At 44.3% G+C, this 72,089-nt stretch overlaps 1 protein-coding gene across 2 annotated transcripts; it reads left to right on the top strand.

Moving 5' to 3' along the window:
• Positions 1 to 37,926: 37,926 nt before the first annotated feature.
• Positions 37,927 to 69,727, top strand: LOC111982383 (protein jagged-1b). 2 transcript variants are annotated; one of them, XM_070433832.1, is made up of 26 exons: positions 37,927 to 38,253; positions 38,685 to 39,002; positions 44,736 to 44,793; positions 46,984 to 47,241; positions 48,037 to 48,097; positions 49,342 to 49,472; positions 49,789 to 49,908; positions 51,841 to 51,954; positions 53,932 to 54,045; positions 56,193 to 56,306; positions 56,998 to 57,044; positions 57,628 to 57,801; positions 58,504 to 58,654; positions 59,530 to 59,694; positions 60,778 to 60,891; positions 61,971 to 62,084; positions 62,306 to 62,419; positions 62,520 to 62,636; positions 64,473 to 64,500; positions 64,883 to 64,968; positions 65,493 to 65,606; positions 66,004 to 66,113; positions 66,269 to 66,502; positions 66,721 to 66,852; positions 67,042 to 67,192; positions 67,482 to 69,727. In XM_070433832.1, exons 1-26 carry the CDS (start codon positions 38,182 to 38,184, stop codon positions 68,024 to 68,026), a joined length of 3,756 nt encoding a protein of 1,251 aa, XP_070289933.1. In that variant the 5' UTR covers positions 37,927 to 38,181; the 3' UTR covers positions 68,027 to 69,727. The 2 variants fall into 2 exon arrangements, with proteins under 2 accessions (XP_070289933.1, XP_023869716.1); XM_024013948.2 differs by having other exon boundaries at positions 67,479 to 69,727.
• The last annotated feature ends 2,362 nt before the right edge of the window (positions 69,728 to 72,089 follow it).

Below are 72,089 nucleotides of genomic sequence, written 5' to 3'. Positions count from 1 at the left end.
GCTACTCTCCCAGCCTCGTCTTTAACTTGTAATACGTTGTTTTTTTCCTGAGGGAGGAATGTTTGGTACAAAGCAATCTCCTTCGATTAGCGTTTGAAATAGGCTGGAAAAGGGAATGTCAGAGGATGTCCATCCCCTCTTGTCTTCTCTGCGGTGTCGCAAACAGTTAATTTAATCAAGATGTGGAGTCGTAAAATCACCTCTCAGCGAACTAATCAGTAAGCGGGCTAGAAATAAACCGTGTCATGCCACACGAAGAGTTGGATGGTTGGATGAAGTATAACTAGGCGAAACCTTTAATCTATTGACCAAACGGTACGTAAAGACTTCATATACATGACATAATGCATAGATCATGCCGTTGTGTCACCTTCTCCTCCCTCCTGAATCCTCCTCCCCCTCCTCCCCCCTCCTCCCTCTCTGCTGATGACTTCGTCAACCATTTTGAAAAGAAGGTCGACGACATCCGATCCTCGTTTGCTAAGTCAAACGACACCGCTGGTTCTGCTCACACTGCCCTACCCTGTGCTTTGTCTCTTTCTCCCCTCTCCTCTCCAGATGAATCTCGCGTCTTGTGACGCGCCGCCGCCCAACAACACTGCCCTCTGCCCCATCCGCTCCCTCTTCCCTATCCTCCCCATTGACCTATCCCTCTCTCTTTCAGAACCATTCCAGACTCTCCTACCTCACCTCGCTCCATCAACCATCCTTGACCGCTGGCTACGTCCCTTCCGTCTTCAAGAGAGCGAGAGTTGCACCCCTTCTGAAAAACCTACACTCGATCCCTCCGATTCAACAACTACAGACCAGTATCCCTTCTTTCTTTTTCTCCAAAACTCTTGAACGTGCCGTCCTTGGCCATGCTCTCCGCTATCTCTCTCAGAATGACCTTTTGATCCAAATCAGTCAGGTTTCAAGACTAGTCATTCAACTGAGACTCTCTTCTCTGTGTCACGGAGGCGCTCCGCACTGCTAAAGCTAACTCTCTCTCCTCTGCTCTCATCCTTCTAGACTATCGGCTGCTTTGATACTGTGAACCATCACATCCTCCTCTCCACCCTCTCCGAGCTGGGCATCTCCGGCGCGGCCCACGCTTGATTGCGTCTACCTACAGGTCCTCCTACCAGGTGGCGTGGCGAGAATCTGTCTCCGCACCACGTGCTCTCACCACTGGTGTCCCCCAGGGCTCTGTTCTAGCCCTCTCCTATTTCTCGCTATACACCAAGTCATGCTCTGTCATATCCTCACATGGTCCTCTCCTATCATCTGCTAGCAGACGACACACAATTAATCTTCTCCTTTCCCCCTCTGATAACCAGCGTGGTATCGCATCTCTGCATGTCTGGCAGACATCATCAGCTGTGGGATGCGACGGATCACCACCTCAAGCTGAACCTCGGCCAAGACGGAGCCTGCTACTTCCTCCCGGGGAAGGACTGCCCGTTCCATGATCTCGCCATCACGGTTGACAACTCCATTGTGTCCTCCTCCCAGAGTGCTAAGAACCTTGGCGTGACCTGGACAACACCCTGTCGTTCTCAACTAACATCAAGGCTGTGACCCGTCCCTGTAGGTCATGCTCTACAACATTCGCAGAGTACGACCCTGCCTCACGCAGGAAAGCGGCGCAGTCCTAATCCAGGCACTTGTCATCTCCCGTCTGGATTACTGCAACTCGCTGTTGGCTGGGCTCCCTGCTGTGCCATTAAACCCCTACAACTCATCCAGAACGCCGTTTCAGCCGTCTGGTGTTCACTTTCCCAAGTTCTCTCAGTCACCGCCGCTCGCTCCTCCTCTCTCCCATGCTTCCAGTTGAAGCCTCGCACCGCTACAAGAACGCGACCTTGGGATAGGTTGTCTGTGCTACGGAAGCTGTGAGGGGACGGCAACTCCGTACCTTCAGGCCTGATCAAGGCCCTACACCCCACAAGGGCACTGCGTTCATCACCTCTGGCCTGCTCGCCTCCCTACCTCTGAGGAAGTACAGTTCCCGCTCAGCCCAGTCAAAACTGTTTCGCTGCTCTGGCACACTCAATGGTGGAACAAACTCCTCACGACGCCAGGTCAGCGGAGTCAATCACCACCTTCCGGAGACACCTGAAACCCCACCTCTTTAAGGAATACCTAGGATAGGATAAAGTAATCCTTCTAACCCCCCCCCCCTTAAAAGAGTTAGATGCACTATTGTAAAGTGGTTGTTCCACTGGATATCATAAGGTGAATTCACCAATTTGTAAGTCGCTCTGGATAAGAGCGTCTGCTAAATGACTTAAATGTAAATGTAAATGTGTCCCATGCAGAATACTATGCTGTGGATCATGTTTTGGGAGTTCTAATATGGCCAGGCTTTTTTTGTTGGAGGGTTTTCAGGGGTGTGGAACTCCCTTCAAAATGGACTAGCTTTCCAAGACCAAGTCTATTGAGGGGTTTTTGGTTGAAGTTTTAAGACTGGGTGGTACAGTATGTCATTGAGCCACAGCTCAGTGTTCAAGCTCTGTCATTGTGTGACATTTTTGTCATATGGTGTAACAACACTTTCCTACACAGCGTAAATGCATGGAGACTATCACCATTGTGATATACAGGTAACTGCCAAAATAAAGGAAACACTTGAGTAAATGAGGGATACAAAGTTGAAAGCAGGMGATTCCACACAGGTGTAAGTCRCCGAGTTAATAAAGCAATTAAAATGTGGAAATAATGTCTACTTATCCATTATTTTGGCTACCATTGCAAGAAGAAGAGATTTCACTGACTTTGAAATATAGATCTCAAACGAGCATAGGGTGTTTAAAGGGTGTGTGTGTGTGTGTGTGTGTGTGTGTGTGTGTGTGTGTGTTAAACTATCCTTGTGGGTACCAGAAGTCCTCACATTTTGCCAGTCCCCACGAGGACAAATGTTATTTTAGGCTTAGGGGTTAGGTTTAGAATTATGTTTAGAATTAATGGTTAGGGTTAGGGGTTACAGTTAGGTTTAGGAGTTAGGGTTAGGTATAGTTTTAGGGTTAGGGGTTAAGGTTATGGTTAGGTTAGGGTTAGATTTAGGGTTTTGGGTTAMGGAAAATAGGATTTTGGATGGGAATTKATTATTTGGTCCCCACCAGGATAGCAATACAAAACATTGTGTGTGTGTGTGCGTAAGTGCGTGTGTCTGAGTCACCAGATCTCAAACCAATTGAACACTGATGGGAGATTCTGGAGCGACGCCTGAGACAATGTTTTCCATCACCATCAACAAAACTCCAATGGTGGAWGTTCTGGTGGAAGAATCACTCCAATAGAGTTCCAGACACATGTAGAATCCATGCCAAGGTGCATTGAAGCTGTTCMGGCTGCTCGAGGTGGCCCAACGCACTATTAATGAGACACTTTATGTTGGTYTTTCCTTTATTTTGGCATTTAACTATAGATTCTATAGATAGATACCAATATCAATGGTATATTATAGAACATCACAATTAGCCAAAACATAATGAAACTCCATCATAACTTACACGCCTCACTCAGTCTATTTGAATTCCATCGTTTCTGGGTTAAAACAAAACAGGAAATATGACACCCACTAAAACTGTGTTCTTTGAAATGTTTTGGATGTTGGATGTGGCTTCAGCCTTGAAAAGAGACAACGACAGAAAGGAAAAACAGAGCTTTTATTAGTCCCTGTTCTATCCCAGCCTATGACATCAGTACTTAGACTCACACACACACACGGCTTCGATGGGGAGCCAACACACAATAAACTGGCGCATGCACACAACTCTAACCACACACCAGGGATTAGGATGTTGGTATGGAGAGCCATCGTTGGCACAACACACCACACAACCACACACACACACACACACATCACCACACCACACAACACACACCACGCAACACACACACACACACACACACACACAACCACACACCACACTACCACACACACACACTAGGGCTTTGGATGTTGGACAGGGAGCCATGTTGCATACCGTTGAGATAGAAGGGCACAGAGCGTCCACCAAGAAAAAGACAAAAGGCAGGGAGTCCCACTGCAGGCGCAGAGGGCCCTTTGATAGTTAATGAAAGCAAATGCTCCATACTGGCCTGTTTCAAAAACAATGGAAATGTCTCTGCCTCGGGTCCCTGCCAGTGTATACAGAACACACACACATACCGTACATGCACACAAGCACCGACACACGCACACAGGCATGCATGTGCACACAGACACAGACACACACACAAACTTAAAGAACAAACACACTTCCTGGGTGGATTACAAAAGATGGGAGTTTTAGCACAGGGCGACGAGAATTGATGATGTCAATGAAAAGCAGTTGTGACTGCTGCTGTCTCAAAAGGGGGAAAGAGAGAAACAAAGAGAGAAAAAGCATACAGGAGCCAAGAAAAAGTTATGTCCATGTTTTTCAACTTTTACTTTCAGTAGCCTACACAGAATGCTGCTGCACTTCTAGAAAATAGAGATGAGGCATGACACAAACTAAAGGGTAAAAGTACTGACATCGAACCAGCCACRATGTTTGTACAGTATGTACTGTGACAGCAAYAATTACTGTTGTTYGGGTGTTGGGGGGTAAAATAAACATTGCTTTTAGAGCTGAACTGATGATACAACACACTCCCATTAGCACAGTGTACTTTGTTTCATGTCTGTAGGACTTCCCATTGSTGAGATATTACAATTTGTGTGTCCGAATTCTGGGTCAAACGTTCACGGAGATACAGTAAAGCACAGATAAATGGCAAAGCCTTTTCCAAAAATGGCACCTAAATGACACAGGTCGAATCAGARTAACAAATATTTCAAGATAGGAATGTCTTATCAATATCAAATTTTCAGAGGTTATACAATAATATTAGCATGTTAAAATGAAATATAATTAAATACATACACAGTACCAGTCAAAAGTTTGGTCACACCTACTCATTCAAGGATTTTTCTTACTTTTTTACTATTTTCTACATAGTAGAATAATAGTGAAGACATCACAACTATTAAATAACACATATGGAATCATGTAGTAACCAAAAAAAGTGTTAAACAAATCAAAATACATTTTATATTTTAGATTCTTCAAAGTAGCCAACCTTTGCCTTGATGACAGCTTTGCACACACTTGGCACTCTCTCCAGCTTCACCTGGAATGCTTTTCCAACAGTCTTGAAGGAATTCCRACATATGCTAAGCACTTGTTGGCTGCTTTTCCTTCACTCTGCGGTCCAACTCATCCCAAACCATCTCACATGGGTTGAGGTCGAGTGATTGTGGAGGCCAGGTCAACTAGCCCTTACACAGCCTGGAAGTGTGGTGGGTCATTGTCCTGTTGAAAAACAAATTATAGTCCCACTAAGCACAAACCAGATGGGATGGCATATCGCTGCAGATGGCTGTGGTAGCCATGCTGCTTAAGTGTGCCTAGAATTCTAAATAAATCACAGATAGTGTAACCAGCAAAGCACCCTCCACACCATCCCACCTCCTCCATGCTTCACGGTGGAGATCATCCGTTCATCCGGTCTAATGTTCATTGCTCATGTTTCTTGGTCCAAGCAAGTCTCTTCTTCTTATTGGTGTCCTTTACTAGTGGTTTCTTTGCAGCAATTGACCATGAAGGCCTGATTCACGCAGTCTCCTCTGAACAGTTGATGGTGAGATGTGTTTGTTACTTGAACTCTGTGAAGCGTTTATTTGGACTGCAATCTGAGGTGCAGTTAACTCTAATGAACTTATCCTCTGCAACAGAGGTAACTCTGGGTCTTTCCTGTGGCAGTCATCATGAGAGCCAGTTTCATCATAGTGCTTTATGGTTTTTGCGACTGCACTTGAAGAAACGTTCAAAGTTATAGAAATGCTCCGCATTGACTGACATCAATCATGTCTTAAAGTAATGATAGACTGTCGTTTCTCTTTGCTTATTTGAGCTGGTCTTGCCAAAATATGGACTTGGTCTTTTACCAAATAGGGCAACCTTCTGTATACCACCCCTACCTTGTCACAACACAGCTGATTGGCTCAAACACAATAAGAAGGAAGGAATTCCACAAATTAACTTTTAGCAAGGCACACCTGTTAATTGAAATGCATTCCAGGTGACTACCTCATGAAGCTGGTTGATGAAGATGGGCAAAGCTGTCAAGGCAATGGGTGGCTACTTTGAAGAATCTCAAATCTAAAATATCGTTCTTTTTTTTCTTTTTTTTTAAAGGTTAATATATGATTCCATATGTGTTATTTCATAGTTTTGATGTCTTCACTATTATACTACAATGTAGTAAATAGTAAAAATGAAGAAAAACCCTTGAATGAGTAGGTGTGTCCAAACTTCTGACTGGTATATTGCATATGCAAATTAGCCGTACATTTATGCACAACTTTCATGTTGTACGCAATAAATCATTGACAAATTCGTTTTTCCCCCCATCTTGTAACGTGTGCTGGGAGTCGGGAAGCAAGTTCAGGTAGTGCATAATTTAATAAACAGAGCAAGAAACATGACAACGCACAGACAGGAAACTGAAACAGAAACAATGACACCTGGGGAAAGAACCAAAGGGAGTGACATATATAGGGCAGGTAATCAAGGAGGTGATGGAGTCCAGGTGAGTCTGATGACGCGCAGGTTCGTCGTAACGATGGTGCACAGGTGTGGCGCATAATGAGCAGCCTGGTGACCTAGAAGCCGGAGAGGGAGCACGGTGACACATATAAGTTAAAAAAAATAGAGACACCAAATTAACATTACAGACTGCTTCAGACTACGTAAATATTTGTTCTGCTATTTCTACATTTAGTGTCCAATTCAATGCATTCCAATGGCCATAGACTTTCAATGGGGACAAATCCATTCACACCTCCAGACCTCTACCAGACCTTTTCCGCCTACTCACCAAACCTTTACCCTCCCACAGTGTGTGTGTGTGTGTGTGTTGTGTGTGTTGTGTGTGTGTGTGTGGTGTGTGTGTGTGTGTGTGTGTGTGTGTGTGTGTGTGTGTGTGTGTGTGTGTGTGTGCGTGTGCGTGTGTGGGATTGATTGGGTCTATTGACATTTATTAGCAGCAAATATTAAACATTCAATACAGCTGATGTCATTAAAACTCGTTTTCAACCACTCCACAAATTTCTTGTGAACAAATTATAGTTTTGGCAAGTCGGTTAGTAGGACATCTACTTTGTGCATGACACAAGCAATTTTTCCAACAATTGTTTACAGACAGATTATTTCACTTATATTGACTGTATCACAATTCCAGTGGGTCAGAAGTTTACATACACTAAGTTGACTGTGCCTTTAAACAGCTTGGAAAGTACCAGAAAAATTGTCATGGCTTTAGAAGCTCTGATAGGCTAATTGACATAATTTGAGTCAATTGGAGGTGTACTTGTGGATATATTTCAAGGCCTAGTTTCAAACTTAGTGCATCTTTGCTTGACATCATGGGAAAATCAAAAGAAATCAGGCAAGACCTCAGAAAAAAACTGTAGACCTCCACAGTCTGGTTCATCCTTGGGAGCAATTTACAAATGCCTGAAGGTACCACGTTCATCTGTACAAACAATAGTACGCAAGTATAAACACCATGGGACCACACAGCCACAATACTGCTCAGGAAGGAGACGCATTCTGTCTCCTAGAGATGAACGTACTTTGGTGCGAAAAATGCAAATCAATCCCAGAACAACAGCAAATGACCTTGTGAAGATGCTGGAGGAACAGGTACAAAACTATCTATATCCCCAGTAAAACGAGTCCTATATCAACATAACCTGAAAGGCGCTCACAAGGCGGAAGCCACTGCTCCAACCGCCATAAAAAAGCCAGACTACGGTTTGCAACTGCACATGGGGAGAAAGATGGTACTTTTTGGAGAAATGTCCTCTGGTCTGATGAAACAAAAATAGAACTGTTTGGCCATAATGACCATCATTATGTTTGGAGGAAAAGGGGGATGCTTGCAAGACGAAGAACACCATCCCAACCGGGAAACAGGGGGTGGCAGAATCATTTGTGGGGGTGCTTTGCTGCAGGAGGCTGGTGCACTTCACAAAATAGATGCCATCATGAGGGAGGAAAATGAGTGCATATATTGAAGCAACATCTCAACACATCAGTCAGAAAGTTAAAGCTTGGTTGCAAATGGGTCTTCCAAATGGACAATGACCCAAGCATGCTTCCAAAGTTGTGGCAAAATGGCTTAAGGACAACAAAGTCAAGGTATTGGAGTGGCCATCACAAAGCCCTGACCTCAATCCTATAGCAATGTGTGGGCTGAACCTGAAAAAGCTTGTGCGACCAAGGAGGCCTACAAACCTGACTCAGTTACACCAGCTCTGTCAGGAGGAATGGGCCAAGATTCACCCAACTTATTGTGAGAAGCTTGTGGAAGGCTACCTGAAACGTTTCACCAAAGTTAAACATTTAAAGGCAATGCTACCAAATACTAATTGAGTGTATGTAAACTTCTGACCCACTGGAATGTGATGAAAGAAATACAAGCTGAAATAAATCATTCTCTCTACTATTATTCTGACATTTCACATTCTTCAAATGAAGTGGTGATCCTAACTGACTAAGACAGGGTATTTTTACTAGGATTAAATGTCAGGAATTGTGAAAAACTGAGTTTAATGTATTTGGCTAAGGTGTATGTAAACCTCCGACTTCAACTGTAGCTGTTAACATTGGGAGAATATAACAAAACATGAGCATCTGTAATGTCACACAACAACCAATAAAGTGTGTGTGAGAGGGAGAGAATGATTTTGATGGTTCAAATGTAGACTGTGTTGAGAGTTTATGCTCTGAGCATAATGATCATGGGCTAACACATTATTAACTGGACATCTGTCCCACCTTTTACACCTCCCCACATAGACTACTGTCAAGGTGCGTGCGTGCGTGCGTGCGTGCGTGCGAACGTGCGTGCGTACTAACATTATACAGACTAATTGGTCAGAGGGGTAGAAGAGGCCATTCAGACGAGCAAGATATTTGTTAAAGATGGTAAGAAGATTGCCAGTGCTTGCTGAGGGCATTTGTCAGCCAGTGGTCCTCTCCTTCCCTCRCATCTTTTCTCCCCATCTTTCTATCTCTCCTCATCCCTCCCTGCCTACTACTCTCTCTTCCTCACCCTACTCTCCCCCTTTCCTTCCTTTCTCTCTCTCCTGTGTGTGTGAGCAAGAGAGACAGGCTCCAAGCAATGTTTCTCTCTCCCCTCAGCWACCTACCTAGCTAGCTAGCAGACAGCTTGTCACCTCCATGGTTAATCTTCGGTCGCATCAACAATTCTAAATGCAGTCTCAATGGCTGCATATCAAATTATCCCTAAGACCTTGAGGTTTAAATGCATTGAAGTTTATTTTAGTTTCACCAAATCGAGAGTGCGAGAGAGACAGAGCGCATTGAGAGAGAACATTTCCTCTGTAGCCAAGCAGAACGCCCCACTCTCTCCCGTTAGCGAACGGTGGCTAGCTAGCTAAACAGCTTGTTAGCCACCTACTCGGGTAAATGTAGGATTGCTTCAACAATTCAGCCTGAAATGTTGACAGCAGCCTCTCTAAATGTTCACGAAGAATRTGATCTGTGTAGTTACATACGATTTTTAGAGTTTCTTAATGTATATGGTCAAACAGTGTAGATGAAAGCTTGCTGACCTTCTCCCTCCGGCAAGTTTTTAGCTTTCTCCACAAAACCCCTTCCAGGCATCAGTCAACTTGTACACTTTGAGTCGGCACTCAACTTGTTTATGATTGGACGAAATCAAAATCTGCCGAAATGGATGAATGTGAAAAGTAGTATTTTCAGGAGAGCTTGAAATGTGGTTGTCAGAAGCAATAAACCGCTCTGGCCATACTGATTGAGGGAGCTCCCCTTTTTCACAGACATGCTCACGAACGGTTTAACATTGACATTTACACACATTATTCACAKCATATTGAGGAAGATATTTGTGCAAAGATGATTTCAATTTCGTTCACAGTTGATCAAAATATCATCATTTATAAAGTGAGCACCAGTCAAAAGGTAGACTTCTAACTCAGCTTTCAGACATTGTCACCTGACCTTACACCCGACTGTTGGCTCTGTTTAATGGATCAATAAAGATAATCATTTATTGTTTGCGTACTCAGTGACTTCATTTACAAACTGTTGCCCATGCCTACATGTCCTATTATGATAGCTAGAAGCATGTACCTGTGTGGGGAGGTCCTTCTATTACCATTTCACAGTACCCACAATCACTCTACGTTTGTATTCCACCATGGAAAAATAGTTATTGCCCAAATGCGGCAATACAGATTCGATTCGATTGAGTCCGTCACAAACATGGCAACAAAACCCTGTCGAGAGGGTAATKGACTCATAACAATCACAGGGTTGCCAGATTTGCGGCTAGAAACCACACTGCTGATTCAATACAGGACCACAGCTGCCACTCCAGGCACGCAACAGGCAACCCTTCAGATTCCATTAGCAGGGAGGGGTCGAGGGAGGGCTTTCTTCTCACTCAACCTGAAATCTAAATGGGAACCAGTTCTACCAGAGCATTGGACGCATGTCAACCCCAGAGTGGTGACTCCAGTGGTGCGGTGTGGTCTGTGGGCAGGGGGGGTAAAAACCTCTCTGCACACTGCGGTCTCCTGAGGTTTCCTATATGTCTGGACTGAGCTGGGTGAGGTGTTGTTGGGGAGGGTGTGGAGTGGGGGATGGCTAGCCTTGCAAGCATGAATGGGGTGGAGATAGAGCATAGCATGTGTCTAGTAACTCCAACCGCTTTCGAGAAACGCACAAACGACATTGTATTAGGGCGCATCCTGGGAAAACAGAGAACCATCGTCCATTTTGTGGCATCTCGGAGTAACTAGCTTTATTAATGCAACCGATGCTAATAGGTTTCTAAACACCACCTCAACAAAGTAACTGACGCTAAATAGATATTGAACACTTTTTTTAACATAGTGTCCAATCCTATGTGAACTAGCTCCAACTCAACAATACCAATACAATTACAATCTTGGGGCTCTTTCCCCCTTTGGCCTCAGATCACATAGAATAGGCCAAAAATAACATCTTTCCCATAAAGCATGTCACACCCTTGATTGGTTTTCAAGCCCTGGCAGGGGCCACTCGAAAGGAAACACAATCTTTGCCATTTTGCAGTAAAAGGTATTTGATCATCAGATGCCTACTACAGATGCATATCTGTAGGCATCCACATTGAACATTTCTCAGTCTCAGYGAATAGAAGTTAATGGACGTCTTTATTAGAAGTCCATGTTCATGACATGGACTTGCTGTGCAGTGCCCACAGAGAACCTCTGTGATTTTATAAGCCAGAAGCATATGTTGTGTAGATGCCTATCTATACAGTCTACATCTACGTTTTCTACTGCACTTTCGTAAACGTGTACAAAGTCTCTGAGAATAGAAGTGAATGTCCATGACACACTGTAGATTTGCTGTGGACTCTACAGTTTAGAGTGCACATCTAAAGTGAGTCTTATGATTTTATAATCCGAGCATCTGTTGCTCATTTGGAGATTACACCGAGAGGGCACACAATTTGTTCCTTCAGTCCAGAGACTGTGTGAAGTTTGAACAGATAGAAAGGGGGAGAAATGTTCTCAGAAGAAGGCTGTTATGTAATTAAGGACATGGCGATCCAAGGGGTGTTGTCCTGTTCTGTGGGGTGATAATGATGAAACACGCTGGCTGACTTCATTGTTGATACAGGCATGTTAGGTGATGTCCTGCGCACTGTATTTTACCTCTCTGTCTGTTTTTGTCTATGCACATCTCACTCTCTCTCTCTCTCTCACACACACACGCTCTCGCCCATTCACCAACTCAGTCCCTCTTTTTCTCAGACACACTTACTTTCTCCTCTCTTTTTCTCACACACATTCCTTCGTCCGTGCCAGTGCGCAGGAGAGAAAGAGAGAGCGGTGGAGAAAGAGAGCGAGCTCAGTTTTCAGGGGCGGGATACTTTGAGTTCCAGAGGGGTGCACATGAAAGGAGCCTCCATCCCTCTGAGAATCCCAAGGATCCACAGGACTGCACAATGTGAGGACAATTTGGGCCTGATGGAAAAACCTGGATCAAAGCATTTTGTTGCGTAATTACACATTCCCAGCAAAGCACCGTGCCATTTGAACAGAGAGCCAGACCTCAGGCCACACACACACACACACACACACACACACACACACACACACACACACACACACACACACTAAACTGGGCCCAAACATACTGTAGGATGCCTCCTCCGTTGGAAAACGTCCATATTCCACTGGGTGTGTGTGAATTGCAATGTTGAAAACACTTTCTTTGCTCGCAGTTTCCTTGGTAAACTTCCATCCATGCCATTGTATCATAATTTGTTCTGAAAGTTGCAACATTATAATCTTTAGGCTTATGAATTCAATACCTTATCATTTTTTGTTGCAACATACAGTGGTTTCCAAAACTAACTACAATAAAATGAAAACCATCACGAATTATGTTAAGTTTTTGTTATTTATTTTTTTACTTTGGGCAAAAACCTTGCTTTTGGGGGGTTTTCATGCTACTGAATCTGTTAAAATCAAATCAAAGTTTATTTGTCACGTGCGCCGAACACAACAGACAATAGACCTTACAGTGAAATGCTTACTTACAGGCTCTAATCAACAGTGCAAAATAGGTATTAGGTGAACAATAGGTAAGTAAAGAAATAAAAACCACAGTAAAAGACAGTGAAAAATAACAGCAGCCAGGCTATATACAGTAGCGAGGCTATCACAATAGACAGGGCTATATACAGTAGCGAGGCTATCACATAGACAGGCTATATACAGTAGCGAGGCTATCACAATAGACAGGCTATATACAGTAGCGAGGCTATCAAATAGACAGGCTAATATACAGTAGCGAGGCTATAACAATAGACAGGCTATATACAGTAGCGAAGCTATCACAATAGACAGGCTATATACAGAATCTAGCGCGAGGCTATAACAATAGACAGGCTATATACAGTAGCGAAGCTATAACAATAGACAGGCTATATACAGTAGCGAGGCTATAACAGTAGCGAGGCTACATACAGACACCGGTTAGTCAGGCTGATTGAGGTAGTATGTACATGTAGATATYGTTAAAGTGACTATGCATACATGATAAACAGAGAGTAGCAGTAGCAGAAAAGAGGGGTTGGCAGGTGGTGGGTGGCGGGACACAATGCAGATAGCCCGGTTAGCCAATGTGCGGGGGCACACAATGCAAAAAGTCTGTGTAGCCATTTGATTACCTGTTCAGGAATCTTATGGCTTGGGGGTAAAAACTGTTGAGAAGCCTTTTTTCCTAGACTTGGCACTCCGGTACCACTTGCCATGCGGTAGTAGAGTGAACAGTCTATGACTGGGGTGGCTGGGGTCTTTGACAATTTTAAAGGCCTTCCTCTGACACCGCCTGGTGTAGAGGTCCTGGATGGCAGGCAGATTAGCCCCAGTGATGTACTGGGCCGTACGCACTACCCTCTGTAGTGCATTGCGGTCGGAGGCCGAGCAATTGCCGTACCAGGCAGTGATGCAACCAGTCAGGATGCTCTCGATGTTGAAGCTGTAGAACCTTTTGAGGATCTGAGGACCCATGCCAAATCTTTTTCGTTTCCTGAGGGGGAATAGGCTCTGTCGTGCCCTCTTCACGACCGTCTTGGTGTGTTTGGACCATTCTAGTTTGTTGGTGATGTGGACACCAAGGAACTTGAAGCTCTCAACCTGCTCCACTGCAGCCCWGTCTGTTAAATGCGGCCAGGAGATGGCGATGTTTAAAAAAGGCCTAGCTTGTGCATCAKTATTACTAGCTATCACTAGCTAACAGAGAAAAAAACATCTAGGGAGCTGACTTGATTCTTCTTACATGTACTACTAAACTTAAAAAGCATTGGATTGGTGTKAACATGGGCGAGAGAGAGTTTCCTTCCACCATCTCTTTTGCACCCCGTCTCAATGCTATTCCTTTTAAATCCAAGTCACTGAGATTGGCTCAGTTAAATCTAACCTAACCATAGCTCTCGAGAACCCGAGGCCATTCAGCCATAGGGTTCTCATTTGAACAATTGACCACAGCGGGGCCAACGTGTAACTGTTCCGACTCTCTGTCTAATGTTTCCAAACCCGTATCGCAATCAAGGATCAATTGTTTCTATTGAGCGTTTCACACCTGACCAAATCACCTGAGCTAATCAAAAGGGATGTGGAATGACTCCAATGTAAAAATAAAATAAAACAGAAATGTGCAAGAGAGAGAGAGAGGGAGAGGGAGAGAGAGTCTGTGTGTCTGACCTCATGTGAAAGGCTCTGAGAGGTCAACCAAGCCAAGGGTCATTGGCTGGTAAAGTTGGACTCTCCCCGTGAATCTGGTTCCTAAACGCCACTCAAAGTCAACATTTAGATAAGCTCCAACGATGCTCTTTCTCTATATCTCTCTCTCCCTCGCTCTCTGTCTCTTCCTTTGACCCTCACTATCGCTCTCTCTCAATTCAATTAGCTTTACTGGCATGAAAGTACCTTATCTTACATTGCCAAAGCATAAATATAGGAACACATTGTCATATCAAACATCTCTCTCTTTTTTACTCTCGCTTTCAACCTGGTCCTCTCTCTGAATTTGGGCGTGCGTGTGGGATGCCATGTTTCCTTTCTCTGCCTCAAGTGCAACATAATTCAAGCCTGTCTGTCTGTCTGTCTGCCTCTGTGTCTGGCTGGGTGGTGTGAATAGGTGAACCTATCAAGCAAAGGAATGGCAGCCTTTCAAGTGCAAATGGATTAGTCTTCATTACGACGGCATGTCGTGTATCTCTGAGAAGCAGAGTGCTGCCATGCTGCCATGCCGCTCGAAATTCACTTCCTCTTTCTTTGGGAACGTGCGAGTGGCGGGGAAATGTAAAGCCCCACGGTTGTCACTTAGCACGTCTGAAATGTCACCGGAGGCCAGCTTTTGCCTGTGTGTGCGTATGTACACACGTGGACTTGTATGTGTACAAAGAACACATGAGAGCGAATATGTGTACCTTCTGAGGTGAGCTCCTCAACTCAGCCCTCCATTTGCCGACAGGAAAGCGGACAGGGAAGGCAGCTGTTGGGGGTTAGCGGGCATTAGCTGCTTTTCTTCTCATCCTCTCTCTCTTTGTCAGCAGTCTTGCATAAATCAGATGGCTGCCGCATGGCCACAACAGGCTGCTTTTGTGCCGAGCTGAACTGTGACAAAATGTGCTAAACCGGGGCAAAGCTGAACTGTGCTGGGTTGAACAAGTGTTGGGTTGAGCCGAACTGTGTTAAGCCGAGCTAACCTGTGCTGAGCCGAGCTGTGCCGAGCCAAACTATGCTGTGCTTAGTCAAGCTGAACTGTGCTGAGCTAAGCTATACTAAACCTGCGCACAGTGTGGCCCCCCCAGGACAGGAGTTACCCACACCCCACCCTGGAATAGGGACAAGTCCTTGTTTAAGATACATGTGAGGGTCACTCAAACTTTACCGTGAATTTCTCATTGACATCAATGAATTGTCTCTGTGGAAGTTTAAATTACACATGAAGTCTAGGACTCCACCCTTGGACAAAACAAATGGAAAGTGGTGTTTCTTACTACTTACAGGGTTGAGCGTTTAAGGAGAGCAGGCCAGTTTGTTGAGTTTGCCCCGTTGGCAAAAAAGTTGAATCATACCTACTGTGCATGATCATACATAAGCACGTACAGTTAAAGTATTTGTAATAACATACAAACACATTAATGAATACATCACATCCGGCCATGATTMGGAGTCCCATAYGGRYGTGCACAATTGGCCCAGCGTCATCCGGATTTGGCRGGGTAGGCCGTCATTGTAAATAAGAATTTGTTCTTAACTGACTTGCCTGGTTAAATAAAGGTTAAAGACATAATAAAATATGTGTGTCGTCAGGTTGCATTTCGGGTGTGCCCTCCTCTCATTAATGTAGGCCACCTGCACAGACACAGAGGGTATGTCTCAAATGGCACCATATTCCCTATATAGTGCACTTTCACCAGAGGCCTATGGGCCCTTGTCAAAAGTCATGCACTAAATACGGAATAGAGTGCCATTTGGGACTCGGACGATAGACATACACATTTATCTCTTAGAGTTGACATGCTTGGTGTGACATGGATTTATAGCAGTCAGCAGGTTCTGATCAAACACGCATTACAAGATGAAACATTCATTTTCCTCCTTCTTGTGTTTCAAAGGTATAACTTACTATTTTGTTTTCTTACACATTCCCCTCCCCCTTCTTTCCCACAGCCGTCTGGACTGGAGTGATCTGGTGTGAGGTGGGTCTGGGCCTGTAGAACTAGTTCTAATGAGGGTTAGCCCACCCCCAAATGTGGTTCTGTGTGTTTGTGTGTGTGTGTGTGTGTCCAGTCCAGATGGCCCGACATGAATGCACATGGATTACTCCACTGCTCCACCCACTCCCCAGTTGCATTACTTAATTCTGTACCAAAAATATACAGAGAACTACATTTCTTCCTTCGAATATTATCGATGGACTGGAGGGTGGACTTAAGGACCAGACGAAATTTTGCCAGCAGACACAACAAACAACGACGTTGCAAAAACGCTTTGTTTACTTCTTGGAGGGTGAATAATGAAGGGGGAGTGATGTGTTCGCAAAGAGTTGTTTTCCACTTTGACCCCTGAAGAACTTTTGTTTCGGGAAAACTCACATATGCCAGTCCCACGAGAAAAGTACAATTGTTCTAATTTTGCACCCAGATCTAACTTTTTGCCACACCAGGCTTTTCCCTTAGACCAACACCAAATGGATGTATGATTTGTGAGTCTTTAATTATAGAAGTCGTACAAAAGCGTTTGTGTGTGTGTGTGTGTGTGTGTGTTTGTGTTTGTGTTTGTGTGTGTCGGTGTATGTTTTTTGTGTAATTCTTTACAACTGAAAAAAAGCCAGCTCTGAATTAAACAGTCTCTAACTTGTCTGTGGAATGTATTTCTTTATAGAGAAGTTAAGTTTAATAACTGGCAGACTCTGTGTCTAACAAGGTTGGCTTATATGCAATATCTCCAACAACCAGAAGCACACTTTATAGACACGGTGCTTCACATGTGAGAATATTTAGCAAAAGTTATGGGAAAATCAACCTCAAAACACCTGGTGATAGCAAAACCCGATCACCCCAAGATGATTGAAACATGACTTTTTCACATGTCAAATCATTCTGACGGACGTTTACTTGAGGACCCAGATGTTTCTCAACTATACACACATCCCTGCCTCTTAGGTTTGTCATGCAATCAAACGGTCAATGTGGTTTTCAGAGATGTAGTGCTGCCATAGCGTGGCACCTCTTTCAATTTGAGAATACACAGAGCTGGTAAAAATATTTCTGGGAAATTAATTCAGATAAATTATGAATAAATGATATTTAATTACCACAAAAATTCCATGAAAACGATAGAATTACAAACAAGTGAAATATGTAGGCTATAGCAACCTATAGGTAGGTAAATGGTGGTTTCTTCCTTGTCTTCGCTCTCTCTGGCGGTGGCGCAAATGATAAATAGCTGTAGGCATGTGTGCAGACTGCAGAGGCCCATCGGTTGGAGTCTTGACCACTTTGAGCAGGCCAAATCTGATGCAACAAGGACAGCCACAGACAGAAAACTCTACCAAGAGTTGCAAAAGTGGCTGTCCTCAAAACAGTTTGTTATGAACTTAGGGCTCACGTACGACTCGCCCTACRGTCTGAGTGCTTAGCTTACAGAAATGCACCACCTCTATCGRGTATGCAGACAAACTGATCCACCGCATGAACCTTATCATCACACCAACGAGATCTAGGATCCAAATTCACTGCGTGTCTGCCTTGAAGTTCATAAAACTCCACGGGCCCCCTCTTGCGCAGTGGAACCCAGAACAATAATGTGACCYCGTGGTTARGGTGCTGTCCATTCAGCACCACTATGCGAAGGGCGCTCAATTTGCTTAAAATAACCCTCATCAAGATCTGTTGCCTACGCCTAATAGTCATATTCACCACTTATTATGATTATATTACAAATACAATATTATCACTTCTCACAATGGTGCTCATTTAGTAGGCCTAATGTTAGATCAAAACTGAATCAATATCTCGCAAGATCACATAATGATTCAGTAGTATTTTACATAGCCTAACAGAACCGACTATAACAGCATATACGGTAGCATAGTAGGCCTATAATATGTTACACCAAAAACACCTCCTCAGTCATTTCTTATCTATACGCTTAATCGTCAACYACAACAAAAATCCTGCGCCAAAACTCAACACCGCATGCCAATAGGCAGGATATATGCTTCGAATGAAACAAAAGAGGCCTATAAGAAAGGCTAATAGTTTGTTAAGACCATCTGCTGACCAAACAGTAATTCAAGAAGATCTAAAGGCATATTCCCATAAAACTGATTGAGATCAATTGATTGGCAGGCAGATGCAGTTTGGACATTTCACCGGTAAAACATGAAGAATTATCATTCCCGATTGACAGTGAAGATGGCCTATTTAGAAATTAGGTATGCCTAATTTGTTGTTTAAGGGTATTAAAAATATAACATTTTCTTGGAATTTTATACATGGGCCTATCCTACAATGATATTCAATAGGCTACATCCATAAGTACAAACGTTGATTGAGAAATTATAACATAAACATTTTTTTTTAAATGCCCTCCTTCACCTAAAAACATAGCACMACACCYCTGGTGGWTTTCCCTCTATCCATGCAGCTCTCCAGTTTGTACGAATGGAACAAGGTCGACCATCCCTATTCAAGTCTGAACTAGTAATGCTCCACCACTCATATGGGAATTTGATCAAGTATTTCCGGGGAGTCAAACTCAAGAGATTCCCTGATCTTGTTATTTTATTGGCTCAAGACAATGAACAACTCCTGCACTTTGAATCGGTTCCAATAATACGACGTCACATTAAAACCCTGCAATTTTTTTCATCGACTCTCCACTCAACTCTCTTCCTTTCTCCACCTTCGCTGGAATGACCAAGCCGCGGTAATGTGTAGCCGTACCAGGTTCCTACACAAGTGGATGGTTGATCATGTGATTCTTCACGGTGCACCGAGGGGAAGCAGAGAAGGGGCATGTTGTTTCATGACCCCCCCCCCCCCCCCCCCCCGTTCCCCCGCCGACTGCCTCTCCGTATCGACCATGGAGTAGGAAAACCCGTAATGGTGGCATGAGGCGAGAAGAGAGGTCGGGTAGGGAAAGACACACGTTTCCAAATATCAGAGAACGACACTCCTTGATTGCCTCCTTATCTCTTGAAATGAGAAGCCACATGTTGGCTAAGGATATTGCTCTCTACCTTTATCTCTCTATCTCACATTGGCACACCTTAAAGACCCTTAGGACATTTACGGTTGATTGCAACTCTATTAGGTAATGCCACCACATCCAGGGCGTATATTATGGGAAGACTCAGTCATCCACATGAGATTGTTGATTGAAATACATTGACAAGGCCGATTTAAGAGAGACCGCCACGAGAGAAGAGAACCTCAACAAACTGGATTAAGCTCCATCATTCAAGTATTACAGATGTTGGATCTTTTATTATTTTTTATTTCACATGTATTTTACCAGGTAGGCCAGTTGAGAACAAGTACTCATTTACAACTGTGAACTGGCCAAGATAAAGCAAAGCAGTGCGACACAAACAACACAGAGTTACACATGGGATAAACAAACATACAGTCAATTACACAATTGGAAAAGTCTATATACAGTGTGTGCAAATGTAATAAGATTAGAGAGGTGAGGCAATAAATAGCCATAGTGTGAAATAATTACAATTTAGCAATTAAACACTGGAGTGATAGATGTGCAGAAGATGAATGTGCAAGTAGAAATACTGGGGTGCAAAGGAGCAAAAAATAAATATGGGGATGAGGAAGTTGGGAGGGCTATTTACAGATGGGCTAGGTACAGGTGCAATGATCGGTAAGCTGCTCTGACAGCTGATGCTTAAAGTTAGTGAGGGACAAATAAGACTCCAGCTTTAGTGATTTTTGCAATTCATTCCAGTCATTGGAGGCAGAGAACTGGAAGGAAAGGCGGCCAAAGGAGGAGTTGGCTTTGGGGATGACCAGTGAAATATACCTGCTGGAGCGCGTGCAACGGGTGGGTGCTGCTATGGTGACCAGTGAGCTGAGATAAGGCGGGGGCTTTACCTAGCAAAGACATAGATGACCTGTAGCCAGTGGGTTTGGCAACGAATATGAAGCGAGGACCAGCCAACGAGAGCATACAGGTTGCAGTGGTGGGTAGTATATGGGGCTTTGGTGACAAAACGGATGGCACTGTGATAGACTACATCCAATTTGCTAAGTAGAGTGTTGGAGGCTATTTTGTAAATGACATCGCCAAAGTCAAGGATCGCTAGGATAGTCAGTTTAACGAGGGTATGTTTGGCAGCATGAGTGAAGGATGCTTTGTTGCGAAATAGGACGCTGATTCTAGATTTCATTTTGGATTGGAGATGCTTAATGTGAATCTGGTAGGAGAGTTTACAGTCTAACCAGACACCTAGGTATTTGTAGTTGTCCACATATTCTAAGTCAGAACCGTCCAGAGTAGTGATGTTAGACGGGCGGGCGGGTGCGGGCAGCGATCGGTTGAAGAGCATACATTTAGTTTTACTTGCATTTAAGAGCAGTTGGAGGCCACGGAAGGAGTGTTGTATGGCATTAAAGCTCGTTTGGAGGTTTGTTAACACAGTGTCCAAATAAGAGCCAGAAGTATACAGAATGGTGTCGTCTGCGTAGAGGTGGATCAGAGAATCACAAGCAGCAAGAGCGACATCATTGATGTATACATAGAAAAGAGTCGGCCCAAGAATTGAACCCTGTGGCACTCCCATAGAGACTGCCAGAGGTCCAGACAACAGGCCGTGCGATTTGACACACTGAACTCTATCTGAGAAGTAGTTGGTGAACCAGGCGAGGCAGTCATTTGAGAAACCAAGGCTGTTGAGTCTGCCGATAAGAATGCGGTGATTGCCAGAGTCGAAAGCCTTGGCCAGGTCGATGAAGACGGCTCCACAGTGCTGTCTTTTATCGATTGCGGTTATGATATCGTTTAGCGTGGCTGAGGTGCACCCATGACCAGCTCGGGAACCAGATTGCATAGCGGAGAAGGTACGGTGGGATTCGAAATGGCCGGTGATCTGTTTGTTAACTTGGCATTCGAACATTTTAGAAAGGCAGAGTAGGATAGATATAAACTCAGAAAACATGTGTAAATATTTGTATGAATATTACAAGATTCAACAACAAGTTCCACAAACTTGTGACTAACAGAAATGGAATAACGTGTCCCTGAACAAAGGGGGGGGGGGGATCAAAATCAAAAGTAGCAGTCAGTATCGGTGTGGCAACCAGCTGCATTAAGGACTGCAGTGTATCTCCTACTCATGGACTGCACCAGATTTGCCAGTTCTTGCTGTGAGATATACACCCATTCTTCCACCAAGGCACCTGCAAGTTCCCGGACATTTCTGGGGGAATGGCCCATGCCCTCACCTTCCGATTTAACAGGTCCCAGACGTGCTCAATGGGATTGAGATCCGGGCTCTTCGCTGGCCATGGCAGAACACTGACATTCTTGTCTTGCAGGAAATCACGCACAGAATGAGCAGTATGGCTGGTGGCATTGTCATGGTGGAGGGTCATGTCAGGATGAGCCTGCAGGAAGGGTACTACATAAGGGAGGAGAATGTCTTCCCTGTAACGCACAGCGTTGAGATTGCCTGCAATGACAACAAGCTCAGTCCGATGATGCTGTGACACACTGCCCCAGACCATGACGGACCCTCCACCTCCAAATCGATCCCGCTCCAGAGTACAGGCCTCGGTGTAACGCTCATTCCTTTGACGATAAACGCGAATCCGACCATCACCCCTGGTGAGACAAAACCGCGACTCGTCAGTGAAGAGCACTTTTTGGCAGTCCTGTCTGGTCCTACGACGGTGGTTTTGTGCCCTAGGCGACGTAGTTGCCGGTGATGTCTGGTGAGGACCTGCCTTACAACAGGCCTACAAGCCCTCAGTCCAGCCTCTCTCAGCCTATTGCGGACAGTCTGAGCACTGATGGAGGGATTGTGCGTTCCTGGTGTAACTCGGGCGGTAGTTTTTGCCATCCTGTATCTGTCCCGCAGGTGTGATGTTCAGATGTACTGATCCTGTGCAGTGTTGTTACACGTGGTCTGCCACTGTGAGGGAGATCAGCTGTCCGCCCTGTCTCCCTGTTGCGCTGTCTTAGGCGTCTCACAGTACAGACATTGCAATTTATTGCCTTGGCCACATCTGCAGTCCTCATGCCTCCCTTGCAGCATGCCTAAGGCACGTTCACGCAGATGAGCAGGGACCCTGGGCATCTTTTCTTTGGTGTTTTTCAGAGTCAGTAGAAAGGCCTCTTTAGTGTCCTAAGTTTTCATAACTGTGAACAAATTGCCTACCGTCTGTAAGCTGTTAGTGTCTTAATGACCGTTCCACAGGTGCATGTTCATTAATAGTTTATGGTTCATTGAACAAGCATGGGAACCTGTGTTTAAACCCTTTACAATGAAGATCTGTGAAGTTATTTGGATTTTTACGAAGTTTTTTGGGATTTTTACGAAAGAAGAAACCCTACAAAGAATACAAATATTCCAAAACATGCATCCTGTTTGCAGCAAGGCACTCAAGAAATACTGTAAAACAATTGGCAAAGCAATAAAAAAAATTGTCCTGAATGCAAAGTTTTATGCTTGGGGCAAATCCAATACAACAGATTACTGAGTACCACTCTACATATTTTCAAGCATAGTGGTGGTTGCACAATGTTATGGGTATGCTTGTAATCATTAAGGCCTGGGGAGTTTTTCAGGATAAAAATCAACAGAATGGAGCTAAGCACAGGCAAAATCCTAGAGGAAAATCTAGTTTAGTCTGCTTTCCACCGACAATGGAGATTAATTCACATTTCAGCAGGATAATAATCTAAAACACAAAGACAAATCTAAACGTGAGTTTCTTACCAAGAAGACAGTGATGTTTCTGAGTGGCCGAGTTAAGTTTTGTTTAAATCTACTTGAAAATCTATGGCAAGACTGAAAATGGTTGTCTAGCAATGATCAACAACGCGATTTGACAGTCTTGAAGAATTTTTTTAAGAACAGTGGTCAAATGTTGAACAATCCAGGTGTGGAAAGCTCTTAGTGACTTACCCAGAAAGACACAGCTGTAATCATGCCATTGGTGCTTCTACAAAGAATTGACTCAGGGGAGTGAATACTTATGTAAAATAGATATTTCTTGTATTTCATTTTTCAATAAATGTGCAAACATTTCTAAAAACATGTTTTCATTTTTTTTATTATGTGGTATTGTGTGTAGATGGGTGAGAAAAATAATCAACTTAATCTATTTTGAATTCAGGCTGTAACAAAACAAAATGTGGAATAAGTTATTGGGGTATGAATACTTTCTGAAGACATTTTAGCTAATTCAAGTGGCCCAGGCACATTTGTCACCAGACATTCAAACAATCTCCCTCTGTTAACTTCTCTCAGCTAAGGATCCCTTTAACGGGATCACTTTCCTAAACAACCGCTAGAATGCAGGGCGCCAAATGCAAAAATATTACTACAAATATTTATAATTATTCAATCACAAGGTGAAATATACCAAAACACAGCTTAGCTTGTTGTTAATCACCTATCGTGTCAGATTTTGAAATAATACTTTACAGCGAAAGAAATCCAAGCTTTTGTGAGTGTAGCTTTAATGCTACAAAAGCTAGCTTATATTAGCTTGGTTAGCTTGGCCACGAAAGTCAGAAAAGCAATGAAATTAATCGCTTACCTTTGATATCTTCGGATGTTTCCACTCACGAGACTCCCAGTTACACAAACAAATGTTCTTTTTGTTCGATAAATATTACTTTTATCACCAAAAACTGCCATTTGGGTTGCGCATTATGCTTCAGAAAATCAAAGCCGTGTTCAGTTCGACAATTCCAAAAAGTATCCGTAATCGTCATAGAAACATGTCAAATGTTTTTTATAATCAATCCTCAGGTTGTTTTTAACAAACATAATCGATAATATTTCAAACGGACCAAACTAACTATTAATAAAAGACAAACGGAAATGGGGAGCTCCTCTCGACGTGCAGGAACTATTCGGAGGACACTTGACTAGTTTTGAAAAAACGCGTTCATTTTTCAAAATAAAAGCCTGAAACTATGCTAAAGCCTGGTCACAGCCTGAGGAAGCCATTGGAAAAGGAATCTGGTTGATACCCCTTTAAATGGAGGTTAGACAGGCCAGGAAACACAGTTAAAAAATATATATATATATATATCACTTCCGGGTTACATTTTCTCAGGTTTTCGCTTGCAGAATAAGTATTGTTATACTCACAGACAATATTTTGACAGTTTTGGAAACTTTGGAGTGTTTTCTATCCTAATCTGTAAATTATATGCATATTCTACGATCTGGGCCAGAGAAAATGTCCGTTTACGTTGGGCACGTTATTTAAAAAATAACCCCTAGCGCTAAGAAGTTAATGAGCAAGCTAATCCAAGAGGGACTGATGTCACACACTAAGAAACATACATGCTTGACAGAATAACTTCCAGCGAATAAACCCTTTTGACAGCATAAACATTCACATAATTACTCCTCAATATTCGGAGATGTATTACTCGGTGTGTCATGAATTATGCTCCATGCACAAATAAGGCTAACGTATGTGGCAAACAGTCATACAGCAGCTTAGTAGCGATTTCGGTGTTGTGAAATTTGCATATGACTAATTAATATTCATCATCTCATTTGGATCTCCTTTTGTCAGATGAGAGAAAATAACACAATGTAAAGTAAACTTCTTTGCACAATGAGTGTAACGTCTGCTTCCAACTCACACCCTCAAACACGTAGATCCCCTGAACGCAGCTCACTTTCCAGCCCACTTTCCAGCTCACACTCTCAAACACCTAGATCCCTTGAACACAGCTTACTCTCCAGATCCCAGTCACCTGAATTCTAATCACCTGTTCACACACCTGTATGTCATTATCACACACTATTTAGTTCAGTTCTTTGCACCCCGTCACTGTGAGGTATTGTTCGTTTTGTGACACACGTCTTTCAGGGCGCTGGGTTTCCTGTGATTTACTCCTCCCGTGTATGATAGTGTTTGCCTGCCTCACTAATGACGCCTATTCCCTGCCTGTACTTTAGCCTATCGGTTTTCCTGTTATCTACCTATTGCCTGATCTCCCGGACTACGTTACTAGCCTTTTCCCTGCCTGTACTGTTGCCCTTTTGGACCCCCTGTGTATGACCTTCTGCCTGCCCCTGGACCCAGCCGCCTGCCTCCTCCTGTGGTCCTTTGCAATAAACACCTGCTGCGCCCCCACACTTGAAATCAGCTCTCTGTCTCCCTTCATGTTCATTACAATGAGAACAGAAAAGCTAAAGAACACCTTCAATGAACTACTCTTCAAACCAACCGATTGAATCACCTGATCACTTTGCCACAATGCAAAATGGTTGATGCTTAGCTCAACATTATGCAATGGCAGGTTTGTCAAAAATGTATGGAATTATAAACTGAGTTGAGCAGGGCAGTGGGAGATTGGACTCCAATGCCTAATACCTGAGATTTGACGTATCTGGTTATATGCAAATCTAGATTGGGGGTGGGGTGGGTCCCCACCAAATGTCCTTTGGGGTGGATTCGGTTTTATCTGACATTTTTGGGGGATGGATAGAGCAACTAACACTGGATTTCAATTCAAAAGATGTTCTGAGGCCCCTTGCTTGTTGGTAAATGGTCTATCTGGACCAAAGCAGAGTAAGACAACAGTGCTCGGAATGCCAGATGGGGCCTCCCCCCCCATACACACCCTCATTAGTTACATATTGGAGCCTATTGAGGTAGAGATCCAAACGAGGAGCTCCTTCATGTTTATAATTCATTTGTTTAAATAATTAGTCAATTCATAAGAATGCATACCAAGAAACCCCCTCCCTTGCCTCTTTATACTGTACCAATACAACCAGAAAAGGAGAGACTACGTCCCAAATGGCACCCTATTCCCTATATAGTGCACTACTTTTGACTAAAGCCCTTTGGGCCCTGGTCAAAAGTAGTGCACTATATATGGAATAGAGTGCCATTTGAGACGCATAGTGTTCTTTTACATGGAGTGTTGTCATTCAACATACTTGCCTCTATTTATACTGCACCAATACAACCGCGAAACCAGAGTACTATGTTATACAACGTTTTGTCATTAAACAGACAATTTTATATAAATTCTCTGTGTTACGTTGAGCCAGGTAGTTGACACCTCATTATTATTGAAGTCCTGGGATGCCCTGGCACCATTCTTTAGCTACACACTATGATTCCTCAAATGAATACGATAAATCTAGAGTGAACCAAAAAGGGAAACCCTTTGTCATAAGAATGCTATTTACCGATGGGTGCTCCTGCCAAGCAATTTAATTTGACAAAACAAAGAAGGAGCTTAGTTTAATTGCATTCCTTTCAAACAGACTCGAGGGCTCTCTCTGCATTTGTCAGTAAACACTGGCATATTGGTTAACCCTGCCAAAAAAGACAGAGCATGAAGTTTTTTTCTAAAGGAGGACTGGCTAGATTAACTTAGTGAACACACTATCTGAACTGAAACATTTTGGGGTCTCATTTTAGCATTGCAAATACACAGTATACTGTTTTTATACGGGAAAGTAAGCCTGGGTTGCCTAAATTCCTGTTAGATTGATAGTAGGCCTGTCTGAGAAACGGCAGAATTATGTTCAGGGAACATCTGAAAAAGCCAATGACCCAAAGTCCCGTGCACAAACAGACACCTTTTATCCCGCAACAGGCAGAGGTTAACCTGTGCAGTTCCAACAAAGTACCTACTGGTCAATCCAGATGAGCAGCCAGTGTCCCTGTCAGTAAACACACGACTCACAACATGCAATTGAAAGCAGATGGGGGATACTCTGAAAGCCAATGCTAGCTAAACTAACATAACCCTCTGCAAGCATTGATAACATTTCAATCATCTAAAGATACGCTACTATGGTCAGTAAAGTGTATCAAAAGTTGTTTGACTACCATACACCCTCTGGTCAATACATGACTACTTGAATGACTACTTGAGGAATGCACTTGTTTGACTTGCATGTGATGCATAACCTACATACTACAGTACCGACGACAGACCACATTAAGACTACACAATGATTTCCCAATGAGGTCAGCCATTCAGCCATCACCCTTGGCTTTCTATTGGACAATCCGTCTGGCTATCCTGAGAAAGTGTGTTGGCTTCGTGAACCAGTAACCGAATGAATCATTGATGCGGTGCAGGCTGGAACATTACATTGGTAGCTGATTAACCCACCTGTAGAGCCGCCGTTTCGCAACCGACAGCCACCTCCCTACGGGAGGGAACGACACTGAGGTTGTAGGCAGAGCAGTGAGGTGGGAAAGCGTGGGAACTTTTCACACAGCCAAAGTGTTTGACCTTAGTGTAGAGAGAATCAGTCATTTATCTATGGACAGAGCCGGCCGCGCTGCTCAGTTCTTGGAACGTAGCGCTGTCTCATCTGGGGGTGGGGACGGAGGGAGGAGATAGAGACAGAGAGAGAGAGAAAAAAGACAAGAGTGTGGAAAACTGGGCCAAAATACAGAAAGCACTGGGCAGCAGAGAATTAGAAAGTAATAGACCTGATGTCCAAACTTCAAAAATTTGTGGCGGCCCACCTCACTGCAGATTTACAGAAAATGTCCACTCTGTTGCTACAGGGGCAACTGCAATGAAAACAAACTAAATCATGAAATTGGCAGGCCTAATGCCTAGTGGAAGAGACAAAAGAGACAGCATTCTTATTGACTGTTCATAAAAACGAGACCAGACACACACGGGCATATTAAGAGTCAACAATGGCGAATTCGTGACCTTTCAAATACAGTAAAACAGCACTTGTTAATCCACCCTAAAGTTTGTAAGGAAGGGTGGGAGAGAGGGATGACTAAACAAAGAGGAAGGTGACCAAAAGGAGAGACAGTGGCTGCAAAGAGAGTGAGTCATCAGTAGGAGACTTGAGTTATGGGAGTGAGACTCTTAAACCGTGTTCACATTAGGCAGTTTGAAGTGACTCAAATCCTATTTGTATATCTGATTCAAATCTGTTATTTTTCCTGCAGTCTGAGCAGCCAAAAAGCACATGGAATCTGATATTTCAAGCCACATATGAAGGTGGTTTGAAGTCAGATAGAAATCTGATTCCTGGCCATGTGACGGTCAAATCGGATTTATTTACCCTCAAGAGGTTTTTATGCTGTTATGCGGCATATCTTGTTGCTTGCTAGCTCCTCTGTTGACAGTTTGACAAGAACATGACATTGTAGCTAACGAGCTTGTTAATTGCTTACAAACAAATTAGTAAATATACTGGAAAGCCAAACAGCTACCTAGCTAGCCAGTTGACTGCTGTGGCTAGCTGAAAAGGACTAGCTTTGAAAGTTGGATCATCTTATCCTTTAAGGCTTTCAAAGTGTTCTTACCCTATGACTTTGAACAATCAAAGCAACTAGGAAACGTCCATGGCAGGCATTTTTGTCACCTTAGCTTGCCGCATAACTTCTGAGTGATAGGAAGCACCACCACCAATCAGCCTACACCACTGCACACACACCTGTCATTACTATGACAACTAGCGTATCCGTGTCAGCGAATGACTGCTGTCTGAACACACACAAATTCGATTTAGCCACTTGTAACTTGCTGTTTGGACAGTCAGTAGTCCCAAACAGATTTGAAGACAAAACTGATTTGAGCATTAAAGCCAGCAGTGTGAACAAGGCTTTAGTCGTTTGCAAAAGAAGAAAGCCCATCAATGATATTGTCCATCTAGCAATGTATGACAATAAGGTATCTTTACACACCACCACCAGGGGGTGGCGTAAGTAAGGAGAATAGTTAAAAATAGACTTGAGGGTGTGCTCCCTCTCTTGAGAGTCCTTCTCTTGGGGGATGTAGATATCTTTGACAATTTGGGAGGTGGCCAACAATGATATTTAAATTGTTATGGGGGGGCTGATTTGCTATGGGGGTGCCTAGCCCCCTTGTTATTTGAACCGTGGGGTAAGGAAGGTGAACAGAGAGCAATAGTAATGGCAAATTGTTGTATGCACTAACTCCACCATGGTTAGTTGGACAAAACCTATGTGGAAATGAATAGAGTTTTTGGAGGGGTTTTGGATAAACGCCGAAAATAAGGTCAATGGTAAACACAGTCCTAAGAGATCCTATACATGTGGTCCTATGAGATCATCTGAATCAGCTAACTTCACTTTTTTGTGAATTTTGATGCATTTATGTCATCAAAAAAAGGCCATAAAGCACATAAAGGCTTCATAATTCATAAAGGTCATGTTAACTGACTGATATTATCTCATAGAAAAAAACGTATAAGATCTCCTAAGCCGGTGTTAACCTCAGCCCTTATTTTCGGCATTTATACCAAACCCTATTCTTTCCCCATTCATTTTCCCCATAGAAATGGCTGAACAAACCAGAGGTAACTAATTTCCGTTTTTTTACAACTGCAAACTGGTGAGCTCTATACTGGACAGACAGCACATGAAATTAGAATAGTGATACCCAAACGTTTCCTAGGTCTGGGATTATCAGTGTGCTGTGGGTGGCAGGTAGCCTAGCAGTTAAGAGTGTTGGGCCAGAGAATCTTTGAGCCGACTAGGTGAAAAATCTGTCTATGTGCCCTTGAGCAAGGCACTTAACCCTAATTGCTCCTGTAAGTCGCTCTGGATAAGAGTGTCAGCTAAATTACATAAACGTCATGTGGGAAGTAGCCCAAACCATTTCTGAAGCTTATTGGTTGATATACTTGGAATTGGCAAACCTTTTTGCACAATCCTGTACAATGTTATGATGAGAAACCCTTGACCTGGGAAGCATAAGTACGGTAACAAAGGGTTACACAACTTGTTTAACAACTGCTCAGAAGACAATCTCTCCTACACCACCCTGCCTCAGTCTCTCTCTCAGCTCGTAAAGCCACACACACGTGATGGAGCCATCTAAAAGCAACCACAACTACCTTCCGCTCCCCCCTGTGCTACACACTGGCTGCATGCATCTCAATAGTCTGAAGTGGCATCCTCTCCTCGTCTCCTTTCTTTCATCATCACCAAGAGGAAATGACTGGAGGGTGAATGAAAGGAACTACGTGAGAGTCACCCTGCGTATTGTGGATGAAGTGCAGATTAAGGAGAAGAGATGAGGAGAGCAAGAAACTTTACACTATTGAGATGCATCCATTGTTTTATATATAGCCACACAAGCTCAGAGAACGGGACCTCTGAGTGCTGAAGTGCGTAGCACGTAAAAAATTGTCTGTCCTCGGATGCAACACTCACTACCGAGTTCCAAACTGTCTCTGGAAGCAACGTCAGCACAGAAACTGTTAGTTGTGAGCTTCATGAAATGTGTTTCCATGGCCGGGCAGCCGCACGGACACAAGCCTAAGATCACCATGCGCAATGCCAAGCGTCGGCTGGAGTGGTGTAAAGCTCGCCGCCCTTGGACTCTGGAGCAGTTGAAACGATGAATCACGATTCACCATCTGGCAGTCTGACGGACGTATCTGTGTTTGACAGATGCCAGGAGAATGCTACCTGCCCAAATGTATAGTGCCAATTGTAAAGTTTGGTGGAGGAGAAATAATGGTCTGAGGCTGTTTTTCATGGTTCGGGCTAGGCTCCTTAGTTCCAGTGAAGGGAAATCTTAATGCTACAGCATACAATGGCATTCTAGGCGAGACAGGTCTAATCACCCACATCAGTGCCCGACCTCACTAATGCTCTTGTGGCTGATTGGAAGCAAGTCCCTGCAGCAATGTTCCAACATCTAGTGGAAAGCCTTCCCAGAAGAGTGGAGGGAGGGTGTTATAGTAGCAAAAGGGGGACCAACTCTATATTAATGCCCATGATTTTGGAATGAGATGTTTAACGAGCAGGTGTCCACATACTTTTGGTCATGTAGTGTATATACACACACATATATATATACAGTGGGGAGAACAAGTATTTGATACACTGCCGATTTTGCAGGTTTTCCTACTTACAAAGCATGTAGAGGTCTGTAATTTTTATCATAGGTACACTTCAACTGTGAGAGACGGAATCTAAAACAAAAATCCAGAAAATCACATTGTATGATTTTTAAGTAATTAATTTGCATTTTATTGCAAGACATAAGTATTTGATCACCTTCCAACCAATAAGAATTCCGGCTCTCACAGACCGGTGTTAGTTTTTTCTTTAAGAAGCCCTCCTGTTCTCCACTCATTACCTGTATTAACTGCACCTGTTTGAACTCGTTACCTGTATAAAAGACACCTGTCCACACACTCAATCAAACAGACTCCAACCTCTCCACAATGGCCAAGACCAGAGAGCTGTGTAAGGACATCAGGGATAAAATTGTAGACCTGCACAAGGCTGGGATGGGCTACAGGACAATAAGCAAGCAGCTTGGTGAGAAGGCAACAACTGTTGGCGCAATTATTAGAAAATGGAAGAAGTTCAAGATGACGGTCAATCATCCTCGGTCTGGGGCTCCATGCAAGATCTCACCTCGTGGGGCATCAATGATCATGAGGAAGGTGAGGGATCAGCCAGAACTACACGGCAGGACCTGGTCAATGACCTGAAGAGAGCTGGACCACAGTCTCAAAGAAAACCATTAGTAACACACTATGCCGTCATGGATTAAAATACTGCAGCGCACGCAAGGTCCCCCTGCTCAAGCCAGGGCATGTCCAGGCCCGTCTGAAGTTTGCCAATGACCATCTGGATGATCCAGAGGAAGAATGGGAGAAGGTCATGTGGTCTGATGAGACAAAAATTGAGCTTTTTGGTCTAAACTCCACTCTACGTGTTTGGAGGAAGAAGAAGGATGAGTACAACCTCAAGAACACCATCCCAACCGTGAAGCATGGAGGTGGAAACATCATTCTTTGGGGATGCTTTTCTGCAAAGGGACAGGACGACTGCACCGTATTGAGGGGAGGATGGATGGGCCATGTATCGCGAGATCTTGGCCAACAACCTCCTTCCCTCAGTAAGAGCATTGAAGATGGGTCGTGGCTGGGTCTTCCAGCATGACAACGACCCGAAACACACAGCCAGGGAAACTAAGGAGTGGCTCCGTAAGAAGCATCTCAAGGTCCTGGAGTGGCCTACAGTCTCCAGACCTGAACCCAATAGAAAATCTTTGGAGGGCGCTGAAAGTCCGTATTGCCCAGCGACAGCCCCGAAACCTGAAGGATCTGAGGAAGGTCTGTATGGAGGAGTGGGACAAAATCCCTGCTGCAGGTGTGGCAAACCTGGTCAAGAACTCCAGGAAACGTATGATCTCTGTAATTGCAAACAAAGGTTTCTGTTACCAAATATTAAGTTCTGCTTTTCTGATGTATCAAATACTTATTCATGCAATAAAATGCAAATTAAATACTTAACAATCATACAATGTGATTTTCTGGAATTTTTGTTTTAGATTCCGTCTCTGACAGTTGAAGTGTACCTATGATAAATATTACAGACCTCTACATGCTTTGTAAGTAGGAAAACCTGCAAAATCGGCAGTGTATCAAAATCGCGCAGTGTATCAAAATACTTGTTCTCCCCACTGTATATACAGTGGGGAGAACAAGTATTTGATACACTGCCGATTTTGCAGGTTTTCCTACTTACAAAGCATGTAGAGGTCTTAATTTTATCATAGGTACACTTCAACTATGAGAGACGGAATCTAAAACAAAAATCCAGAAAATCACATTGTATGATTTTCAAGTAATTAATTTGCATTTTATTGCATGACATAAGTATTTGATACATCAGAAAAGCAGAACTTAATATTTGGTACAGAAACCTTTGTTTGCAATTACAGAGATCATACGTTTCCTGTAGTTCTTGACTAGGTTTGCACACACTGCAGCAGGGATTTGGCCCACTCCTCCCTACAGATCTATCTCCAGATCCTTCAGGTTTTGGGGCTGTCGCTGGGCAATACGGACTTTCAGCTCCCTCCCAAGATTTTCTATTGGTTCAGGTCTGGAGACTGGCTAGGCCACTCCAGGACCTTGAGATGCTTCTTACGGAGCCACTCCTTAGTTGCCATGGCTGTGTGCTTCGTGTCGTTGTCATGCTGGAAGACCCAGCCACGACCCATCTTCAATGCTCTTACTGAGGGAAGGAGGTTGGTGGCCAAGATCTCGCGATACATGGCCCCATCCATCCTCCCCTCAATACGGTGCAGTCGTCCTGTCCCCTTTGCAGAAAAGCATCCCCAAAGAATGATGTTTCCACCTCCATGCTTCACGGTTGGGATGGTGTTCTTGGGGTTGTACTCATACTTCTTCTTCCTCCAAACACGGCGAGTGGAGTTAGACCAAAAAGCTCTATTTTTGTCTCATCAGACCACATGACCTTCTCCCATTCCTCCTCTGGATCATCCAGATGGTCATTGGCAAACTTCAGACAGGCCTGGACATGCACTGGCTTAAGCAGGGGGACCTTGCGTGCGCTGCAGGATTTTAATCCATGACGGCGTAGTGTGTTTACTAATGGTTTTCTTTGAGACTGTGGTCCCAGCTCTCTTCAGGTCATTGACCAGGTCCTGCCGTGTTAGTTCTGGGCTGATCCCTCACCTTCCTCATGATCATTGATGCCCCACGAGGTGAAATCTTGCATGGAGCCCCAGACCGAGGGTGATTGACCGTCATCTTGAACTTCTTCCATGTTCTAATAATTGCGCCAACAGTTGTTTCCTTCTCACCAAGCTGCTTGCCTATTGTCCTGTAGCCCATCCCAGCCTTGTGCAGGTCTACAATTTTATCCCTGATGTCCTTACACAGCTCTCTGGTCTTGCCATTGTGGAGAGGTTGGAATCTGTTTGATTGAGTGTGTGGACAGGTGTCTTTTATAACAGGTAACGAGTTCAAACAGGTGCAGTTAATACAGGTAATGAGTGGAAAACAGGAGGGCTTCTTAAAGAAAAACTAACAGGTCTGTGAGAGCCGGAAATTCTTTACTGGTTGGTAGGTGATCAAATACTTATGTCATGCAATAAAATGCAAATTAATTATTTAAAAATCATACAATGTGATTTTCTGGATTTTTGTTTTAGATTCCGTCTCTCACAGTTGAAGTGTACCTATAATAAAAATTACAGACCTCTACATGCTTTGTAAGTAGGAAAACCTGCAAAATCGGCAGTGTATCAAATACTTGTTCTCCCCACTGTATATATATATGTATCAGTCAGCGTTCCAATTCATCCCAAAGTTGTTCGATGGAGTTAAGGTCAGGGCACTGTGCAGGCCAGTCAAGTTCTTCCACACCATTTCTGTATGGACCTCGCTTTGTGCACTGGGACATTGTCATGCTGAAACAGGAAAGGGCTTTCCCCAAACTGTTGCCACAAAGTTGGAAGCACAGAATCGTCTAAAATGTAATTGTATGTTGCAGCGTTAAGATTTCCCTTCACTGGAACTAAGGGGCCTATCCTGAACCATGAAAAACAGCCGCAGACCATTACTCTTTCTCCACCAAACTTTACAGTTAGTACTAAGCATTGGAGCAGGTAGCGTTCTCCTGGTATCCGCCAAACCAAGATTTGTCCGTTGGACTGCCAGAAAGATGGTGAAGCGTGATTAATCATTCCAGAAAATGCATTTCCACTGCTCCAGAGTCCAATGGTGGCGAGCTTTACACCACTCCAGCCGACACTTGGCATTGCGCATGGTGATTTTAGGCTTGTGTGCGGCTGCACGGCCATAGAAACCCATTTCATGAAGCAGCCGACGGAACAGTTCTTGTGCTGACGTTGCTTCCAGAGGTAGTTTGGAACTCGGTAATGAGTGTCGCATCCTAGGACAGACGATTTTTACGCGCTACGCGCTTCAGCACTCATAGGTCCCGTTCTCTGAGCTTGTGTGGCCTACCACTTCATGGCTGAGCCGTTGTTGCTCCTAGATGATTCCACTTCACAATAACAGCACTTACAGTTGACCGGGGCAGCTCTAGCAGGGCAGAAAATGTAATAACTGACTTGTTGGAAATGTGGCATCTTATGATGGTGCCACGTTGAAAGTCACTGAGTTCTTCAGTACGGGCCATTCTACTGCCAATGTTTATCTATGGAGAGTGCATGGCTGTGTGCTTGATTTTATAGACCTGTCAGCAATGGGTGTGACTGAAATAGCCGAATCCACTAATTTGAAGGGGTGTCCACATACTTCTGTATACATATACAGTACCAGTCAAAAGTTTGGAAACACCTACTCATTCAAGGGTTTTTCTTTATTTTTACTATGTTCTACATTGTAGAATAATAGTGAAGACATCAAAACTATGAAATAACACATATGGAATCATGTAGTTACCAAAACATTGTTAAACAAATCAAAATATATGAGATTCTTCAAAGTAGCCACCATTTGACTTGATGGTTGGGATGAGTTGGACTGCAGAGTGAAGGAAAAGCAGCCAACAAGTGCTCAGCACATGTATTTTTTTCTCTGTAATACTATTAGCCACCTGGCAATATTATGAAGTTGGCTTTAGATAGCCCAGATAGGTTCCCAATCTCCCAACCTCATAACTAGCTACCAATGAAGTTAGAGTAGCTAGCTTGTCAAACAATCTTAGCTGGCATGCCTGCTGTCAATGTTGGTAGACTTTAGAAAAGCAAGCAATTACTAAATGTATAAGACTCACATTCCTTCAATCTTTTACCTAGATTTTAGCAGAGATGCAGTGAAGCATATTTAGGTTCCAGTCAGGAGGATACAGACAACTCAAAAGGTATGTTGAGATATTCAGAAAATTAAACATATTTTTTACATAGAATTAAGCATAATGACTATGGCTCTAGATTGCAGGGAAAAAGGTGTTTCAGGTGTTTGAAAAATGCTAAATTCTCAAACCTCCGTACCACCCCACAACCATCCATACTTTGTGGCCTCTCAGATTTTAGGGATGTATGACGCCCGGGGACCTCAAATCCTCAACCTTACAGCACATCAGGTTGAGGATTTGAGGTCCCCAGGCGTCATGCACCCCAAAATGCTGAGGGACTCGTCAAAATGATCTGGTTTGTAAAAGAATCCTGGAGACAAAATAATCAATGGACATGTCATACAGTATATTCAGACTTCTGGTTGTAGCACATGCTTGCGTTGGATACAATTTTCTCATCATGCTTTTGTTCGCACATTGACTAGACCGAAGGGGCACTGCAAGGCCCAAAACACCAGATGCAAGTGGGCGCCATATCAGCTTAACCCCCAACCACTGGCTTTTGCTCCAATGGCTTCTCTTTCTTCTTTGCCAGGAGCGAAGCAAAGCTTTCATCAGGATCATAGAGCGCATGCTGTCTCCTTTCCCTAAGTAGATTGAGAACAGAGTGAATGGACGAAACGACAACCGTCGCAGAGATTTGATTCCTGCGGGCAGCAGGCAGGCAGTAGCAACCCACTTGCCTTTTCAGATTTAGCCGAATCACCAAGGCACGAGGAGAGAGGTTTGTCGTTCGACCACAACCGTCAACTTAATCCATTGAAAACCTTTGGGGGGCCTATCTTTGCCTCATTAAACCCTCCTTCTCTGTTGTTGTCGTCGGGTAAATGTCACGCAGTTATCCAGGCGACACTTTCCCCAATGCAAAGCGGGGGGTTGTCTCTATTGAGTTAAGGGGCCATAATCTATTCATGGGGGCTCTTTAAGGGGGAAGAGCCCAGCTGCTCTAATTTGAGAATAAAGACTGTCCCACCTTTGTCTCTATTTCATACGGGAATCAATGACCCCCCTTACTACACCCCTTCACCCTCCCATCGCTCTCCAGTGCACTCCCCATTATGGGATTATTCTCATGCTGTAATTTTGAATAGGGAGCGACTTCGTTTGGAAAAAGGGCTCTCACAGTCACCGCAATAGGTGGACCCGGCGGTAAGTCTCCCCTTACCCTCACGGGTGTCCTCCTGGTTTGTCAATCATAATTTGTGGGACAACCAGAGAAAAACAGCAAATCTCCTTATACCACACAGCTGTCCGTTTGGGATTTGGAGATATAGCTCGGCTTTCTTTGTCACTGGGCTCCACAATGGCCGTGTCAGTGGGGTCAACTATAGGGGTATCCGCAACATAATACGATATTAATGTGGATCATATGGATCTCAGCTCACTGAAAATAGGCAGTAGATGTATGAGGATGCAGGCATGTTCCTTGTCAAACAAGACAATAAGACACATGATGATGATGGTTACATCATCAAATGGCTTTCCTGCCAATTTGCATGAATTTTGTTGGACATATCCCATGTACTTGTCAGAGATATCAAGGGGTTTTCACATCATTGTATCATCTTGGTCAGGTTTAGTAGCCCCATTAGAATATGTAAATGTTGACCAATAAAAGCAGAATAAATAACTATCTTGCTCATTACCACCAGATCGGTTTACACAACACAAGATCAATAAGCCCACTGCACAAGGCTTAATCTCAATGTATAATTATGAACCAAATACTAAGTACTTTTCTGTGTGCTCTATGGACTTATTTGAAAGTATGATGTATGATGGCACTTGCACAGTTGATTGTGGAGTAAACACACGATGCAGGACAGACGCATATTCAACATTGTGTGTGGCTTCGATCTCAGGGCCTCTCCTACTTATGAATATTAAACAGCGACTTGGTTTGCCCCCGCCCCCTCTTCCCCTGAACTTGCTGTAAAGTCTGGCACAGTCATTCGGACACAGACGGCGCTTTCTTAGCTCGTGGGTATTGTTGTATCAGAGGCGATCAGAAATATATGAAGAAAAAGAACAATAGTCGGAAGGACAAAAGAGTGAGACAAGGGGGCAGGTCATTTTGCATTGGAAACCTATGCTCTTTTCAAAAGGTGTTGTTCTCCACTCGTGCATGTTCAAATCGGAGGAGTATATAGAGCCGTAGGTCGGCCGGACTTTTAGTTTCGCAGCAAACGGCACTATCAAACAGAAGGCATGATTTTGAGACCGAGTTCAAGCTGTGCTGCTTTTTCTATTCATGTCTTCTTGCAATGCATGTGGATGAAGGTACGTGAACATTCAAGCCTATTTCTAACCTTTTGTCCATACAGTATTGCTCTAATTTGACAGTTTTCAACATGCACATTTTCAAAAACTGGTTGTGGGTAGAGGAGGATGCACTAGAAAACGTGAGCGTGCCTCTGTAAAATAACAGTGAGGGTTTCTTTGCAATAGTTTGTTGCAAGTTAGTAACTACAAATCACACACTTAGCTAATGTCGATATTAGTTTGTTAACAAACATTTTATCTACCTACTTTAGCTTGGGTAAGATTTGTTGCAGCTATCTACGTCCTATTTAGCTGTTAGCTAACGTTACTTCTACAGTTGGAAATATTCAAGCTTCCATGCATGTTGATTGACAGTTTGAAATTAAGGTATCAAAAGGCAAGACGCATTCAAATCAAGTAATGTTGCACATTTTTTTTCCCCAAAACAGGTGGCTGTGGCTTCAGGACACTTCGAATTGCAAATTGTGTCGATGCAGAACGTGAATGGCGAACTACAGACTGGCGTGTGCTGCGATGGATCTCGGAATGCCGCAGATCGCAAATGCACGAGGGACGAGTGTGATACCTATTTTAAAGTGTGTCTAAAGGAGTACCAGTTGAAGGTCTCGTCGGCGGGCCCATGCAGTTTCGGGACGGCTTCAACACGCGTGGTCGGAGGGAATACTTTTTCTTTGCGGAACGTGAGGAGTGACAAGTCGAGGAGTGACAAGTCGAGGATTGTGTTACCTTTCAGCTTCGCTTGGCCGGTGAGTTGATTGTGTGGTTATGTTTATGTAACACGTTCTCCCTCTCGGGCGCGCGAGTTTGCTGAGAACTTGCACCCTCAAATATTTTGTCTCAGCAAAGTGCAATTTAGATTAATAGACATGAATACAAAAACGATGGGCAAATTAAGTAACTTTTGGATATGTCAATGTCAACATGTCATGTGAGGCAGGCGAGTTAATGGGCCACAAGACACGGTAACGTTTTTTTAGGGGGTAACCTTATTCTTACAAAAACAGTATATTATTGGCAGAGAATAAAGTGAGTTCATCCATAAGCGTTGCGCTGTCTGAATACTCATCACTAGTGTTCATGCGATAGTTATTGGGAATAGGCTGAAATGTTAAACCAAAATGGGCAATTCCAAAGAGGTTTAATCGTTTACGAAGAGCTGTAGCGTCGCATCATTCTACCGGTGACGCGCTGCCTAAACGGGATTCATTCCCCCACTGTCTTTTCCTAAAGAGCGCGACCATTAGCCGAGCCTCAAACAATGGCTTGTGCAAGAATAGGCAATAAAACCGCTGGGTTATCTAGCCACAGCCTTTACACACAATGCGCTCCCAGGAAGCAGAGACTTCACTCACTTAACTATACACTCACTTAACTATACACATTCCTCAGGTTGACTGTTCTCGTGTACGTTTTCTTTTTTACCATGCCACAATTTTCATGACATGAAGCCATCCATGTTTTGAGCTCATTTTTTTCCTGTGGCTCTGTGAGGTTATACTGTCGTTTTTGAGAATTGAGAGGAAAACTCTTGAATGAGGTAGGCTAGTTGTACACAGCAATTATTTTCAAGGATTAGGCTGTAGTTGACCTAAGAACATGACAACCAAAGTGGACGGATGATATTTCAATGCAGATAAGTTGCCCTGGCAGCATCAAAATATGTTTTGGACACAATGATGTGGCCCCCAAATGGTTTTCTAGACATGCTCCAATATCACTATGAAAAGACCTAGCTAAAAAGCCATTGTCCTATTGCATATTTTCTTTTCCATCCAATTTCTACCTAGCAATTTGGAAACGTGGTTAATTGCTCAAGATTGTTCGCCCAGAAATACAACAAAGACAAGCTCAGGGGAAAACTTAATGAAATATTGAATGGGGGAATTGGCTCTTTTTTTTCTTTCTTCGCACTTAAATTTGTGGTCATACAATAACCCCTGTTTTGTATGAATTGTAAATTTGTGCCTCATCAGCATTCAATGAAGAGGTGCCAGGTCATCAATGGGATGAAGTGATTGGATGTTTGAGGGAGTTGCTAGGTAACGAGGCCTCCCACTGGGAGAAATGGAACTGGGAGCAAGAGAGGGAGGAGAGCATCTGCAAGGGGGGCATGGTTGATAGAGACAGCTTTTTTCCCCCTCTCCAAACCCTTTACTTAGTGTTCTCCATTGTGGAAGGGCTATGTTGGATTTATATTGATTTTCATATAGAATCATGATCTCGATAAAAACGTGTTTTAATTCTAGGTCGATTGTCAAGAGGATATTCCTAGAAATAGGGGGCTTTTGGAACTATGCCAACATTTTGTTCTGTTTAGCACAGGTGTGGACACTTGAGATTCCTGAGTATGGAATATTCCCAAATATTTCATAAACTGAACCGTCAGCCAGCGTTTAGGACACGATGCCACTACTGTATAGGGGCAGTCGACATTGCCTAAGTCACAAAGGTCTGGGCGTGTACCCTCGCCCCTGACCTTAACACAGGCAGTATAAAGGCCTCTTGTTCCCCCACCGCCCTTTGTCAACCTGGGCGGTTGCGCTTGACTGGTCCCAAGACATTCCATCTTTTTAACCCCGCCACCCTATAGTAACTGGTGTGTTAAATGAAGCAGTCACCGTCCCCTTACTTCGAAGAAGCAGGGGCGTATTCATTAGTGCACACCATAGAAAAACATTTCACCACGGAAAACATTTTGCAACAAAAATTAGTTTCTCGTTGAATGACTTTAGGTACGTCCCTCCCCACTTTGGTCCGTTTGCTTCTTTTAGTTCCTAGTGAAAAATACACCCCAGGCTTGGCTAGACGTTTTGGGCTAGGCTAGAGTGGCCCTGGGTCTGTTTTATACGTCCACAACCCCGACCCCAAATTGGCACGGGCGAACCAAGACAACCTCACTCTGTGCGTCAGTCTGTTTATTGGGCCCTCAAATGGCAGCCTCTTGCCATGGCCAAAAGTATCGCCAACAACATCTTACTTGCGGTTGTTGAACTTTCATTCCCCCTATTTTCCCCCTCTCCTTTTTGAACTCTCACATGTGACACAGGCCACTGTTCTCCTCTCGTTCTTTTTAGAGCTTGGAGAGAGGAGCTCTCTACTCTCCTCTCTCTCCTCTACTCTCTCTCTCGGCCCCTGGCTTGACAGCCCTAGCCAGACAGAAGCAGTGACAGCTTATATTAACAGGAGGGGGGGCTGAACAATAGCCTTGGGCTGGCAGCGAGGATTATGGGAGATAATGGGAGGCCAGGATGGGAATAATGTGGCTGGGGGTAAGCAACAGGATGCAGCAGTAGACTCAGCAGTGCCGCGGTTCGTTCGGCGGCTCCCTGACTAAACCGTTGTGCTGAAGTTGCCATTATTTTGAAGTTCGGCCCCTATGGCCCATCGGTTGCCTTACTCGCGTAATGCCGGTAGGCCTATTATTCCACCAGCCAGCAGCCCCCATAGCCAAAGCCTAGAGAAGGATAGAGGCCAGTGGGGATAGACCCCCGCCACCACCCACGGTCAAACAGCGGGCTGGAGTTCAGCCAGAGTGACAACATTGATGCTAGGATTTTTTTTCTCTGTTCATTTGTATTGTTTTCTTCACTCTCACTTCTCAGCAAGGATTATTCTATTAGTCTCGCTCATCTCTCGTTCTCTTTTCTCTCTCCAATCCATCTGTCTGCCTCTGTTTCCCCATCTCTTTTTCTGTTTCTCTCCATCCCTCTCTCCGTCTCCCTTACTGTCATAAAAGCCTCATCTACCTTGCATCTGGCCTAGTGTGTGTGTGTTCAGGAGAGGCAGGGGGAATGACTAATAAAGAGGGAGAGGTCCGACAGTACGAAGCTGAAAAGCACACAGTGACTTATGAGGTGAGGGGTAATCCGAACGGCCTGCTTGTATCTTCAGCACAACACGTCCACGTAGACGTTTAATTTGAGTGTTTATGTCAAACTGGACATTTTGACCCGACACACATACTGGACATTTTATGTTCGAGAAGCATTGAAAGCTTGTAAATGTCAAAACACTATTGGCTGGTTTCCTAGACACCGATTTAAGACTAGTCCTGGACCAACAAAAAGATTGCACTGCAGGATTTCCATTAAATGTCTTTATAGTCCAGGACTAGGCTTAATCTGTGTCTGTGAAACTGGCCCCATATCAGTTGACCTTTTGATAAAGGGCTTCCGGTGGTGAAAAAAGCATGATTTAAAAAAATCCACAATTGTGGTTTCGTTCAATGTGGGCAACGATGATTTTATCCTTTCTTCCCCCCCAAAATAATAGCCTTATCAGTTTCCCTTTATAGGTAGAGGCCAATCAGGCCACCATAGCGTGAGCCTTGCTCCTACTGCTCTGCACAACACAGGCACTTACTCACCCTGCCTACTCCCTTCCTGGACATGCCCAGGCTTGTCTGCTCATTTCACTTGCTTTTTCCCACACTTATCTCAGCCTAACGAAAGCGCCCGGCCGTGCCTCTGTCCTCAACCAAAACTGGGTACGAAACATGTAGTTGGGCACCGATCCAAAAATACTCAATCGTATTGCAGGAAGGAGGGAGTGACGTAGGGGAGAAAGTGGGAGAGGCACCACTAGTCTGGGGGAAAGAAGGGATGGTGTGCTTTGCTTTCTTACCTGGCTGCTATTTACCGTTTTGGTAAACATTACTTTGGCACAGTCGAACGGTGGCATGTACTAACCGAATGGGTTTGGGAGGGGGAAATGTTTTGAAATGATTTTTCTTTGATATTTGTGAGGAAAGAACCGTTTTGACTGGAGTTTATTTAAGGACAGTGATTTTTTTTTAATTGTGAAGCTAGCCAAGTGAAATTCCCAAGCTTTGGGTAGTACAAGAAAGTTGAGTTGGCTCCCACTGTTTAGCTTGTCTCTCCATTTTCAATGGTTATCATCACGAATCGTGATATGCAAAATGGCTGCGCACACAGTTGGAGCTGCCGTGTGGTTTCGCCCAAATCTTGACATCATCTGGATTCCCTGGGAGTGATAACCAGTAATTAGACTGACATCCATATAAGATAACGATCGGTGATTCAATGGAACAATGTAGCTAGCTGCTAGGCTGTGCAGGGCTATGTGTGCCAGCGAACCAGCGTCGTGTTTGTTTAAATGGGACAAAGTGGCAAGGCCGTAAGCCCCACACAAGAGGCCGGGCATGCCTCCAAGGGAAAGAACGAGCGAGTGCTGTCTGCCCCGACCACCCCAACCCCCTCATCACCCCCCGTTTCCACCACCACACACTCTTTGCCTCCCCTCTCATATTTTTGGTGCTTCATTGACAAGTGCTACAAGGAGTGCTCATGTGAATGTTGGCAAGTGAGTGTCGCGAGTGGAGAGAGGCCCTCTGACTGGAGCCAAGTATGGACCCACACACACTTGAATTCAGGCACGCACGTACACTTATTAGCGTGCACACAAACCGATATATGATGCACCCAGATGGGAACTCATGATCCTGTACACAACAGTCTCAAATGAATGAAGGCACGCATACACACACTCTGGCACACACAATCCTCCCTCGGCCCAGCCCTCCACGGCTCTCCGCTGTCTGTTATCCGATACCGGTGAGAGCGATGGGGGCCTTAAGAGAGACAAAGAGTTTCAAAGAGGTGCCGAAATAATGGACCCCCGTCCCCATGACGCACACACAAGTATACACACACTGAAATGGCTTTTTACACACACACACACACACACACACACAGCAGAGATGCAAACCCACTACCTCAAAACCATTCTATTCTACCTATTACAGCGCCCTCAAGTCGCTCCGCACACAACTACTCACAGTGCACTGGAAGTGGAAAATATAGCAAAGGAACCCAGGATGGTTTTTAAACAATGCCAGCGGTTTGCTCTATCGCCACCCTTGATCTCTCTCTATCCGGGGAGGAGAAAGCAGTGGGTTAGCTTTGGGGTGGGTTTCTGGAAGGGAGAGTGGCTTAGCCCGCCTAGATCAGAGGGCTGCTGGCGCCTCGGGGGGGGGGGTAGCCGCGCTCTCTCTAATCTGCAACACATGGAGAACGGCCAATGGACAGACACGGCGTTAAACGCCACCATACCCACTCGCTTGCGGCTCTCTGGTGTGTGTGTGTGTGTGTGTGCGCTCGCGAATGGGAAAGGCGTTTGGCTGTATTTACGCTATTCCCTGTGAATGTGTGCCTATAAATAAATGTTTTGCTTTATTGATCAAGGTACACGCTGCATTAATGTTATACCAGATCTAAGAACTGTTATTTCCTCAGATGGGACTTTCTCTTCCCCAATTCTTTAGATTTCTGCCAATATGTTATGTCCATTCAAACAGTAGGCTAAATAAGAAGTAGCCTCTAGACAAGTCTGTTAGCAGGAACTATGCAGAAAGGAATCTAAAAGTAAACCTTTATCAGCCAGGGGTGAAAGGACTAACGCAGCTGTGACTTATTTTACCTGGCACCTCTCTCTGTCTTATCAATGTTCTCTCTCTCCAGAGGTCCTATACGTTGATCGTGGAGGCCTTGGACTTCAACAACGACTCTTCTACGGGCAGTGAGTATTATCCCCCACCATTATGTTACTACTCTATATATATATATATATTAATTCCATTCGGTTTCACATTACAAAAGCAACATGAACCCGTGACCTGGAAGTGGTGATCCCAGGACAAAAATAAGGAACCTGTAAAGCAGTCACTTGTGTAAAGGGACAGAGGTGTGTGTGTGTGTGTTGGGTGGGGGGCTTAATTTCTTGGTAAGGGACATTTGGGGGGTGGGGGGCAGGGAAATTGTACTTGTGCTTATAAAAATGTATTTAAAGGCTGATGGCAGGTGCAGGCCATGGTCATGCCACCATTCTGTGTGTGTGGGGTACACACTCACACACTGGCCTTTATGATACTCACATTCACCCCCCCTCCCCCATTTGAAAAGCCATTGGTTGGCATTACTGACCAACATTGGGCAGAAAACTATCAAGCATAAAGAACCTTGAGTCGTTCCCTCTGGCTCTCGTACTCCCCTACCATCGATATAGCGCTCAACTGTCATTTTACACAATACTCTCATTCAGAAAACAGTGACGGTAGTATAGACTAGTGAGGAGGAGATGGAGAGAGATCACACTACAGATTTGAGCGTTGTTTGTTTTCAGCCCGACCGTTAGGCAGTCAGTGGGAGTTAAGGCTGTGTGTTGCATTTGGCAATCCTCAGGGAACCATTATAGTTCCAGTGTTAAATCGGCCCCAGGGTACGCTGACCCCTGTCCAGGTGTGCTTTGGCCCAGAAGGATGGCAGGGCAGTAGTTCCACCACAGCCAAGTCTACACCGAGCATGAAACTAATCATCGCATTCGGGCCAATAAAGCCCAAATGCAAAAAGGTTAGTGTGAGGTTGAAGACTTTATTTTTTCGATTGCCCTCCCGCCGACAAGCACACACAACAAGCCAGCTAGATCAATGAAAACGTCTGCCAAGGAAGAGGGCCAAACGAGGACAGGCCAAATATTGACCGTCTCACTTAGCGTCAACATGCTAAGTGCTCTGGGCACGTGGCCAGTTAGCCTCCAATAAGCAGACTCATTTAAAGCCTATCACAGTTGTGCTGCTAATGCTATCCAGATACACTGCTACGGCTAACCTTAGTCTAGAGTTAGCGTCTCTAAATTGTGCTTACATAAGCTTAAATTACAAGTTACCGAGGTAACTATCATGTCGGTGCCGACTCGTTGCCCCGAGCGGTATTCACCACAGAACTGAGAGGTTTAAATGTTTGGTCAAATCACCAGGACAGTACAATTTCTTGAGGTTGGCTATTTCTCCCACCGTCAACCGTCCCAGGACTTTCCTGTTTGATATGGTGGGTCACAGTTTGCTTCCAGGTCTTTAAAAAAAAAAAAATGGTTCGAGGACCCTGGGTTAATTTTGTTCATTTTGCCAAACCACAACCCCCTCGCCGTCAAACTATTCCGGGCCTCAGGTAGTGAGAGGGCGTCACCTCACCCCGACCACACTTTGCACTCCACTGGCGAAATACCACATTGGCGCTCAGGGTTCTAGAACGGCATGGAATATTACTACTACCACCACTACAACTAGCACTGCCGTAACAAAGCAGCTTTCCCTCCAAGAAAAGAGTAAACAAACTCGACTAAGTTTTTGTTCATTTTCGCGCCCCCTTGTCAAAGCTCGCAGAGGCTGAACAGAATTTACGTGGGCAGACTGTTTTGGACAGTAATAAAAATTTAAAAAAATGCGTCGTTTGCATTACTGCCTTTCTGTATTTCTTGACTACCAGAGGACTTCTTCATGGAAAATGGGATTAGGAGGCCGTGACTGCCCTAACATAGTGACATGGCAGCGCTGGCATGGTAGGGATGCCGTCCTCTTTCCCTCGAGGGCTGACCCCTGCGAAGTCGAGTTTGTTTGGGTGCACGGGTGGGCAGGGACAGAAGGGGGCATCACCTCTTATGTCTGTTGGTAGCCGTAGACTTGGATGGCAATTCATATTTGGGCATTTACCCACTGATATTTGGAGACCCTGTACTAGTAAAGACCGAGAAGTGGCATTAAAATGACCCAAAGCAAGACGCTTGGTCTCGCTGAATGGGCATTCACATCATGTGTTGACTTCTGTGTATGTATTGTATGACTGCATTTGTCTTTGCCTCCACCTTATGCCCATGTGTTTCCTACCAGTCCCTCTGACTCCTCTCTCTCGGCAATCCATTTCCCTCCATCAGGCGTGGGAGGCGAGACGATCGAGAAGGCTGTTCAGTCGGGCATGATCAACCCCAGCCGCCAGTGGCAGAGCCTGAAGCACAACGGGCCGGTGGGCCAGTTCGAGTACCAGATCCGGGTCAGCTGCGACGAGCACTACTATGGTTTCGGCTGCAACAAGTTCTGCCGTCCGCGCAACGACTTTTTTGGCCACTACAACTGCGACCACAACGGCAACAAGACCTGCCTCGAAGGGTGGTCTGGACCAGAATGCAACACTGGTAAGAGGGAGGGATTTAACCAAAGTAGTTGTCTGTAATTTTACAGCAACGTGAAGTCGAGCTAAAGAAGTTATTTTTTCCCATGAGGCTAGACATTTGAACAAAGCTCAAAAGGCGTTCATCAAGTGACATTCATCAACAATCAATTGGAATATATAATTCAAATGATATAAATAACAGTGGGCCTTTAAGGGCAACTTGTGCTTTAGCGACTTTTGTTAGCAAGCTGTCATTTATGGCAAGTCCAAAACTATTGAAAGTAACAATGGCCCGCAATTGACAGCAATTGCGTTGAGGTGAAACCGACCAGAGAGAGCGAATGAACACTAGGCTAAATTATATAATTTAGGGGTGGGGTCAAGCTGGCTTCTTCACCCATTGACACGAGGGCATATTGTCTTAACGCAGCAGATTTTGGCCACGGCTGGCCCGGCAGGCTTTTACAAATAGTTAGCGTTGCCGTTTGGAATTTGGGCTGTTTGCTACACACCAGCGCACCCCCTAGGCCTTAGTATCCTAGCGGGGAGCGATGGCAGGGCTCCGGGATAAGTCTTGGATTTTGTAGGATTACTGCCCCGGTTGGAGCTTAGGACATTCCCACGAGTTTGGAGATGAGATGGGGGAGGGGGAGTTGTCTGACATCATCATGCTGACTCTTCCTGTTTTTTTCTCTCTTGTCACTTTTTTTTTTTCCCCCTGTGAATTTCTTGCTGACTCTCACCATCACAACACTTGACATTCTTTCTCTCGCTTTCTCCTTTACTTCCTCCCTCATTCTCTTTCTATCTCTCTCAGCTATTTGCAGGCAAGGCTGCAGCACTGAACATGGTTCCTGTACATTGCCCGGAGATTGCAAGTAAGCACACCTTTTCCCAACACAACCATTTTCAGCTGACCTAAGTTAGTAAAAAAAGCTCCCTGAAAAGAGCCAGACTCAAAATCTCACTGTGGCTTGTCACTCAGCAACACCCTTGTTCCACATGGAAATAACACCGTTGGCAGGGGGAATTCCCAATACCATGCGTTCTGCCCACTTTGGATTGGCATCAGACTCGATGGAGACCTAGTCATTTTTTGGCAGTGTCTTAGATAACACGGTATACGTTATATACGTGGCAATCAAACTCGCAACCCTTGATCGTGATGTGTTCGTTAGGCACCAAACAGAAGGAAACAGACTGAAGCAGGCAGTGACTGTTTTAAAGTTTTACATTGCATGCCCTACTAAGCACAACCCAATGAATCCCCCTCCCATCATCCAGAGCTGTGAAGGGCCTGAACCTTTGCATGTTTTGGGAAGGGAGTTTGTGGGGTGGTTGGAGATTATCGCGACCCCCCCCCCCCCCCTTTGCACACGTTTGCCAGGGGCCCCCAGAGTGGTGAGAGCTTAATGGCGGCGGTGGTGGAATCTGGTCTCGAAGACCGCTGTCAAATTCGAATAATTTCTTTTCTTTCTTTCACCTGTCTGTTTCCCCGCCCTCTTTCACTTCCCTTCAGCGCAATGCTTTGATTTAGCCCTTTTAGTCTCGCAGCCAAGAAACAATCGGAAGTGGCGGTAGGAGAAGTTAGCATGTTGTGGCAATTCTGGAGACGCTTCTATGGCTTCTTCTGAACTCAAACACACATCTGATTCTTACGAGAGGCTGCAGTGAAATGGGCACTTTTTGATGGTTTCATATTTCCTCCATTTTGATAGATTTTGCAGCTCTCATTCAAGCCTTTCAGTAGCAAATTATGTATTCTGTAGGAGGTGTATATATTGCGTATCTGGAATAGTTATCCATTGCATGAAGCAAAGGTGGGCTGGGCATGGATACCAGGAATGAATGATAAGCTGTGTGTGTGTGTGTGGGGGGGGGTGTATACGATTCGCTCTTATCCTAATGACTCAGTGAAAAGTTTACCTCTGCTAGTGCCCTGTCCAGACAAGCACTTTTACTTACTCAAGGAGCAGCCTTGGCCCGGCCCAACCCATTCGCGTGTGTGTTCCAATGTGTGTGTGTGTTTAAGCGGGATAGTGTCGAGCACCGAATGTATATTTTTGTTAAGATCGGTTGTCCCGTGCATTGAATACTTATCGAGTGCGTGTGTGCCCTGCAGGTGTCTGTACGGCTGGCAGGGCGAGTACTGTGATAAGTGCATCCCTCACCCGGGCTGTGTGCACGGAAGCTGCGTGGAACCGTGGCAGTGCCTCTGTGACACAAACTTTGGCGGCCAGCTCTGCGACAAAGGTAAGCATACACATGCACGCATGCAAATACACACCCGAGAGGTATACTACAAAGCATGGTCATTGAGTTGGCCAGCTAACTTTGATAACAACCATAAATAGGCCTACTGATTTTCTGGTTCAAGCTAAACTTAGATGTTTTTGGTTGTTGAGTCAATTACAGTGTGTGTGTGAGATGCCTAAATATATATATATATCTATGTTAGCTTGCTAACTCATTGATCCTGCTTTGTGGTATACCCCTCTGCTCTGTAGATATACAGCTGATAACTGGTGCCCTCATAAACGCACTCGTACTTTCCCTCCCTGTCTTCCAGACCTGAACACATGTGGTACGTTCCAACCCTGTCTGAACATGGGGACCTGCAGCAACACTGGACCTGACAAGTACCACTGTGCCTGTCCTGACGGCTACTCTGGTGTCAACTGCGAGAAAGGTGAGTCACCTGACAGACACATACGTGTGTGTGTAAATATGTACGTCGCTTGTAGTGTCTAGGGTCTGGTTACACTCAATGTTTATTCCTTATGAGAGTGAAATTGGAGTAGATAACAAGATAGGATAAGATTAACTTTATTGTCCCAGAGGGAAATTAGTCTTGGACACTCAAGCGCAGCTAATCTACTACGTTGGAGAATCTCTCTCCTGTCTCCCACTCAACTTTTTTCATTTTCTGGTGACGATTGAGAGAGGAAAAGGTATTTGTTTTCTCAAGAATGGTCGGTGAGATCTGAGTCATGTGGTGCGATGGGGTGGGAAGTCGAGGGGTCATGGTTCAGGGGTTAGGGGGGGTCAGCCRCGTGCTTAACCCCATCCAGGGAGGTTCCGTTCGTGGGGCGGTCTCCCGCGTCACTCCGGCCAGGAGGTGACGACCTCATTAAGGTATCGTCAAGGGAAACGGGAACGGAAGGAGACGCAGTAACGGAGCTAACCTTTCTGTGAGGGTGGATTGTAATTCCAGCTTCATCAACAAATCTAACAGTTACCTCACATCTTCAAGTTGTTGAAATGTGTCAATTGTTTAAGTTAGAGTTTTGATCATAGGGATGTCATAGAGTTTTACATGTCTTCTTTTCTTTGTTTTTTTGAGTTGACGTTTCAATGAATTTGGGTCGAATTTGATCATTAGGATAAGTAGATGGCCCTTGTTTTGTATGGGGGTCAATGGAGGCATGACTCAGCTAATTGAGGGGAAAGCTCCCTGTAGGCGTTGGCAGTCAAACACGCCCGCTCTGTGTTTGTCTGGGACAGTTGCCACTCTGTTTGTAGCGAGGGTTTGAAAACTATCACCGGTCATCTTGAGAGCGAGGGAGAGAGAGGAGGAAGGAGGGAGAGAACGAGGGAAATAAGAGGGGGATTCCAGCTTCCAGCCAAGCCTGAATTCTCATTTTCTTTTTCTCTCCCAGCCAGACCAACAACATTAAACCCCCCTCCTGTGCTCCTTCTCTCCCTCCCTATATCCCCCTCTCTTCCTCCCCTGCCCCTAGCCCGCTGACACCAATCAACAGTCATCTCCCTCTCGCCTCCCCCCTCGGTGGGAGTCCCAAATGGCACCCTATTCAGTGCACTACTTTTGACCAGGGACATAGTGCATTATATAGAGAATAGGGTGCCATTTGGGACGCTACCCTCGATCTGCCAGCCAAAGAATGCAGAGCATTAATTGATTTGAGCGGAGGAATCCGTCGTGACTTGAGTTTGCTATTCTCTTTCCTCCTGTCTTCTCTCGTCCTCCCGCGAAGGGATGGACAATGATTTACGCTTGGGTGGAAGTCACGGCGCGTCGCTCGGCGGGTCAGCATGCCGTGACAGACGATTTCCTGCTAGCTGGCTAGAGTAAACGCTAAGGCTATAGGGCTATGGCCCTGGGGGGGCTAGTGAGAGTGAAATGGGAGAGGGGATGTTTTTTCTAACGACGTCGGCCTAGTGGGGGAACGGACCCTCTGTCTTTCTCTCCCTCTTTCTGTCTCTCGCTTTCTTTCTGGTGTCTTTTTCTCAGTGAGAAATGTTGTTCTTTCTCTTGTTCTGTTTATTTCTCTTGCACTCAGCACTCTTCTTTATCTTTTCCTATCTCTCTCCTTCCCCCTCTCGCTCCTCGTCTTGCGGTCTGGTCCAGAGCTGGTTAGTGAGAGGTCAAAAGGGCTTTCCACTCCACTGGTTGTAGCCTAGCTGGGCCAGAGAAAGCTGCTGGGAACCGACAGCAGCGAGGGGGAAAACCCACCCCACCCTCCTGCAGTGTGAGAGTTTAGGAGTTTAACTCTCTATCTGTTCTCCACCTCTCTCCCCTTTCTTTCTCTCCCTTCTCACTCCCATCCCTCTCCCTTTTACCCACTCGATCTACCTCTTGCTCTGTCTCTCGGTTCCATAGCGGAGCATGCCTGTCTGTCGGAGCCCTGTTTTAACGGAGGGAGCTGTGTGGAGACCAGTCAGGGCTTCGAGTGCCAGTGTGCCCCTGGCTGGAGTGGCCCCTCCTGCAGCATCAGTAAGTAATACGTTATAGTATGTAATACCTGAGGTTTAGGTACTTTTAAATTCAATATTATACTGGCCGCCTTCGTGCCAATGACGAACCATTCTAACAGTCAAATATATTTCAWATATGCGATCGTAAAAATAATTATCTGGTTGTGTTTATGAAGGTCTTAGGCAACATTAAAATAACGTATTTTGAGGGGGGGGGGGAAAGAACAATATTTTCATTAGTGTATGGTACTGTATATAAAAATCACTAAACATAGAATTTCAAGTGTAAAATCTATTTTATTTGTGGAGTGCCTTTGTGAAAACTATGAAACACAAAAAGCATGTGCGTTGGAACACGGTAACCGCTTCTTTTTATAACGACAAAACAATTTACAAGTACCCAAACCAACAAGACACATGATCTCTCAGCAAGACGCGCGGTCAATTGAAGGAAATCTCAGTTGCATAAACATCAGTTGGATCTTTATTTAGGTGTTCACATCCCTTGTTCTAACAGTCATCACACATTTTGGGCGCTTGCAACACTTCGCACAAACAAGTCGCTTACAGCTGAAACAGGTTTTGTGTGTTTTGTTGCGAGTGCATCTGCCCACCTGGCAGTTTCTACTCGGCTTGCGCAATTGCTTGTGTGGAATCTTTGCTGCTGCCTTGGTCCTCGTATGTCTCTCACTTAGCCCGTGTGCTAGACTCATGATGAAGTCTCTCCTGCTCATGGGGTTCATGCACTGCTTAAACAACACGTGTGTTGATAGCAGCCAAGTCAAGCGTGTTGTAGAACACAGTGACAGGCCAGCGGCGAGTTCCTCCTTTCACTGTGCCATCTGATCCCAAAAAATCCACAACCTATAGAATAAAGTAGAAAACATTTGGGTTATTTTCTCATAGGGAAAAACGCGTTGTATAAGWTGATCTATATATGACGACATGTACAGTGGTGGAAAAAATACCACTTGTCATACTTGAGTCATTTTCTATTAAGGTTTCAAAGTATATTTAATATACTTAAGTATCAAAAGTAAATGCTATAAATCCTTTCAAATTCCTTATATAAAGCAAACGAGACAGCATGATATTCTTTTTTTGGGGAGGAAGCCCAGGAAACAATCCAACACTCAGACATCATTCACAAACTAAGCATTTTGTGTTTAGTGAAACCGCCAGATCCGAGGCAGTAGGGAAGACCACATGTTCTCTTGATAAATGTGTGAATTAGACAATTCAATTTGCTGTTCTGCTAAGCATTCAAAATGTATGGGAGTAAAAAGTACATATTTTCTTTAGGAATGTAGTGGTAACCCCAAAATATTTAAGTAGTACTTCAAAGTAGTTTACTTACTTATTTTACACCACTGGGTGCGTATTATGTTGAAATAGCTTTGTTCGCTATTAGTTCATAATAGTTTTCTCTTTGTGTCCCTGTCGACGGTGCTCATGACACAAACGTTATTTCTTGCCTTGCATTGGTAAAGTGTGACAACACTCATTCTTCAGCACCGTTGTAGAGTACTGCTGATGTACAGGTGCCTTATTTTGCACAGAGGGAGGGGAGCTCCATTCTCGCTTTGTTCGTGGTGCCAACCAGGCTTGTTTTCTTTGCAAGCAACTTGTTCGCCAATGACTGACGGGAAGAAATTGTCCGTGTTGACATTTCTCCGCTACCGTTTTTGAGATTATAAATTGAATAGGTGAATGACATGCCCTCCTAAAACTGGTTCTAACTCCAGTTATGTTTGTGATATCGATAGGGGTTAAGATTTGCACACCCGCAGTGTGTTAAATAGACTTATTTAGGAATAGGCGAGGACGGCAGGGACATGACTTTAAAAACGTACATGTGTTTTGTGTCATTATGACGCCATCAGCCTTCCAAGCGCTAGAGACCTAGCCAGACCTGGACTTTTGATTTGACATTCCACATGACGTCGTAACACACTTGTCCCCCCCACCCCCCCCCCCCCCCCCCCCCCCCCCCCAGATTGTGGACGAGTGTCTCCCAACCCCTGTGGCCACGGGGGCACCTGCCAGGACCAGGTCAACGGCTTCAAGTGCACCTGTCCCTTCCAGTGGAGCGGCAAGACCTGCCTCATCGGTCAGTCAGTTCCTCTCTCCCATAACACCCTGCATTTCTTATCATACAGTCGTCACTGTTTGGCCAAGTTGCAAAGTCTGACTTTGCATCTTGGCCATCTAGTTTGAACCCTAATCATACAACCACTGAGCTCTCATTCATCCTCGATATTCCCCCCCCTCCCTTAACTACACCTCCTCTATCCCACAAATCCCTGCACCTCCTCTATCATACAACCACCAGGTTTGCTGTCATCCTCTATCCAAGACATTTTTAACCTCCTATATCCCACAAACCCCATGCAACTCCTCTACTATAATCCCTCTGGCACAGAAACAAGTGTACTCTTATATCCTACAAACCTCTACCTTCTATCTCACAACAACAACCTAGTCCTTCTCTATCCCACTACCACCTATATATCCTACAACCATAGAGAGAGCATTGATCTCTATGCCCACTACCACCTATATATCTACAACCATAGAGAGAGCATTGATCTCTATGCCCACTAGCCACCTATATATCCTACTTACCATAGAGAGAGCATTGATCTCTATGCCCACTACCACCTATATATCCTACTACCATAGAGAGAGCATTGATCTCTACCCACTACCACCTATATATCCTAATACCATAGAGAGAGCATTGATCTCTATGCCCACTACCACCTATATATCCTACTACCATAGAGAGAGCATTGATCTCTATGCCCACTACCACCTATATATCCTACAACCATAGAGAGAGCATTGATCTCTATGCCCACTACCACCTATAATATCCTACAACCATAGAGAGAGCATTGATCTCTATGCCCACTACCACCTATATATCCTACTACCATAGAGAGAGCATTGATCTCTATGCCCCACTACCACCTATATATCCTACTACCATAGAGAGAGCATTGATCTCTATGCCCACTACCACCTATATATCCCTACTACCATAGAGAGAGCATTGATCTCTATTGCCCACTACCACCTATATATCCTACTACCATAGAGAGAGCATTTGATCTCTATGCCCACTACCACCTATATATCCTACTACCATAGAGAGAGCATTGATCTCTATGCCCACTACCACCTATATATCCTACTACCATAGAGAGAGCATTGATGCTCTATGCCCACTACCACCTATATAATCCACTACCATAGAGAGAGCATGATGCTCTATGCCCACTACCACCTATATATCCTATCCATAGAGAGAGCATTGATCTCTATGCCCACTACCAACCTATATATCCTACTACCATAGAGAGAACATTGATCTCTATGCCCACTACCACCTATATATCCTACTACCATAGAGAGAGCATTGATCTCTATGCCCAAACTACCACCTATATATATCCTACTACCATAAGAGAGCATTGATCTCTTGCCCACTACACCTATATAATCCTACTACCATAGAGAGAGCATTGATCTCTATGCCCACTACCACCTATATATCCTACTACCATAGAGAGAGCATTGATCTCTATGCCCACTACGGAGTTGGTAGGTTATATACTTTATTTGGCCCACTGATACGGGATCAAATATCTCTTCTCTCACTAATGGTTGAAGTTAGTTTCTTAGATCTGGTTGATGGGAACTTCTACCATTAGGGGGGGGAAATCTCCAAACTGACATTAGGTAAGCTTCTAAGTGCAAATGCATCATACCACCCTTGGCTTTTGGTGTGAAGAGTTGAAAACGGGCATGCCAGGATGGGGCAAAGTTCCTTCGGCATTCCATTCCATGGCTGCTTTTGGGAATCCTCTGGGGGCAGGGATAATGTGGGGTTTCCTAAGCCGGGGGATCATCCCTTGAGGAATGGCAGTGTGTTTTAAAGTGCTTAGAATGAGGAGTGAGAGGATGGGTGCCACTAACTCTTCACTTCTGCCTTGATCCACTACCCTTCACCCRGCCTGGCACATCTTGTGTTTGTCCCCTTTTGCCATGGGGACCGGCTCTGATGCGGTTTGAATGCAGACCACCAGGAAAGACCATAGAAATAGAATTCCTAGAATAGGCATCCCCAAGTCAATGGGTGGGTGACGGGGGAAACGAATCTAAATTATATTCCTATGGCTGCCGACACCTCGCAGTTGCATGCCCAATGCCCTGTAAGAGGAATGAAGGAATGAAATGTTTTGTGGGTTTCAGACGCCAATGAGTGCGAAGGCGACCCCTGTCTGAATGCCAACTCCTGCCGCAACCTGATTGGAGGGTACTTCTGCGAGTGCCTCCCTGGTTGGATGGGCCAGAACTGCGACACCAGTGAGTACATTTTTTTTTGTAGTAATTTTTTTCTCAATGAAAAGGCCTGTCGCTTGTTCTAATGCAGAGGTGGGCAAGTCTGGTTCCAGGGAGCAGCAGGGGAAACAGGCTTTTGTTCCAGCCCTGCACTAACATGGGTAATTCAACTAATCATGGTTGGCAATTGAAAGCATGATTAGTTGAAAGTGTGTTCGTGCCAGGGTAGAACAAAAGCCTGCTCACCCTGCCATTCAATCTCCAGAGTCAAACGTTGCAAAACCCTGTTCTAAAATGAAGCACGACTGGCCCTAAACGACTGTTCTAGGGCCAGTTTTGGAAGTGAGTTTATGACAATGACGGCTAGGACTGAGGCTGGCTCAGTGTTTTTTTTTAAATGGTCCTGGACTAATAGTTCTGGAGTGGTCTGTCTGAAATTGGACGACAGAAAAAACAAATATTTAAAAAAAAAATAATGCACGTTTTTATCTCGAGTCATTGTCTGCTTGCACAGCCGGGCAGACGATAACTTCCAAATAACATGGGTGCTCAAACAATCGCGTGAAGCCCCAGCGCACCGAGGCCGCGCATGAATCGCCCCCCACACCACCGCCCATTCTCGAACAAGGCTTATCTTGAGGAAAGCTTGTGGGAAATCTTGACAATTGTATGCGTTTGTTTATTTTTATTTGATTGTTACAAATTGTTTCCGCAGATATTAATGACTGCCAGGACCAGTGTCAAAATGGGGGAACCTGCAAGGTAGGTTGATTGGGTTTCTCCCAAATGGCATCCTATTCCCTATATAGTGCACTACTTTTGACCAGAACCCTATCATGGGGAAGAGGGTGCCATTTGGGACACGTGTTCTTATTTTTCTGGAATGTACCGGTCCTGGTCGATTTACATATTTCGGATACTTCCTGGCATATTGGAGTTGTTTTTGGCTGCTTTCTCTCCCCCCTTCCCCTCTTTCTCCCCCTTTTTCCCTTTGTGGCAGGTTTAAAAATGACAAACTGCTGAGACATGCTTTCAGAACACAGACATGAGAGTTGCTCGGGCAATGCTAACAAAGAGCGGGGCAGAAGACATGAATGCTTGTGGAGAATGGGAGGGAGGGAATAGGCGGAAGGTCTTCATGACTACAATAGATCAGATTACCATAAACATTCTCGTCCCCTGCCAGGAAAAAGAAATGTCTTCATTATTTTCCAACCCTTTCACAATGGCTTGTTTTCCTTACCGCCTCGTTCCGTACCTCACACACTCACCCCCAACACCCTGTTTTCTCTTTTTTTAAATGTATTTTATTTTTATTTTTTTTTCGTTTTCCTCCCCTCCCTAGGACATGGTGAACGGGTACCGCTGCGTTTGTCCGTCGGGCTTCGGCGGCGAGCACTGCGAGAAGGACGTAGATGAGTGTGCCAGTGGCCCGTGCCTGAACGGCGGCCGTTGCAAGGACGACGTTAACGGCTTCCAGTGCCTGTGCCTGCCCGGTTTCTCTGGCAACTTCTGTCAGGTGAGCAGAGATTGGCACCCCACCCCCTCACTGTGCCCAGAGCCTACCCAGAGTTGGTTCAAGTCACCTCAAACCATAACACTGATCCAGGAGCAGATATTGCTGCATCCTTCTAATGGTTTATGGTTAGGATTGGAGGTAGCATAAGCTGATCCTAGATATGTGGTTAGGGCCAACTTATCTTGAATAAATCCAGAGTAAGTTGCAGTCACCTCAAACCACTGATCCACAGTCAGATACCGTATTTCCCCATACCTTTAATGGTTAAGGTTAGGATTAGAGATGGCCCTAGATTGGTGGTTAGGGCCAACTTTCCTTGACTACCTCCCTCTCTCCTGAGTGAATCTTCTCACCATGATCTGTTTTCATTGATATCCTCTTCAATAGTTTTTTTTGTGCCACCCTTCCATCCACCCCACTGTAGTCGCACCTGCGTTTCTCTCTGCAATCGTTTCTCTTTGCAACTCAAAACCGGAGCTTTGTCGCGCTTGTTAACACTTGTGAACCTTCCGTCTGGGCTAAGTCTGTCTTCTCTTTTCCCGCCTCCTCCAACTCCCCAGCGCTAAGCGTTTGTTTATGGGTCTTTAGCAGGTTTCCGTGGTGAAGTCGACAATGGGTTATTATGGAAAAGGTAAAATGGCAGGTATTATTTTACATGGCTTATGTCTAAACTGTTCTCTGTTTTTGTTCTCGCCTTCTCAGCTGGATATCGACTACTGCATGCCGAACCCATGTCAAAACGGGGCCCAGTGTTTCAACCTGGCTACCGACTACTTCTGCAAATGTCCCGAAGACTACGAGGGCAAGAACTGTTCCCATTTGAAGGACCACTGTCGTACCACACCCTGCAAAGGTTCATATTTGCTTTTTGGTTCAGCCTTGTGCAGTCTTTACATTGCTGTAAAAGTCTGTTGGTTTTCAGTGTTAGCCTAGCCAGTATCGGCTAGCTTGGCTAATGCTAATGAAGGCTAACCCAAACAAATTTAGGTCACTCATCTCCCTTTGCTTTTTTTTTTACTGTAAATCTGAGAGGGGGGCTTTTTAACCTGCAGAGCCTGTAATCTAATCCGCTAACTTGAGGCCATTGTGCTGGGTGTGTGTCACACCAGTGTGTGAAGACCTAAGGTTAGCAAGTCCGCGCGGCAGAAACCCGTTCTCCGCCGGTCCCCCAGGGCCTCGTTACCATGGGAAGAGTTGAGATTTGGTTTCATGTTTTCGAGCCGCTACTGCTGCCAGACTACTTTTTTTTGACAAGACACTCCCTTTTAAGAACCCCCCCTGCCCACTCCTCCTTCTGACAAATGGCCTCTGCTTCTTACATTTCTGCTCTCCTCCCTTCTAGACTGTGTTTGTCTCTCCAGAACGCCCCAGAAAAATCTGGCAAACTGAAGTGCTCTGTGTTCTTCCTGCTAAAAACACGATAGACCCCCTTCATTTTCTCTCTCTCTGTGTTTGTGCTCGCGCGCATTTTTGAGAGTAATTACGACAGTCCGATAAGGGTTTATACGCTTGTATTTAGTTGGGCTGCTTTTATCTAAACACACACCACAGATTGAAGAAATTAGGAGGACTTTGGCATGTGTTGAATATTTATTTATTAGACGCTTTAGCACCCAAAGCGCTTGTGAAGGTTTACACGATGTGGTAATGTCACTTCTGTGCAATACATATCAACATTTGTGATGGCCATATATGCACACTGTCCTGACCTCGCCCTCTCTCCCTCAGTGATTGACAGCTGCACGGTTTCCGTGGCATCCAACAGCACCCCTGGGGGCACGCGTCTGATTTCGTCCAATGTGTGCGGGCCCCACGGGCGCTGCCGGAGCCAGGCTGGGGGCCAGTTCAGCTGCGAGTGCCAGGAGGGCTTCACTGGGACATACTGCCATGAGAGTAAGTGACTCCCCCAGTTCCAAGAGGTGAAGAATGGTGGATGAATGGCTGACTGGAGGATGGCTAGATGGTGGATGGCTAATGTGTGAATTAAGGGATCAATGTGGGGGTGTGATGGAGGCATGGATAGAAGAGAAAATGTGGCAGAATTATGAGGAGGATAGGGCAGAGCATGGAGTGAGAATGGTATTGCAGGGGTGGTAGAGGACAGGATGGGCCCTTCTTGAGAAGCGGATCTTCTTTAAAAACCCTGCTTCGTTCCGACCACAAGTACACCACAAGAATCTCCCTCCCCGTTATAACGATTGTTCCTGGCGCTTGACAAGATCTCTCTCTGTCACTACACACGCATCCTTGGGTTCGAAGCGTGCTCTCGCTCCCTCCAAGCCTGGCGACTTTGTTCTCACCAACACTTCTTTCAGGGTAGAGTGTTGACCCCCCCTTGACGATTAATTATTAGCTCCCTGTTTGATGGATGGCCGTTTTAGCTGCCAGCTCCCTAGCCCAGAGAGGTCAGGCGGGCTAGACCTAGCCCTGCCAGTCACTGGGTTATCAGCTCTAATGGAGGACTGCAGGCCCCAGGCGAGGCCTATGCTGTCTCTCAGACACAGGCCTTGATTAATGACCCTGTCCAGCCTTCGCTAGCCTGTCAGGGGGTGGGGAAGTTGTTAAATGAGGGGGGTTCCATGCCTCCCCACCCCTAACTCTCATTTTCTTAAGCCAGGAAGTCTGCCTGTTCTTGCCTGGCCTTGTCTCTCCCACGCACTCACACACCCAACACCAAGCTCTCTGTTGTGGTTTTGGGTGACAGAAGAGGGAGTTTTGGGAAGGGCTTTTGGTGGGAGGTTACTTGACCGGAGACGACAGTCAAAGTAAATGGGGCACTAGGGAAACCGCAAGGGCTCCGTTGGATGTGTAATGTGGAAACAATGTGAGTTGTTCACTTGTTCTAAGAAACTCTAGAGAAATGGTAAATAAGTCCTTGAAGGGATTTCATGGTGCACGCCTTGATTGCATGGCTTGATATTGTGCATATTCCTCAGTCTTTTGCTTATTTATCCTCTTTCTTTCACACACTCTCAGATATAAATGACTGTGAAAGCAGCCCGTGTCAGAACGGGGGAACGTGTATTGACAAAGTCAGCCTGTACCAGTGCATCTGTGCCGAGGGTTGGGAGGGACCCAACTGCGACAACAGTAAGTTAATTTTCTTCTCACCACACAATACTGTTATGTAGTCATATTTGAATAATGGATTTCACTTTCTTTGACCCACCGGTGGATAATACATTGTTATTGAAGTTATATACAAGTTGCCTACAATCACAACGTAGTACAAGTGTTCATAAAAGCTCATGGTTCTTTGGTTTGTATTATTACAAACGTATTCATACAGTGGTACACAAGTATACTATACGTGTGCTTATGCATTACATGCAGGTGGAACAGTGCATTGACTTCTTTATCTGTCTGGCTTTTTAATATTGAAGACTTGTTATCAGCATTATAACGTCTGGTAGGCTATACATAACACTTCCATATTGCATTCCTAATGCATAGGCAACACACAAAGTGCTACCAAATAATCCCGCTTGTTTCAAGCCTTCAAGTGACAGGGGATATGGGGATATGGATGATCATTAGGCCCATATTGAAACTTTTCTGGTTCTAAAAAAAGGCTTAGGTGTTCGGGGATGGTAATGAGCGGCTACATTTTAGAGAAAATTGTAGAGGCATTTTAGAATTTTAAGCTAATTTGCTGCAATTCTACACATTTCTCCATGGAGCTGAGAWTCTTWTTTTTTMTWGTTTTAAAGCTAATTTCTTGGAATTATAACATTTTTGCCATACAGTTGAGAGAATGTTTTAAAGCTAGTTTCTGGCAATTCTATGCATTTTGCCATGGATAATACGGTGTTCTTTTGCTCAAACATAATAAGAAAATGAATACCGCTAAGTTAATTCCCCAAATAATGTTCTATTCTCCCTGACTGTCTAGCTTTTATTTTGGTGATTTGAGAACTAACAAAGATCACGTTATGGYAAAAAATATATAGGTCCATAGATGTAGTCAATGAATTTTACACTTAGTCTTTTTCCATTCTGAAAATTTGACTTTTGCGACCTGAAAAAAAAAAAAAACAGCGTTTAGGCAGCCCGACAAGGATTAAAATGGCAGAAAAATCTCTGCGTGTTTTTCTTTCTCCGTGAAGATGCCAAACAGGCAGTTTTTTTAGTTTTGTCATTTCATGTTTGTCTCTGTCTTGTCTCCTCAGACATTGACGACTGCAACACCAACCCCTGTCGCAACCGCGGCACGTGCCGGGACCTGGTGAACGACTTCTTCTGTGAGTGTAAGAACGGATGGAAGGGCAAGACATGTCACTCAAGTAAGCCCCCCTTTACTACAGTATCTCTCACTTTTTTTATTTTCGCTCTGGGGCGGCCATGTGAAGTGTGATGTAAGCATGTGTGCATGCTTGTACGTGTTCGAAAGGGTGTGTTTATGTGCATAAATTAAACCTATATATGCAGGTATGTGTTAGGGCCTAATGGTTTCCTGACATTGACTATGAACAGTTGCTAACATGTAGTCTTTTTTTGCTTCCAGGGGAGAGCCAGTGTGACGAGGCTACATGCAACAATGGCGGAACGTGCTACGATGAAGGGGACACCTTCAAATGCATGTGTGCCGCCGGATGGGAGGGTGCCACCTGTAATATAGGTATGTAGCATAGCCAGCCAGTGCTAAATTATTGCAGCTAGCTCTGTAGCATTTTCCAGCTAGCTAGCATGTTGGCTAAAGGTTGTGTTTGCTTCTCCAGCTAAGAACAGCAGCTGTCTGCCTAGCCCTTGTGAGAACGGAGGCACCTGTGTGGTCAGTGGAGACTCTTTCACCTGTGTCTGCAAAGATGGCTGGGAGGGCCTGACCTGCAACCAAAGTGAGTGATCCCAGAGTGTGTCCTCCCTTGTCCCAGTGACTGGGGTAGGTAATACATCTTTCGTAGAGAATTGTAGTTTTTTTTGCACTATTAGTTGTTCATATCAACTTGATAGTGTAATATTCAGTTGCACTACATTTTAATCTGCCATAGTAGATGAGTGCAGTTTGGCCTTCGTCCATTATGTAAAGGATGTATCTAGCTAAATCTTAACAATAGGAAACTTTTTATATACTTTATTTCTTAGATGAATGGTATATGTGGCCTCTCAGCTAGCCACACGCTCATCTTGAGTTAGTATTCAAACATTCACTGTGTTAGAGGTCGAGCGATTATCATTTTTCGATACCGATTATTGGAGGACCAAAAAAAGACGATATCGATTAATCGGCCGACTTATATATATATATATTTTTTGAAATAATATATATTTGTAATAATGACAATTACAACTGCAACAATACTGAATGAACAATGAACACTTATTTTAACTTAATATAATAAAATCAATTTAGCCTCAAGTAAATAATGAAACATGTTCAATTTGGTTTAAATAATGCAAAAACAGTGTTGGAGAGGAAAGTAAAAGTGCAATATGTGCCATGTAAGAAAGCTAACGTTTAAGTTCCTTGCTCAGAACATGAGAACATATGAAAGCTGGTGGTTCCTTTTAACATGAGTCTTCAATATTCCCAGTTAAGAAGTTTTAGGTTGTAGTTATTATAGGAATTATAGGACTATTTCTCTCTATACCATTTATATTTCATATACCTTTGACTATTGGATGTTCTTATAGGCACTATAGTATCGCCAGCCTAATCTCGGGAGTTGATGATAGGCTTGAAGTCATAAACAGCGCTGTGCAACAAGCATTGCGAAGAGCTGCTGGCAAACGCAGTAAAGTGCTGTTTGAATGAATGCGTACGAGCCTGCTGCTGCCTACCACCGCTCAGACTGCTCTATTAAATCATAGACTTAATTATAATATAATAAACACACAGAAATACGAGCCTTTGGTCATTAATATGGTCAAAGCTGGAAACTATCATTTCGAAAATCAAATGTTTATTCTTTCAGTGAAATACAGAGTTGTTCCATATTTTGTCAAACGCGTGGCAACCCTAAGTCTAAATATTGCTGTTACATTGCACAACCTTCAATGTTATGTCATAATTATATATACAATTCTGGCAAATTAATTACGGTCGTTACACAGTTCGCATCGAGCCAGCAAGCCCAAACTGCTGCATATACCCTGACTGCTTGCACTGAACGCAAGAGAAGCGACACAATTTCCCTAGTTAATATTGCCTGCTAACACAAATTTCTTAACTCCATATACAGGTAAAAACAATATATACTTGTGTGTTGATTTTAAGAAAGGCATTGATGGTTAGGTACATTAGTGCAACGTTTGTGCTTTTTCCGCGACTTCCCTTTTGTTACATCATCACCCGTTTGGTGAAGTTGAAGTAGGCTGTGATTCGATGATTAAACAGGCACCGCAAAACAAGTTAGTTAACCTAGTAATATCGTCAACKGTGTGTAGTTAACGTGTGTAGATTGATTGTTTTTTATAAGGTAAGTTTAAAGCTAGCGAGCAACTTACCTTGGCTCCTTGCAGCCACAAGGTCCTTCTGATGCTGCACTCGCGTAACAGGTGGTCAGCCTGCCACGCAGTCTCCTCGTGGATTGCAATGTAATCGTCCAAAAAGGCCGATTTACCGATATTTGTTATATGAACTTGAAATCGGCCCTAATTAATCATCCCAATTTTTTTTATCAGTCAACCTCTACTCTGTCTAACCCAACTTTCTTATAATTCTCATTTTACAGATTCCAACGACTGCAATCCCCACCCTTGGTAAGTCAATCCCAAGCCAYGTTAGACCCAGTAAACATATCTGCCCTCAGGAATGTCCTGTTGCTGATAACACACACACACTCTCGTATACACTCAGCGTCAACAAAAGAGCCACAAACAACTCACGTAACCCTGTTTGCTCAAGTCTTCACAATCAGACCTTGTTCCACTTCCTCTTCTACCCAACGCCATTTTTAAGAATAATATYAATGTATCTGTTAAACTATTTTTGTGGTGAAATCATTTAATGCAGAGGGAATTCTGAGTGATGCTTGTTTAGATACTATCTAAGACATGGAATTATATTTCCTACCRGTTTAGTCAATTCTTATTGGTTAAGAGCTATGACCCCTGACCTCTGTCTCTGTCCTTATCTCTGCAGCTATAACAGTGGAACCTGTGTGGACGGCGATAACTGGTACCGGTGTGAGTGTGCCGCAGGATTCGCAGGACCAGACTGCAGGATTAGTGAGTGTTAACCCTTTGCGTTCCTCTCCCCCCACCCCCCTTACTATTCTTAAGCTGTGACAAAAGTCAGTTAAGTCGGGGCTAAATCAGGTTTGTCTTTTGGATTTGGTGGTGCTTGTAGGKCAACACAATGGAGGATGAGGCAGTTCACGCTGCMGTTAGCCCTTTGATCCAGTTAAAGAGAGCTCAGATGGAGAAGTTGATCACCTGCACTCATTCCCAATGATAACTTGACCACCCAGAGTTAGTCCAACTTAACTAGGAATGAAACTAGGGTAGAGTTTGAAAGTATTTGTTATGAAGTTATGAAGTTATACTACTTTGTAATTGGCACAGTTTGATCTGTGGCTCTGGGGGAAAATACCAGTCTAAGGAAAATTGTTCCCAAGACGTATGGTGTTTCATTTGGAAGTCTGACTTGTAATCACTGTCTGTTAGTCAGTAGGCTAGATGGACTGATGCATATAGATTGAAGTGACAGAAATAGAGTAGTACCCTAACAGTTGCCAATCTGGTCCCCTCAGACATCAACGAGTGCCAGTCGTCGCCTTGCGCGTTCGGCTCCACCTGCGTAGACGAGATCAACGGCTACCGCTGCCTGTGTCCGCCAGGGAGGGCCGGCCCCAGATGCCAAGAAGGTAAGACCTATACCCTCCATGTGTTCCTTTGGCGGCTCATACTGGCTTCAATAAATACATTTTCCATCATGATCAGCAGTGTAATTATCCCTGTTGGATTTTGCCATGACAATGGACTGTATTTTAGTTGGAAACGTAGTCTGAATTTTTGTTGAGTGTGCTATAGCTCTTTAGGTGGTGTTTACCTAACTATAAACAGGACATCAGATCAACGATGTATAAGWGCACGGTACAATAGCTTTATTGACATCACAAGAACCTAAGTCTTAACAAGAGTCAATGTAGGTGTAAACAGTCAACCGGAATAAAATACAGTACATCTAGGATTTTGGGCATCTATAGCAAATGTTAAGGTTCAATCTTGATGAGACTAAACTCGCACCCTCCTGCGTTGCAGTTACTGGGAGACCCTGTGTTGTCAACGGTCTGGTGGCCGTGGACGGGACCAAATGGGACGACGATTGCAACACCTGCCAGTGCCACAATGGGAAGGTCACCTGTACAATGGTACGAAACCACAGGTTTTACGACAAGCTGGTTTTTTTGTTGTTTTTTTTGTACCACATTCAATCCCCATAGTGATGTGAGCTAGCTATGCATTGAATGACCACAAATGATCACCGCCACTGACCACAGTTGACCACATTCCTGTCCCCCTCCAGATCTGGTGCGGTCCCAAATCCTGCCGMGTCCACAGTAAAAGCCACAGCGGTGGCGAGTGCCCGGTCGGTCAGATGTGTGTGCCCGTCCGGGACGAGTGCTGTTTCGTCAAGCCATGCCCCAGCCAGGGCGAGTGCTGGTCGGCCTCCCGCAGTCCCAAGCCCCACGCAAAGTGCCACCCCGAGAGCAACTGTGCCAACGTCACCTTCACCTTCAACAAGGACACCATGCCACAGGTGAGTTGGCGCAAGCCACATCATAAAAACATTTATTCAAACTTAAACTAGGAAGTCAATTTAACCAATGGCAAAACCATTGTCACATCCAGTTTGGCAGCATTTCATATTCCTTTGTAAGACTAGGAGCAGTATGCAGTTTTTGATTAACTGTGATTCCGATACTTTAATACTTGTAAACTTATACATTGAACCTTTTGACCTCTGTGTGGTGGCAGGGCTTGACTGTTGAGAACATCTGCAGCAAGCTGAGGAGTCTGTATGTGGTGAGGAACCTCTCGTCGGAGTACTCGGTGTCCATGACATGCGAGCCATCGGCCACAGCCAACAACGAGATCCATGTAGCCATTGTAAGTACCGCTTGGCAATTTTTTTTGCCCTCAATTCCATAATTGTCAAGAACAAGCAAATGACCATTTTGAAACATACATTAGTCATTTAGCAGACAGTCTTACCCTAAGAATAACTACATTAGCATATGGATAAATTTTTCCTGTTTCTTGTACGAAGACTTAACTCGATGAGTTCTTATTTTTTAGTCGACGGAGGACCCCAGAAGAGGCAAGGCCCCTATCAAGGAGATCACGGACAAGTTCATAGACCTGGTCAGCAAGCGAAACGGCAACGGCACTATCATCACAGCCATCATCGAGGTCCGCGTCCAGAGGAGGCAGAGCCACAACCCCAATGGTCAGGGCACAGGCAGCCATTTTTTGTTTCTGCAAGGACATTGACCTTCACTAGTAGTGGGATGGTTTTATGTACCTAGGTTTGAAAAATTCCTGAACATTTCCCATGTTTTCCAGAAACCCTGGTTGAAGTATTTTGCAGTTCAAAATTGTTAATTGGAAGAGGGAGAAGATCATATTTCTGCTGCTGTCAACTTCTGCTTAAACTATAGTTTTCGATATCTGAGTCTCCCTCCTTTGTTCTAGTCTTTTGATAACTAACACCTTCCCTCCCTTTCTCCTTCCAGCAGACTACCTGGTCCCCCTGCTGGTGTCCGTAGTCATCGTCATCTGGCTCCTGGCTGTGGCCTCTGCGTTTATCTGGTGCCTCAAGCGGCGCCGAAAGCCCAGCACCCACACGGGTGTCAACACCCAGTCGTCGTCCCCGGCGACGGCCGCCGAAGACACCAACAACGCCGTCAACAACGTGCGCGAGCAGCTCAACCAGATCAAGAACCCCATCGATAAACACGGCCTGACCAATGGCCTACCCCCAGTTAAAGAACACCCCAGCCACCACCACTATCACTACGAGGACAAGAACTCTCTTATCAACGGCAAAATTAGAACAAACAACTCCGACGTGGGTAGCCACCATTCGGATGACGAGGAGTCTGAGAAGAGGTTTCAGAAGGCTAGGTTCCCAAGGCAGACGCCATATACGCTAGTGGACCGGGAGGAGCGGAGCCCACAGCCGCTCAGCACGGCCGGCAAACACCCCAACTGGATTAACAAACAGGACAACAGAGACTTGGAGTCGGCACAGAGCTTAAACCGAATGGAATTCATTGTATAGCGCACAGCTTGGTGACCTTGGCCTGACCCACTTCAACTGGTTTCTCATCGTTGGAAGGTCAACTGAGGGGCGCTCCACAAAGTTGTTGATACTGTTGTCATATTTTTGAATCAAAAAGTTGTGATTTACCCTTCACAAAGAAGACAAATTTCCATATGTTTAATTTATGTTTCGACAAGCTGGCTCACACTGGCAATAACGGTTGACTGTGGTTTGGCTGGATTTCCGGGTGCTTGCGTTTGCGTTTTTTTTTTTTTTTTTTAACCAGTTAACTTCAAGGCGGCACTTGTGTAAATGTACGTGTAAGAACATCTCTATGTTGTTCGGTAAGCTGCTGTCGAAGGCTTTTTACAGCCTTTTACCCGGTAGTCATACGAAGTGTACAATTTAATATTAATGTGGGTTTAGCCTCGTAACTGGTTTTGTATTTGTACGCGCTTCCGCATCACCATACCACAGCAACTAATCAAAACGTTATTTATTTTTGTTTCAAGCAGGTTGAGTCTGTCAGCAGTTGCTGCCGATATGAAGAATTTGTGTCAAATGTAGAATGATGTATAGATCTGTAAATATTTTTTTTTATTAATCATTGTGTATATTTGATTTATTAACTTAATAATCAAGAGCCTTAATATCATTCCTTTTATTTATATGCATTGTTTAGATTTGAAGTTTTGACAGCTTTGTAAGCTTACAACTTCCTTGTTTTTGAAAATATTGTTTCAATATATACAGTCAGGTCCAATATATATATATATATATATATATATATATATATATATACAGACATTGACCATTTTTTCTGTTTGATTTGGCTCTGTACTACAGTAATTTGGATTTGAAATTATACCATGACTGAGGTTAAAGTGCAGACGGTCAGCTTTACTTTGAGGGTATTTTCGTACATATCGTATTAACTCTTTTTTTTTTAAATGACCTTTTTTCTGCGTGATCTACCCATTTCAAGGAACCAAAAGCATTTGGACAAATTCACTGATGTGTGTTATTAAGTTGAGTATTTAATCCCATATTCCTAGCACGCAATGACTACATCAAGGTTGTGACTCTACACACTTGTTGGATGCCGATTCTGTTTGTTGTTTCAGATGATTTGCTGCCCAATAGAATTGAATGGTAAATAATGTACCATGTGTATGACGCGTGCAATGCCAGGGTTGTGGTTTCGGTTAACTAAACGTCAATGTCATTTGAGTCACTTATTGTAAATATGGATAGGATGTTTCTGAACACTTCTACATTAATGTGGATGCTACCATGATTACATACAAATCGTGAATAATGATGAGTGAGAAAGTTGGAGGCACAAAGATCATACCCCAAGACATGCTAACCTCTCACCATTCTCAATAACGAGAATAGCGTATTTTGTGGCGGGTGTGAGATGTGCCTCAACTTTCTCACTCATAATTTATCATTATTCGTGATTTTCTGTTGTCATGGTGGCATCCACACGAATCAATGAAAAATAGCCTCAAATTAAAGCCGACTGTCAACAATTTAACTTCAGTCATTGTATCATTTCAAATCTAAAGTGCTGGAGTACAGAACCAAAACAACAAAATGTTTCACTGTCCAAATACTTTTGAACCTCACTTTGTTTCATAAATGCCAAAAGTGTTCTTGAAAGAATAGTTTATTTTTGAACAATTAGATGGGCATTTTTGTTCACACCAACAACAACAACAACAAAAAAAAAAAATGTACGATGTCTGTTTGAAACCATTTCTATGGTATATTTGCCAGGACTCTTTTGTAAGTACTTAAATGTAAATGGGATGGCAGGGGAAAGGACAAAATAACATGGAGGGTCATTTGAAACAACGCAATGTGGCAGACACATTGCTTGCCAATTAAATACTTTTAAGGGAACTTTTCTTTTTTTTTGGTTGCCTGATGTTTGAATGTACAGCATAACAAGTGTCAAGAACAGGAAAAAATGTAATTAGATCTTTTGTATAAAAAAAATAATAACTGTTTCGATGTATGTGATTACTTTGCATATATGGTAATGAACTCTAATAAATGGTGGAATTTGTTTTACGTGGCCCGGTGCCCCAGGTGGGTGGAGATTTCACTTAAGGACCAATGGGATGGTCTTCAATGAGTGAACTCGGGTCACCGGGCCATGCAAAACGAACTCGACCATTGAGATACTTGAAGAGAGGAGATCCAATATGAACACTGTAGAACTGTCATGTGACACATAGCCTTTCTGGATTGGACGGAGACCACAAGGCTGTAAACATTTTATTTATTTTTTGTTTGCCCTGAAAATCATGATTTAAGAGAAAGTATGTGTACAGTTCACTTTAGTGTGTAAAGAACTTGAGAATTAAAGTATTTTTTGGGGGAGGTTGTTCCTGGCAAGTCTTTGTTTTGTTTTGGAAAGTCATATTTATTAAAATATTTTGTACTAAAAGAGCTTAGTCTTTGTGTTCTATTGCTTTCTGGGGCAAATGGTCTGGTGGCGTAAGTCTGCGGTTGTAGACTAGACCACATGGCGGATGAGCCGCATTTGCTGTTGAGTGTTGAACAATGACGAGCCTTTGAGCCTCGACTATCCCTGTCCTCTCACACATGCACTAACAGTCTCAGCAGAAACGTGAGGGAGTTTAAAAGGCCTGTACACAGCCCTAACCTGCGTGGGAACAAGCCTGTCTTTCACCTAAATAAACAGGAGACACTTACAAATGCATTTATAGAGGAATCACTCCAAATGGAAAAAAACAAGCAAGCGTTCCTCCTGTCTGACTTGACCCTGACTGAGATATCATTTTTATTCAACTTGATTTGTCCCTACTTATTACGCTGCGGTTGAAAAATGGGAAAGTAGCATTTGTGTGTTTTATGCACGAGGGGGTGTGGTATATTGCCAATATGCCACGGCTGAGGGCTGTTCTTATGAGCAACGCGGAGTGCCTGGATACAGCCATTGGCCATATACCAAAAACCCGAGGTGCCTTATTACTATTATAAAAATGTTTTGTCGTACCCGTGGTATACGGTCTGATATACCACGGCTGTCAGCCAATCGGCATTCAGGGCTCGAACCACCAAGTTTATTGCAATTATACAAATTACACAAACTTTGTCATTGGGAGGAGAGAGAGAGCCTACTTCTCATGTAAAACGGAGTCTGAAAGTAGTGAAAGTCTTCAGGATCTAGTGATTATTGGGGTATAATCAGAGTGTTGGAGTTTAGTCGTCTTTTTGGGATGCAAAAATTCAGAGTTCATCGTTCCCAACTATCAAGCTATGTCCCAAATGGCACCCTAGTCCTTATATAGTGCACTAAAGTTTTTATTGCCTCGGTCTACTTAATAAGTAGTGCGCTTTATAGGGAACCGGGTACGGTTTTGGACACACACTCCACCACTGTGGTCTCTCAGCTGACTCCTAGCCAACGAATGCCAATTCCTCTCTTCCTGGTTTCTCAGCAAAATATGCTTTTATTTCCCCAGTCTCACTTTAAGGGAGATGAGGTTTGTGGGTGGTTAGGTGTGTATGTGTGTCTTTGTTTATGCATATGCATGTTTGTGTGTCTTTATGCATGTATGAACATGAATCAAATTAACGTCATAGTTATGATCTGTAACATTGCACTCTGTGCACTTTCCGCGAGGTCGGAAGAAAGCGGATGTTTCCGGATTTCAAAGCTAGTATTTTCAATCTATGTGGGGACTCCGCTCAGGTGTCTTTTTATGCTTGCTACATTAGGTTACACCGGGGGGCGAACTCAATATACTTTTGAATAAACTCAATAAATCGATTCGAAACTGTATAAATGATGGACCTATATTCATACAGTTTTTTTTGTCTATGTCCAGCTCGCTAATAATCACAAATGAAAGCTAGACAGTCAGGTATAATCGAAAATAAATATGGATTGATTTCGACAAGGAAATATAACCAATTTTCAATGCAGCCCTCCGGACCTCACTGAAGACTGAATGCGTCCCCCGGGGCCAAATGAGACACCCTGCATTTACKAAGGTAAAGTAGGTTTTATATCAGAAATTCACCATTAGCCTATTTATAAGTT

Source organism: Salvelinus sp. IW2-2015, linkage group LG21 (genome assembly GCF_002910315.2).
Source record: "Salvelinus sp. IW2-2015 linkage group LG21, ASM291031v2, whole genome shotgun sequence".
In the NCBI taxonomy this organism is placed as follows: domain Eukaryota; kingdom Metazoa; phylum Chordata; class Actinopteri; order Salmoniformes; family Salmonidae; genus Salvelinus; species Salvelinus sp. IW2-2015.
This window is presented reverse-complemented; position numbering and strand designations above follow the sequence as displayed.